Source organism: Delphinus delphis, chromosome 8, assembly GCF_949987515.2.
Source record: "Delphinus delphis chromosome 8, mDelDel1.2, whole genome shotgun sequence".
Lineage (NCBI taxonomy): Eukaryota > Metazoa > Chordata > Mammalia > Artiodactyla > Delphinidae > Delphinus > Delphinus delphis.
This window is the reverse complement of record NC_082690.1, coordinates 98,990,071-99,062,159: the sequence shown is the minus strand read 5'-3', so window position 1 is coordinate 99,062,159 and position 72,089 is coordinate 98,990,071. Positions and strand designations below refer to the sequence as shown.

General features: G+C 41.6%; 2 protein-coding genes and 1 pseudogene across 2 annotated transcripts; 2 read left to right on the top strand and 1 right to left on the bottom strand.

Moving 5' to 3' along the window:
• Positions 1–9,514: 9,514 nt before the first annotated feature.
• LOC132430311 (olfactory receptor 9I1-like) lies at positions 9,515–10,456 on the bottom strand (annotated as a pseudogene).
• Positions 10,457–30,457: 20,001 nt separating this feature from the next.
• On the top strand, positions 30,458–31,523 carry LOC132429214 (olfactory receptor 9I1-like). Its single transcript, XM_060017429.1, is given in 3 exon segments — positions 30,458–30,764; positions 30,767–31,129; positions 31,132–31,523. Coding segments are annotated over 3 exon segments (915 nt in total). The 5' UTR covers positions 30,458–30,604.
• A 4,959-nt stretch (positions 31,524–36,482) lies between these two features.
• On the top strand, positions 36,483–67,603 carry LOC132430310 (olfactory receptor 9I1-like). Its single transcript, XM_060019702.1, is given in 9 exon segments — positions 36,483–36,517; positions 42,864–43,172; positions 43,174–43,316; positions 43,319–43,800; positions 60,140–60,358; positions 62,602–62,664; positions 62,789–62,949; positions 65,598–65,721; positions 67,442–67,603. Coding segments are annotated over 9 exon segments (1,698 nt in total).
• Positions 67,604–72,089: the final 4,486 nt, after the last annotated feature.

Below are 72,089 nucleotides of genomic sequence, written 5' to 3'. Positions count from 1 at the left end.
CAAGTTATATAGAGCAACAGAGCTACAAGGAGAAAATAGACAAATTCACTATCATAATAGGAGATTTAACATACTGATGTCATTCACTGATAGAGGATACCTCTTTCAGAATCAGTAGATTCCCCCCAAAAATATTAGTAAGAATATAAAAAACTTAAATAATGTGAGCAGCAAATTTGATTCAACAAGCAGATATATAGTCACTATACTCCAAAACTTTAAATTACAAATTATTTTCAAGCACACTTGGAACAGTTTTAAAACTGACCATATTGTGCTATAAGGCAAATTTAAACAAATTTCAAAGTATTAAAATTATACAAAGTGTGTTTCTTGACTTGTAGTTAAGCTACAAATCAGTAACAAAAAAGTAACTAGAAGTTATGAAATACACTACTTCTAAGTAACTCCCCAAAAAACAAATGACAATTGGAGTTAGAAAATAATTTGAACTGAATGACAGTAAAAATATTACATACCAAAATGTGGATATGACTAAAGCTGTGCTTACAGGAAAAAGTATAGTCTATTTTTTTCAAGGTAAAAGTAGTGTTTTTTTTAATTGCACACGTCTATAAACCTAATAAATAGGTTTTCTCTCCTTTTTTTTATACAGCAGGTTCTTATTAGTCATCCATTTTATACACATAAGTGTATACATGTCAATCCCAATCGCCCAGTTCATCACACCACCACCACCACCACCCTGCCGCTTTCCCCCCTTGGTGTCCATATGTTTGTTCTCTACACCTGTGTCTCAATTTCTGCCCTGCAAACCGGTTCATCTGTACCATTTTTCTAGGTTCCACATATATGCATTAATATACGATATTTGTTTTTCTCTTTCTGACTTACTTCACTCTGTATGACAGTCTCTAGATCCATCCACGTCTCAACAAATGACCCAATTTCATTCCTTTTTATGGCTGAGTAATATTCCATTGTATATATGTACCACACCTTCTTTATCCATTTGTCTGTCGATGGGCATTTAGGTTGCTTCCATGACCTGGCTATTGTAAATAGTGCTGCAATAAACACTGGGGTGCATGTGTCTTTTTGAATTGTGGTTTTCTCTGGGTATATGCCCAGTAGTGGGATTGCTGGATCATATGGTAATTCTATTTTTAGTTTTTTAAGGAACCTCCATACTGTTCTCCATAGTGGCTGTATCAGCTTACATTCCCACCAACAGTGCAAGACGGTTCCATTTTCTCCACACCCTCTCCAGCATTTGTTGTTTGTAGATGTTCTGATGAAGCCCATTCTAACTGGTGTGTAGAACAATGCAAATCATTGTAGTTTTGATTTGCATTTCTCTAATAATTAGTGATGTTGAGCAGCTTTTCATGTGCTTCTTGGCCATCTGTATGCCTTCTTTGGAGAAATGTCTATTTAGGTCTTCTGCCCATTTTTGGATTGGGTTGCTTGTTTCTTAAATATTGAGCTCCATGGGCTGTTTATATATTTTAGAGATTAATCCTTTGTCCATTGATTCATTTGCAAATATTTTCTCCCATTCTGAGGGTTGTCTTTTCATCTTGTTTATGGTTTCCTTTGCTGTGCAAAAGCTTTGAAGTTTCATTAGGTCCCATTTGTTTATTTTTGTTTTTATTTCCATTACTCTAGGAGGTGGATCAAAAAAGATCTTGCTGTGATTTATGTCAAAGAGTGTTCTTCCTATGTTTTCCTCTAAGAGTTTTATAGTGTCCAATCTTACATTTAGGTCTCGAATCCATTTTGAGTTTATTTTTGTGTATGGTGTTAGGGAGTGTTCTAATTTCATTCTTTTACATGTAGCTGTCCAGTTTTCCCAGCACCACTTATTGAAGAGCCTGTCTTTTCTCCACTGTATATCCTTGCCTCCTTTGTCATAGATTAGTTGACCATAGGTGTGTGGGTTTATCTCTGGGCTTTCTATCTTGTTCCATTGATCTATGTTTCTGTTTTTATGCCAGTACCATATTGTCTTGATTACTGCAGCTTTGTAGTATAGTCTGAAGTCAGGGAGTCTGATTCCTCCAGTTCCGTTTTTTTCCCTCAACACTGCTTTGGCTATTTGGGGTCTTTTGTGTCTCCATACAAATTTTAAGATTTTTTGTTCTAGTTCCGTAAAAAATGCCTTTGGTAATTTGATAGGGATTGCATTGAATCTGTAGATTGCTTTGGGTAGTATAGTCATTTTCACAATATTGATTCTTCCAATCCAAGAACATGGTATATCTCTCCATCTGTTGGTATCATCTTTAATTTCTTTCATCAGTGTCTTATAATTTTCTTCATATAGTCCTTTTGCCTCCTTAGGTAGGTTTATTCCTAGGTATTTTATTCTTTTTGTTGCAATGGTAAATGGGAGTGTTTCCTTAATTTCTCTTTCAGATGCTTCATCATTAGTGTATAGGAGTGTAGGAGATTTCTGTGCATTAATTTTTTTATCCTACAACTTTACCAAATTCATTGATTAGCTCTAGAAGTTTTCTGGTGGCATCTTTATGATTCTCTATGTATAGTATCATGTCATCTGCAAACAGTGACAGTTTTACTTCTTCTTTTCCAGTTTGTATTCCTTTGATTTCTTTTTCTTCTCTGATTGCCGAGGCTAGGACTTCCAAAACTATGCTGAATAATGGTGGTGAGAGTGGACATCTTTGTCTTGTTCCTGATCTTAGGGGAAATGCTTTCAGTTTCTCACCATTGAGAATGATGTCTGCTGTGGGTTTCTCATATATGGCCTTTATTATGTTGAGGTAGGTTCCCTCTATGTCCACTTTCTGGAGAGTTTTCATCACAAATGGGTGTTGAATTTTGTCAAAAACTTTTTCTGCATGTACTGAAAGGATCATATGGTTTTTATTCTTCAATTTGTTAATATGGTGGATCACATTGATTGATTTGTATACTGAAGAATCCTTGCATCCCTGGGATAAATCCCACTTGATCATGGTATATAATCCTTTTAATGTGTTGTTGGATTCTGTTTGCTAGTATTTTGTTGAGGATTTTTGCAACTTTATTCATCAGTGATAGTGGTCTGTAATTTTCTTTTTTTTGTAGTATCTTTGTCAGGTTTTGGTATCAGGGTGATGGTGGCCTCACAGAATGAGTGTGGGAGTGTTCCTTCCTCCACAATTTTTTGGAAGAGTTTGAGAAGGATGGGTGTTAGCGCTTCTCTAAATGTTTGATAGAATTCACCTGTGAAGCCATCTGGTCCTGGACTTTTGTTCGTTGGAAGATTTTTAATCACAGTTTCAATTTCACTGCTTGTGATTGGTCTGTTTATATTTTCTATTTCTTCCTGGTTCAGCCTCAGAAGGTTATGCTTTTCTAAGAATTTTTCCATTTCTTCCAGGTTTTCCATTTTATTGGCATATATTTGCTTGTAGTAACCTCTCATAATCCTTTGCATTCCTGCAGTGTCAGTTTTTACTTCTCCTTTTTCACTTCTAATTCTATTGATTTGAGTCTTCTCCCTTTTTTTCTTGATAACTCTGGCTAATTGTTTATCAAATTTATTTATCTTCTCCAAGAACCATCTTTTAGTTTTATTGATCTTTGCTGTTGTTTCCTTCATTTCTTTTTCATTTATTTCTGATCTGATCTTTATGATTTCTTTCCTCCTGCTAACTTTGGGGGTTTTTTTTGTTGTTCTTCTTCTTCCTCTAGTTGCTTTAGGTGTAAGGTTAGGTTGTTTATTTGAGATTTTTCTTGTTTCTTGAGGTAGGATTGTATTGCTATAAACTTCCCTCTTAGAACTGCTTTTGCTGCATCCCATAGGTTTGGTTTGTCGTGTTTTCATTGTCATTTGTTTCTAGGTATTTTTTGATTTTCTCTTTGATTTCTTCAGTGATTTCTTGGTTATTAAGTAGTGTATTGTTTACCCTCCATGTGTTTGGTTTTTTTACAGATTTTTTCCTGTAATTGATATCTAGTCTCATAGCATTGTGGTCGGAAATGATACTTGATACAGTTTCAATTTTCTTAAATTTACCAAGGCTTGGTTTGTGACCCAAGATATGATCTATCCTGGAAAATGTTCCATGAGCACTTTAGAAGAAAGTGTATTTTGTGGTTTTGGATGGAATATCCTATAAATATCAATTAAGTAATCTTGTCTAATGTGTCATTTAAAGCTTGTGTTTCCTTATTTATTTTCATTTTGGATGATCTGTCCATTGGTGAAAGTGGGGTGTTAAAGTTCCCTACTATTTTTGTGTTACTGTCAATTTCCCCTTTTATGGCTGTTAGTATTTGCCTTATGTATTGAGGTGCTCCTATGTTGGGTGCATAAATATTTGCAATTGTTATATCTTCTTCTCGGATCGATCCCTTGATCATTATGTAGTGTCCTTCTTTGTCTCTTCTAATAGTCTTTATGTTAAAGTCTATTTTGTCTGATATGAGAATTGCTACTGCAGCTTTCTTTTGATTTTCATTTGCATGGAATATATTTTTCCATCCCCTCACTTTCAGTCAGTTTGTGTCCCTAGGTGTGAAGTGAGTCTCTTGTAGGCAGCATATATACAGGTCTTGTTTTTGTATCCTTTCAGCCAGTCTATGTCTTTTGGTTGGAGCAATTAATCCATTTACATTTAAGGTAATTATCTATATGTATGTATCTATTACCATTTTCTTAATTGTTTTGGATTTGTTATGGTAGGTTTTTTCCTTCTCTTGTGTTTCATGCCTAGAGAAGCTCCTTTAGCATTTGTTGTAAAGCTGGTTTGGTGGTTCTGAATTCTCTTAATTTTTGCTTGTCTGTAAAGGTTTTATTTTCTCCATCAAATCTGAATGAGATCCTTGCTAGGTAGAGTAATCTTGGTTGTAGGTTTTTCCCTTTCATCACTTTAAATATGTCTTGCCACTCCCTTCCGGCTTGCAGCATTTCTGCTGAAAGATCAGCTATTAACCTTATGGGGATTTCCTTGTTGTTATTTGTTGTTTTTCCCTTACTGCTTTTAATATTTTTTCTTTGTAGTTAATTTCTGATAGTTTGATTAATATGTGTCTTGGCACCTTTCTCCTTGGACTTATCCTGTATGGGACTCTCTGTGATTCCTGGACTTGATTGACTCTTTCCTTTCCCATATTAGGGAAGTTCTCAACTATAATCTCTTCAAATATTTTCTCAGTCCCTTTCTTTTTCTCTTCTGCTGGGACCCCTATAATTTGAATGTTGGTGCATTTAATGTTGTCCCAGAGGTCTCTAATCCTGTTCTCAATTCTTTTCATTCTTTTTTCTTTATTCTGCTTTGCAGTGGTTATTTCCACTATTTTATCTTCCAGGTCACTTATCCGTTCTTTTGCCTCAGTTATTCTGCTATTGATCCTTTCTAGAGAATTTTTTATTTCATTTATTGTGTTGTTCATCATTTTTTGTTTGCTCTTTAGTTCTTCTAGGTCCTTGTTAAACGTTTTTTATATTTTCTTTGTTCTATTTCCAAGATTTTGGATCATCTTTACTATCATTACTCTGAATTCTTTTTCAGGTAGACTGCCTATTTCCTCTTCATTTGTTTGGTCTGGTGGGTTTTTACCTTGCTCCTTCATCTGCTGTGTGTTTCTCTGTCTTCTCATTTTGCTTACCTTACTGTGTTTGGGGTCTCCTTTTCACAGGCTGCAGGTTTGTAGTTCCCGTTGTTTGTGGTGTCTGTCCCCAGTGGCTAAGGTTGATTCAGGGGATTGTGTAGGCTTCCTGATGAGGGGTCTAGTTCCTGTTTTCTGATGGATGAGGCTGGATTTTTCTTTCGGGGGGCAGGACCACTTCTGGTGGTGTTTTTTGGGGTGTCTGTGACCTTATGATTTTAGGCAGCCTCTCTGCTAACGTGCGTGATCGTGTTCCTATCTTGCTAGCTGTTTGGCATGGTGTCCAGCACTGTGGCTTGCTGGTTGTTGAGTGGAGCTGGGTCTTGGCGTTGAGATGGAGATCTCTGGGAGAGCTTTCACCTTTTGATATTACGTGAAGCTGGGAGGTCTCTGGTGGACCAATGTCCTGAACTCAGTTCTCCCACCTCAGAGGCTCAGGCGTGACACCCAGCCTGAGCACCAAGACCCTATCAGCCACACAGTCAAATTTGCCTCTCTAGGTGAACTTCAGCAATTCACTTAAGCTCTCTGGGACTCCATTTCCTCACCTGTAAATATCTGAGTTACAGAAACACAACTGGAGAGTCATGGTTTACTCCCATTCCACAGTCTTTCCCATGGTTAAAATCAGCAAGGGTCTAATGAGGTCTTAGGGAAGCCTTCAGCCAAACAGAAAACCTGCTACTGTTGGAGGGTCTCCTGCAGAGGCAGGGCATGGCTGTGGCTGACCACGGAGACAATGACACAGGCAGCAGAAATTCTGGGAAGTACTCCTTGTCGTGAGCCTTCACGGAGTTCCTCTAGTGTATACTTTAAAATTTGCTAAGACAGTAGATCTTATCTTAAGTGTTCTTATCACAAAATAATAATCATCATAATAATAATAAATAAAGAGGGTGGTAGGAAACTTCTGAAGGTAATGGATCTGTTTATAGCATAGCAAGAGATTTATGATGAGGTATTGACCCACATGATTTCTTTTATGGAGGCCAAGAATTCCCACAATCAGGAAACCTAGGAAAGAGCGGTGTAGTCCAGGGCTCAAGAACCAGGGCACTTGACGGTGTAAATCCCAGTCCAAGTTCAGAAGAAAACTGCTGTTCCAGTTCAAGCAGTCAGGCAGAGGAGAAAGAATGAATTCCCCTTTCCTCTGCCTTTTGTTCTATTCAAGCCCTCAAGCTTGGATGGTGCCCACGCACACTGGGGAGGGCAACCTGCTTTACTGAACAGATGCTTATCAGATGCTTATCTCATCTGGAAGCATCCTCACACCCAGAAATAATGTTTAGCCAAATATCTGGCTCCCCATGACCCAATCAGATTAGCACATAAAATCAACCCTCCTAGGATCCCATTTTCTAAAAGATTATGTATAGAATGAGGCCTGTCACTGAGATAAGTGAAAATTCCTGGCACAGAGCCTGCCACACATTAGGTAATTAATGAATGTTTTCATTCATTTATTAATATATGTAAGCGGAAATTCAACATAAATGCCATTTCCTCTGCTGCCTTCTCTCATCACCAGAAGATGGTCCCCTAAAACACACTAAAACTTCATTTTATTTTTATTCACTTGGTGCATCCCTTAAGCAATTGTTTATACATCAAATACTGTATCAAAGGGCATTCATTTATAGGCAAAGTTTGTTGCCACTCACCAAGTAGAAGGGTTGAGAAGTGTGAGGCAGTTCCCACCACAAATAAAATAGCACACTCACTGTCTAGTGTTTTCCCCATTTATTTATTTTTTAAGTAGAAGGTTTTTCCTGACTTAAAAGAATTCCTCCAAGGGATGCAAGAACTCCTCTAAGGGAGGATTTCTTCAGCCCATTAACACAGCCTGGCATATAGTAGGAGTCACTGAAAATGTGTTGCCCTCTTAAGAAGAAGTAGTTGTTGGCTATTTTGATGAACAGACACAGGGTGAATACCTGAATGTATCTTAGTTAAGTGCTCAATTCAGGGAATTAAAGGTATACCAATGAAAAAGTATACCAAAATGGATGTCTCCAAAAGTATATTTCCCCAATTTCACCGTTTTTCCAAGAATCAGTCCTCTACCAATAGCATGGTCATACACCTACCTGTTAGCTTTCTCTCGCCTAATATTTGTTCTACAATGAAGCATACAGTATTGTGTGGCACTCAAACACCTTGCCTTGGGATACACCATTTGTTGTTTCTTAGGTGAAGTGGGCCTCTTTCCCTCCATCTCCACCACCAAGAATCCCCGTTCCGCCATCACACTGCAGTCAAAGTGATCTTCTTAAAATTCAGATACAATCATTTCATCCCTTGCTCTTGGAGTGAAGCCCACAAGTCCCTAAATGAGCCTGCAAGGTTCTCTGTGACCTGGTTTCTCTTGAATTCACCAGCTGCCTTTCACACTAATCCTCTCACTCCTTATGCTGCAGCCACTCTGGCTTCTCAGTTCCTCAAGGCATCCTGTTTCCCAGACCCTTTCATTTGCACCTCTTTCTATCTGGAATGGTGTCCCCATCCCATGATTATGACATATTTACTCTTTAAGCCTCAGTTTAAATGTTAGTTCCTTAAGGAAGGCTTTCCTGACCACACCAAACTAGGTCAGAACCCTACCATACAGGATAACAATACCCTGTGTGGTTCTTTTTTCCACTTACCAAAATCATACAAAGAAATCAATTAGCTATGTAATGGTTCAATATTTGTCTATGCCCCAGGTTCTAATCTCCATAAAGGAGGAACCGTGTCTATCTTACTTATTGCTATATTCCTGAGCCTAGTGTTATTTCTGATACATAGTTGATCATCAGTAAATATTTGCTGAATTGATGAATAAGATTGTGGAATCTCCATGGAGTTTTTTCCCAAGTATTATTTCTAGCAGATGTGAAGGTCAGTAAAAGGTGGAGGTCAGATTCATAGCCATCTGTCTTCGGGTAAAGTAAATGTCCTACAGGAGATGGAAGTAGATAGTGGTTTTCATTACTGAAGAATAGAAAGTAACTTGAGTTAACTGAGGCAGGTGGTCCATGAACAATGCTTCAGAAATAAAACAGAGATTCTGACCTTTGGTGATCAAGATATATTTCAAAAGTTATATATCGGGCTCACTTCAGCCCTACGTCAAGATCAAACTGTTTTCAATAATTAATGCAAATCATTATACCTTTCTTTCATTCTACAGTGTCTTGTCCTCTACATTATCTTGGGAAATAAACTAACTTTTTCTACTTGAACATTTCCTAGTTCATATCTCCTTTTCCTCTATTTTTTCTTCCTCTCTTTAGCTACTTGTATTTTCTTTCATTCTACAGTGTCTTGTCCTCTACATTATCTTGGGAAATAAACTAACTTTTTCTACTTGAACATTTCCTAGTTCATATCTCCTTTTCCTCTATTTTTTCTTCCTCTCTTTAGCTACTTGTATTTTCCATGACAAATACTTAAATTGTATACAATTGAATGTTGAGGAAAGTTTTCTTTGGTCAAGGCTGATTTCTACCCCACTACCCACAACCAAAGAAGGTGACTGTCCTTACTATGTAAGCAATAAGCTATTGTTTTGTAATTATTCAAGATACAAATATTAGCTTAGTGGGAAAAAATATGTAGCTGAGAAAACACTAAACAATATCCAGGACAGGTCAGAAAAATGAATGTTACATTTTATAGCATGTTATTATTTATAAAACCCTTTGCCATTCCATCTCTCTTGATCCTGGCTTTAATCATAGCAAGGCAATTTTTCCTGATGTGATAACTGAGGAAGAGAATATCTGGCTCAAAGTCATAGAGCTAATAAAGAAATCCCTGGAAACTAAATCTACATTTTTTTGCCTCAGTATGTTTTTGTAATTATGAGATCTGGTTCCTGGGTTAAGAGGACAAGCCAAAAGCCCGAAGGATGATTTGCAGGAACTTCTGAATTGATGGAGCTCAAGTCTTACTCTACTTGGGAAACCCTCATCCTGTTGAGAAGTCTCTTCAGAGCCTCCTTCACTTCCTTGTTCCTCAGGCTGTAAATCATTGGGTTCAGCATAGGGATGACCACAGTGTAAAATACTGATGCAATCTTGTCTTCCCCAAGGGATTTTCCCATGTTACCTTTCACGTATATGAATATCAGTGTCCCAAAGAAAAGAGCCACTGCAGTTATGTGAGAAGCACAGGTAGAGAAAGGCTTGGCTTTGCCACCAGCTGAACAAATCTTCAGAACAGCCCGAATGATGAACAGGTAGGATATAAAAATCACTGAAACGCTGGTTGTAATGACCAAGAAAGCTAAGAGGTAGATCACCCGTTCTCGTGGTCTGGTCTCACTACAGGCAAGCTTCAGCAGAGGTGGGAGGTCACAAAAGAAGAAATCCATATGGTTGGACTTACAGAAGGAGATGGAGAAGGTACACCCAGTGGGGATCACAGAATTGACCCATGGCACCATCATATGCCCTAGCCACCAGCCGCAGGCGGGTCTGAGGTGGCATGGCAGTGGCATAGAGGAGAGGGTTACACACGGCCACACAGAGGTCATAGGTCATCACGGCCGAAAGGAAACATTCAGTACTAGCACAGAGTGTGAAAAAGAAGAACTGGGTGGTACAGTGCTCAAAGGTGATGACCATCTTATCAGTACCCAAGGTCTCCAGCAACTGAGGGACAATAACAGAAGAGTAGCAAATGTCCAGGAAGGAAAGATGGCTGAGGAAGAAGTACATGGAGGTCTGGAGGCGACGGTCACTCTGAATCAGCACTATCATCCCCAGGTTACCTCCTATGGTGATGAGATAAAGGACCAGAAACACAAAGAAGAGACCCGTCTGCAGCTCTGCCCACAGCTGGAGCCCCATCAAATGAATTCTGTCACCACAGTGCCATTTTCTGCCATGAATCCTAAATTGCCCACTGAAATAAAAAAATTAAATCCCATTGAAGATAAAATAAGGTGAGCATGGCTTGATTTGATCATTTTCAGTAATGATAATAATCTTTGAGATTTGTAACTCATTTTACATTTTTTACAAACTTTATTGCATTTGATCTTTCAGAGATCCTTGGAAGCACATATTGTTAATCCCACTTTTGAGAGAAGAATATGAGGGTCAAAGAGGTAAAGTGACTCGTGCATGATTTCATAGTAAAGAGGCAAAGCCAGAGCTAGAACTCAGATCCTTAGACATTTTCTAGCTTCTTACAGGTGGCAAATTGGAAACCTTCATCAGTCTCCCTGAAAAGCCAGAAAATACCACTTTGTTGGAGAAAACCTAATGGTATAGAACTAAGGACATGGGCTTTGATATCAGACCAAGGTTCCCATCCCTTGAGACCTTGGGCAAGTTGATTCAACTTTCTGAACCTCAGTCTCCTTGTTGGCTTAATGAGAATGTCAATGCCAATGTCACAATATTACTGTGAAGGACATCACTTATATACTGTACCTAACACTTGGTCCAATTCACACACTTAGAATTATTTTTTTCTAAATTCTGCAATAATGTAACATGCTTCTAGGTTCATGCATACTCTGGAATCTTCTTATCTCCAAGTCCACAGCCCCCTGGAGTCCCAATATCAACTCTTTCTTTGTGGTTGTTTTGATGTGCACGTGAACCCAATGGGCTTGGATACAAGACAGAGCTGTGAAGAGCAAGCACTGTTGGAACTTCTACAGCCTGTTGCCTGCCAAGTGTCTTCTTCCTCTCTCTTTCTGCCAAGCAACATGGCCTGGTTTCCAGGTTCACTTATTCCAAAGGAACAGTCCCATTATTTTAAAATGCCAGATCATTATCAGTCAGTAAGAGTCATGAATCAAGCCATTCCAGAATTAGCCGACAAAGCTCCTTAAGAGACAAAGCCATCACATCGAGCTTAGAATTCTAATAGAGATGAAGCTCTTGCCAGACATTTAGACAATCTTGTCTCAGTACCTTTGGATGTTGATCAGTTGGGGTAATGGAAATACTGAATGTGGACTTCAAAGGTGATTCTTTTTGTCCTCCTTCCATCCTTGAAACAAACACTGAATTTGAGAAAGATTTCATAGGATTTTAGGTAAATAAGAAAATGAAATTTTCACCAATGTTTGGCAAAACCTGATCTAATGATGAAATAAATGTCAACATCTGGTGTTTACCCCTCCCCCACTGAGTTCCTGATAATGTAAATATTTAGGAGTTTTTTTTTTTTACCTTAGGACTCGGTATAATACTGACTTTCAACCAAAACAATAACTCACGGTGTTCTTGGAATTCACACAAATCATCTTGACCAAAGGGGGAGAAAAAGAGACAGAGTATGTTCATTTAATTATTCAATAAGAATCTGCTGAGAACTTACAATGCATTAGGCACTCTTCTGGTTGCTTGGAACAAAACACAAACAATGATCTTTCCCTTATGGTGTGGTCATTCTAGCAGAAGAGCAAGGCATATACAAAATATGTGTTTTTTAAAAAAAATAGAAGTATATTTTTTACCATGATAGAAGATAAGTGCTATGAAACACACACACACACACACACACACACACACACACACACACACACACAGAGCTTTGGGAGATCCAAAGTATGGAGAGGGGTATTAAATAGGATCATCAGGGAAGGTTCATTGAAAAGGTGATATTTCATCAGACATGATAGGGATCGGGTAACTATTCATGCTTATTTGCACACATCATTCATCCACAAACAATAGAAAATGAAGACACCAGCAATGGATCACTCCACTTCCATTACACAACCTACAGAGTTCTTCCGGTCCTTGTGAAACACTCTCAAGGCAACTTTGTTCAGAAGTGTCAACCTCCTAATACAGAGAGAAGTCCCTAAGGCATTAGAGGCTCAGTAATCAGCCTACCATCACTCAATGTAAAGGGAAGACTGGAATCCCACACACAGCGGCTAAGAAAATGGGCCCTGAAGACAGACAGAGCTTGTTCCAAACTCAGTCATTTCTGTTTGTATGACCTTGGGCAAGGTACTTGACCTCTAGCATCTTAGACTAAATACCCATGCAACAGCAATAACAGTACTGCTGTGCTATGGGAGGTAAAGAGATAACTCATGGAAATACAAGCTGTTCTTAGTACAGGGTAAATACTCAATACACGTAACTGTTACAAAAAGGAGTTTTCAGCCACTAGTTTGTTCTGACATTCAGAAATTTCATTGATGCTCCTTTTGCTACCGAGTTCAATGAGGCTCAAATGGTTAAACCAACTGTCCCAAGACCACACCAGGACTTCGGCTCTAAATGCATTGTGCTTCCATGAACCGACATATGGCTCATGACTCTGACCCAGGAAGTGAGACACTAGCCGAGTTCCAGGCAACCCCAGCTAGAGATGCACAAGTCGGGAGACCCACCTCAACCTACCACTCCCCTAAGAGACACTTTTAGATCTCCTCTGAGAGAGCGGGACTAGTCTCCTTCGGAGCGGAGTGTCATGGTGGGGGAGGGGCCGCTGATTATGATGAGCCAGGGAGAGTATATGGTAGGAAGGCTGGAAGCAGCACCTGGAGGCCTGAAGTTACATCTGCTGTCTGCCACTGATGTACTATGTAAACTCAAGCAACTATCTTCCCATCTCCGGGTCCGTGTCCTCACGTGAGAAGGCTGCACTCGCTAACCTCAAACACTGCATCTTGCTCTACAACTTGGTGGTTCTCTTCTCTTCTTAAAAGTCCCGTGAGAGAGGGAAAGGGCATGTATTAATAACAATAATGAAGAATGGCACTAAAACAGCACTCCCTTTGGGTGAGATACCGTTCTAGGCGTTTTACATAAACGGCCTCATTGACTTTTCACAATCCCCCAATGCCAGATATTGTTATTATCCTTATTTATAGACTGGAAAATAGAGGCTTGCAGAGGTTAAGTAATTTGATTAATCAAATTACTTAATTTGTAATTTGGTGCTAGGTAAACCATCAGGCTGGGATTTGAACCAAGGTCTGTTGGACTCCAAGGCCATGCTCCCAACAGCTATCGCACTGCTCACGAGTCTGGTAATAATGAGTTAACTTCTAGTGAGTACCAGAAATTTTTCAAGGCTTTAGATACATTACTGTCTGTGTTTTGGCAAAGAGGAGAGTAAACATAAGTTAAATATAGATTTTGGAAAATGACCCCAGTTCTGAAAACACTGCACACGTTCTCCTTTTTGCAGCGTCATCTTTATTGGTCTTGTCTCACCTGCAGGGATGGGAGGGTAGAAGAGGTGCACAGGGCTACCATCAGAATCAAACTCTGATCAAGAGTGTACATGAGGTGGATAGACCTAGAGTCTGTCATACAGAGTGAAGTAAGTCAGAAAGAGAAAGACAAATACCGTATGCTAACACATATATATGGAATTTGAGGGAGAAAAAATGTCATGAAGAACCTAGGGCTAAGACAGGAATAAAGACACAGACTCACTAGAGAATGGACTTGAGGATATGGGGAGGGGGAAAGGTAAGCTGGGACAAAGTGAGAGAGAGGCAAGGACATATATACACTACCAAACGTAAGGTAGATAGCTAGTGGGAAGCAGCCGCATAGCACAGGGAGATCAGCTCCGTGCTTTGTGACCGCCTGGACGGGTGGGATAGGGAGGGTGGGAGGGAGGGAGATGCAAGAGGGAAGAGATATGGGAACATGTGTATATGTATAACTGATTCACTTTGTTATAAAGCAGAAACTAACACACCATTGTAAAGCAATTATACTCCAATAAAGATGTAAAAAAAAAAAAAGAGTGTGCAGTCACGAAGGAACCATCACCTCCAGCACAGGTTTGAGTGTCAAGACAAAAATCACGTGAAACAACCTTGTTCCTGGTTCCTCATCATTTCCCACCTGTACTTTCCCTTTGTCCATGTCTCACTCCTCAGTTTTTATTTATTTTATCTTGCTGCATGTCATGCATTTTTATAAGCCACTTTAAGTCTCTTTTGGAAAGAGATATCAATGAATAAATCAGGACAAAATAAAATCACCTGTTTGCCCAAAGCCAGGCTCATCTGAATGATCGGCCGTATCCGCGTCAGACCAATCATGGTGCTGCCAGAGGACTTTGCCAAACGGGTTCAGGAAAGACAGTGCACGAATAGTGGGTCAGCCTAAATCAGACCCATCTGGGGATGGTGAAGGAAGGCAGATGCTCAAGGGAGAAAGTGGAAAGCTCGGGGCGGTCTCAAGGTCTTTGCTACCGTAGCCAGTTCCTGAAATCTTCATAAACCCAAATTCTAAGTTAGTGACGTGGGACTGCATTTTGAGGCACAGTGAGAAGCGTGCAGGGTCTCCTAACCCATAACGCACATTAATGTGATCCTTTTTAGCAGGAGGTACATCCATTTTTCAATAGGCAAAGGAAAATGTTAAAGAAAATCAAGGTTGCCAAGTGTTTCCTGATCTTCAGAGGAGCTGGAAAATTCGTTCTCTCCAAGAAGAGTTCCAACTTGCCTGTGATACCTTGTCTTAACTCCTGAACTGGTCCAAAAGAATTGATAATTCTAGATAGAGCAGCCAATCAGCTTCCTAATAATTATGATTAAAGAAAACCAACAGTGGCTGCACAAAATCTCTAGGCAGGGAGAAGAACCATGGATCAGTGTGGCCTCGGAGGAAAATATTTAGTCCCAGGCAATTTAGATAAGCTAAGTTGCTGGGGAAATAGGAATGGAACACTGAAGCAGCAGTTGCCTGTTTTTGAAGCCCACAAAATAGTTCAAATTCCTGGGTTTTAAGGATGCACAGGAAGAAAGGGAATCCTTAATGGCATCATTAATGCCACAGTACTGATCAATGTCAGCATTTCGCATTCTCAGTGTTCTGTTATCCAATTGTTATGTTTTTTAAAATAAATTTATTTATTTTTATTTTTGGCTGCATTGGGTCTTTGTTGCTGCGCGTGGGCTTTCTCTAGTTGCGGCGAGCGGGGGCTCCTCTTTGTTGCGGTGCGCGGGCTTCTCACTGCGGTGGCTTCTCTTGTTGTGGAGCACGGGCTCTAGGGCATGCGGGCTTCAGTAGTTGTGGTACGCGGGCTCAGTAGTTGTGGTGCATGGGCTTAGTTGCTCCATGGCATGTGGGATCTTCCAGGACCAGGGATGGAGCCCATGTCCCCTGCATTGGCAGGCGGATTCTTAACCACTGTGCCACCAGGGAAGACCTGTTATCTAATTGTTGATTGGGCACAGAAATATTTCACTTCCAGACACTTCCTGGTGAACCACTAACTCTAGGTTATCTTTCCCTCACATGAGTCATGTCTGCTTAAGACCCACAGCTTCATTTTTATATCAGTCAATAGTAAACACACCTAGACATCTAATTCACACATTCCAAAGCTGAAGGAGAAAGACCATGAGACTGTTTGCTCTTTGGGATTTTATTAACCTCCCCAAAACCACCACTAAATTTCAGAAAACTAAGGAGGGTTTCAGAAGAGAAGAAGTCCAGCAGATGCCCCACCTGTATCTCAGAGCAGAGAAAACACTGGACTAGGGGCCAAGAGGCTAAGTATGGATTAATCGAGAAAATCTATGGGAAGATGATTCTCAAAGTAATAAGTTTGCACTTGGAAGGGATGGTTATAAGGGCCCAGACACCAGCTTTATAATAGCACGTACTGTGGAAAATACAGAGCCATGGATCTGAAAAGTATTTATATAGCTCAGCAAAACTAACCCACTTAGATCCTCCCAGTCAGGGTTAAAGATATTTTAAAATGGTAAGATATAAAAGTTTGTATGATGTGCCTGAAATTGTGTAGCCTTTGTTCTCAGCTGGAAATATGCAACAAAGATTTCTAAAGGATCTGCCTTTATATTCTGTGCCCAGCAGTACAGTGTCCACCGGGGATGCAGTGATGTATGCATAGAGCTAAACAGACATTAGATGACAATGATCCTCCCTGTGCCACTAGAACAGAGCTGGCATCATCTGCTTGTGGTAACTTGAAGAGGTAAAAGGAATAAAGGAACAGGTACGAGACGCTTTGCCACTCCAAGTGTCAGGGTGGACTTGGGTCCTAAAGATGCTTAAGTGGTGAAAAAAAAAAAAAGCAGTTTCTTCCACCAACACTCCGTGTTCAGGTAAAAAGTAGCTCAATCTAGAGATAAAAATAGACTATTCAAGAGCTCCCCTTTTTCCCAGAAACTTGTTTGGCGGAAAACTTTAATAGGTCATTTACTAGTTGAATTTAAACTTAGAAATACATAGGAAAGTATTCTCCCGCAAGCCCCACTGAAAATAGCAGAAAGGCAGAACCAGCGTGGTGTCATGGAACCAGAATATTTTGAAGTTCTATCACAGTGAGGTCAAGTTCCAGCCAGCCATGTAAATTATCTGGACTTCAGCTGTTTCGCCTCTAAGATGGACATGAATACTACCCAAGTCACAGGAGCGCTGCGAGGACGAAATGAGAAGGCCTGTGTTCTCAACAAACATTGGTTCTGTTGCATACAATGGAAGGTGTGAACTCCCCTCCCCCGAATTACACAGGACTTTCATGATCCCTCACTTTAAAACATTGTACTCCTATTATCCCATCTGACTCTCACATAACCCATTTTGAGGTGAGGAAAGTGGGGACTCAGGGAGGTCAACAGATTTGTCCGAAGGTCACATAGCTAGGAAGAAAAGCAGCCACAACTGAGATCCGGAGCCCTTTCCACCGCACCGCCCAATCCCTCAGCTTGGGGGTTATAGTGATACAGATGCCCCGCCTGAAGACGGGAGGTGGAGGCGTGGGGAGATCTGAAAAGTCGAAATCTCGAGATCATCCTCACTTTGTGATCCTACAAGAAACTTCCAGAATGGCATATAAATTCTGTCCAAACACTGACCTCAAATCTCTTACCCTTCTCCTTCACCAATGCCTGCTCACTCTGCCTCATCTGCTCACTGGACAGAGTGTGCGGTAGAATCCTGCAACTTAAAGGTGTTTCTAAAGGTCACGGTTCTGCCCTTTTGCCTTCGGGCAGATGAAGTAGAGACGAGGAGAAGAGGCCCCAAGATGAGGAGGGTCTTGGCCAGAAGCAAACAGCAATGCAAAATGTTGGGAGTGACAGATCTCCTGCAGCCTGACAAGACACTCTTTCTACTGCTTAAGCTGCTTCACCTTTTCGGAGTCTTAGCACAGCTTTTCTGTTGCCCAGAAGTACTCAAGCCCTCTGCCTCTCAGAGAGTGGTGACAACAGGTGAACTGTGCCCGCCCCCTTAAAGGGATTGGGAGGGGAGAGGAGTTCTGGTGATGGGGATACCTGGACAGAACCAGCCTTACAAAGAGTGAGCAGCAGCGTGAGGTCTCTTTAGCTCTGGATGGGGTTTTTGTTTTGTTTTTTTGTTTTTTTCTTGCGGTACGCGGGCCTCTCACTGTCGCGGCCTCCCGTTGCGGAGCACAGGCTCCAGACGCGCAGGCTCAGCGGCCATGGCTCACGGGCCCAGCCTCTCCGCAGCATGTGGGACCTTCCCGGACCGGGGCACGAACCCGTGTCCCCTGCATCGGCAGGCGGACTCTCAACCACTGCGCCACCAGGGAAGCCCTGGATGGTGTTTTTACACCTCCTAACATCCTTAGAGCTTCTCCCAAAGTCAGTGCCCAGCTGACCAGTCCTAAAAGAAAGACCTCAGTTCTCTATGCTTTCGTGGGGCTTAGTGAGCACTCATAGAAAGTAGTTTCACGATCTCTCAACTGCAGGAATCTGAGATTTACCTCCCACCCACAGCAGAAATCCTGTCTGGGGCATCTCTGATGGCTGGCCTTTGAGCTAATGGTGACCCTTTCTGACCAATCTTTATGGAGCTGGAACAATTCCAATGATGGGGAAATTATTCTCCCACAAAGGAGCTCATTCTGTTTTAGAGCCTACCTGTAGTTTCCAGCTCTCTCTGTCATGTCAATACCACATTCCAAATATCTGCCAGAATTTTACAGATTTCTTAGAGATTCAACAAGAGTTGCTTCTTGCTCTTTCCCTTTTCTCAGTGTAAGCCCTTACTTGAAATAGCCCCCATCGTGTTCCATATAGTCTCACCTACCTTGTCTCTTCTGATCCTAAAAACAATCACCTGAAGCAGATATGAGATGCATTATCAGTCCCATGGTATAAATGAGGAAACTGAGACCCAAAGATGCTAAGTGTCTTGCATCACTGCAAGAGGAAGCAAAACTAATAACTCCCAGTACATTGCGCTCCCTCACAAACCACACTAGCTTTGACCCTACTCTCTAAAGAAAAAGAAGAGATAAACCCTTTTTAGATGAGAGGAAACCAACATTCAGCTTGTCAAGTACTTTTTGAATCTGGACTGTGGTTCATTTTCTGTCTGATCTAACTTGGCCACACTTACCTTCAGCAGAGCCAAGAGGTCCCTCCCTGGATGACTAGGCTGGATGGGAGTACATGTGATGTCCAAATGGTGCTTTGGGGCATAAGAGGAATAAACATCTTCAGCACCTGCAGCTCATAAGCTCCAACCTCCACAGAAGCACCCATTCATAGGTGCCTGGGTCTCTGTCCTATTCTGGGTGCTCCGTGAAGGCAATTAGAAAACCGGGGCAGGGGGATTAGCCACTGATTGGGGTGCTCTAATCAGGCCCTAAGCTTCTAATTAGTCTTCTCTGAGTCCCAGAAGAGAGAAACCTTCAGAAAAGGGCCCCTGCAAAGTTAGCTTTCTCAGTTTCTTCCCACTCAAACTTTGTCCTGTCTGGCAGCTCCAACCATAAAGTAATCTCATTTGGGGGATGGGAGTAGATATTTCTATGTTCTTCTCTCTGAAAAGTTGTCAACCACCCAAGGAGATCCCTCCTGAACAATAGCATTTATGGGGCACAAGTGAAATTAGTGATTATGTGAAGTCTCAGCAGCCTGCTTACTCATTTACTCAACTAATATTAATAATCTGCATATAAAGTACTTAGGGAGTACCTAGCATACCATATTACTTTTATCCAAGTTTAACCCATTGACCCCTCACAACAATCCTATGAGGTAGATACTATTATTATTCTATTCTACCAGTGAGGAAACTGAGGCTCAGAGAGGTGAAATAACCACCCATGGTCACACAGGTAGTAAGGGGAAAAGCTGAGTTTGGAACCAGGGAAGGCTGGCATGACATCTCCAGACACCTTGCTCTTAACCACTATCCTGTACTTCTTGATGTCAGTTAGCTGGTTATAAATACCGCTATTTAGGGTAGAAAATTTGGACAGTGTCCAAAAACCATAAATGAAGACATTTAAACCACTATAATCACACCACTCCAATAAGTGCTGTTAACAGCTGGAGGGAAACGCACTAGACCGTGGTTATCTGGCACATAGACTCTGGCAGTAGACTGTGTGGGTTCGAACCTCCTTCTCCACCTTCGGAATTTAAGTAAGTTACATCACTTCTCTAAACCCACCTCCTGAGATGGACATGGAGGTTAAAGAAGATACGTATGAAACACACAGAACAGGGTCTGGTACTATTAATATCCTTCCTATAGACATTTATATACATTTTTTAAAAATCAGAATTGAAGTTCATACACTATTTTTATACTGTTCCACTGGGGTGAGTTAACAAGAGAAATGTAGCTATTGTAAGTTACTCAAGTGGGAGGAAACTATAGTCCACTGGAAAGCCCTGGAAAATGGTGAGACCTCTTGCGGGACAGCTCGTGGTGTTGGGGCCATCAAACACTATACACCCTAAAAGTCTAGGTGACCACAAGAAAAGAAAAACTAACTCCCAAACTCGTCACAAAGTTGGTGAGATTGCCCTCATCTGTTATACCACCTGCACTTGAACAATCACAAGGGTAGTCATGATAACCCGAATGCAAAAGCCATCCCCCAGTTTTCTGGAATATAAGAATCCTCAAAACTCTTTGGTAAAGGAAAGACCCTATAGGGAAAATATATATTTTTTTAATTTTATATATATATATATATATATATATATATATTTCTGAGATTTAATATCCTTCTAATCTTGATAGAAAGGTAATTGAAACAGATTTACATAATTTTGAAAACATTAACAAGGATTTGTGGTATTTCTCATTGTTACACACAGGACACACCCTTATAACTCTAAGCCTATACCAATCTATGAGATATGAGACCTCCCTTCCATTCATTCAGTCCCTTCATTAGACCTTTAGTTTTCCCTTTCATTGTTTTATTGATCACTGCTCATGTAGAGAAAGGCTATCTGTTTTTTTAACTTTTTAAATTATTTTTTATTGAAGTATAGTTGATTTACAATGATTCAGGTATACAACAAAATAATGTAGTTATACATATATGTACCTTTTTTTTCAGATTCTTCTTCATTATAGGTTTTTACAAGATATTGTATATAGTTCCCTGTGCTATACAGTAGGTCCTTGTTGTTTATCTATTTTCTACATAGTAGTGTGTATCTGTTAATCCCAAACTCGTAATTTATCCCTCCCTCCTCCTTTCCCCTTTGGTAACCATAAGCTTGTTTTCTATGTCTGTGAGTCCATTTCTGTTTTGTAAATAAATTCATTTGTGTCACTTTTTTAGATTCCATGTATAAGTGATATCATATGATATTTGTCGAGATAGTTATTTATGTAGGTCCTTTTACCTTGAACACTTGCTGAACTCTAATAATTGTGAATTCATTAGTCTGGACTTTCAATATAAATAAAATTTTCTGTGCATACTTTTAAAAAAAGATGTATGGGATTCCTTATCCTCACATGTGATGGAGAAAATGCATATTGCAAACACTGTTGTCCACTTAGCATTTTATCCTGAGCATTCTCCACCTCGGTGGTCACATGAGGTCACATTTACATTCGTACTCCACCTCATCTCAATGTTTCCTAGAACCCCTGCCCATTCCACAGAGTTGCCCTAGTGTTGCGTCCCCATTTTGCCCTTCTAGCCTGCTCCAGGGTTAATGAGGCAGCCCCACAGTACATGGGCTTCTGCCCCAACGTGCTAAGCTCTCAGATCACTCCCCGCCTCTGCCACCATCCACCAGCACAGTGGATGGAAACGAGCTCTTCATCTGCTACTTTGTCCATCTGACAGTAACACCCACCACAAATGATGTGGCCCTGCCTGCCGGGAAGACGTGGCCTTCACTCCCTTACGGTGGGTTCCTCATAGGTTCACCCCAACCCAGGCCAACCGAGATATTTTATATCCCTGAGCCTCTGTGGAGATCTAAGTTTGAATGCCTTATCTCAGGGGAAATTCCTCAGCATCCTGTGTAGATCAGTGGTCCTTGTCAACTCCACCCACGCAACATCCAAGAACGAAGAGCAAGTGTGTACACTGGGAGATGCTTACATTTGAACCCCAGCTCCTCACATCCAAAATACCCTATTACACCTAAATAATTTGGTCCATTTGATATTTTCCATTTTTTATTATGAAATAATAGTAGCATGATCATACATTTCTATAGATAGTAACGATTATTTCCTTGGAATAAATTTTTAGAAGCAGAACTGTGGGGGGAAGGGCATTCTCATTTTTAAGGGTCTTCGTACATGCTTCTGATGTTAAACATTTTTCCTGTGTTATTTAGCCACTTTATTTCTTTTTTGTAAATTTAGAATTCATATTCTTTGCCTTGTTTTTCTAATGAGGTGTTTGACTTTTCTGAGTGAACTATAGAAACATGAAGGATATCTCCTTTCATTTCTTTGAGAAATATTTATTGTGCTCCTATTATATGCCGGGAACTGGGCACTAAAAATATGATAATGAACCAAACAGATGAAATATCTGCCCTCATGGAGTTTACATTCTAATAGGTAGAGACAGAGAAGATAGTGTTCTAAAGAAATAGAGTAGGGTGATGTGATAGTAAATGTCTGGTGTGGTGACAGAGAAAGGGGACTCCTGGAAGTCAGAAAAGGCCTCTCTGATGTGGTGTTTACACGGAGGTCTGCATGAAAAAAAGACACAAGAGCATCTTCTTATGTGAAAAACATTCCAGACAGCAGGAACCACAAGTGCAAAGGCCCTGAGGCAGGAATAAGCTGGGCTCTCAAGGAACAGTTAGAAAGGCAGCAGAAGGGCTCCTATTGTCAGCTAAGGCTGGGGGAGGCTGGAGGTGTCCTGGCTGCCAAGCGGCAGACCCTCTGGCCTTGCAAGATGATACCATGCAAGTGGTGGCCATTAAACTTTGACCCCTGCCAAAGCCCACCTCTCCCATCAAGTGCAATTTGGGTAAGCCCTCCAGGCGGGAAGTGAGCTGGAAGAAAATCCCTGGGCACCCAGGGTCATCCCCTGTGGGGGTTTTTTCCAAGACTTCCATTTCTGGAGCAGCTAGATCCCACATGCTCCTTCTTGTACATGGCACTCACACCACTGGACATCAAAAATGAAAAGCTTTGTGGGCTGCTCAGAAACCAAAGAATATCCTTGGATAACTTTTATAATTTTATTTAAGGTTAATTCAAGTGTGCAGAAAACACCCACCCATCCCACTCCTATGCTCTTTGGACATGTCAGGAAAAAGAATAAAAGGTCTGAAGACAGACTAATCCCAGACAATTCTGATCCCTGTGCTGTTACTATCTTTTTGCCCCTCCAGGTCCATCCATCCTCAGCATTCTCTATCTTTCCTTATCCTGATCTGTCCAGGCAAGGCTGACTTTTCCCCACTAAAAAAAAAAAGAAAAAAGCAAGGCAATAGGAGATGAAGAATGGACGTATGTATGGGGCAGATCACACACGGTCTCATAAGCTAGAATAAGAAAGAAAACTTTTTTCCTAAGTGCAATGGGAAGCCAATGAAGGGTTTTTAAAAGGGAAGTTATAGAATCTGATGTCATGTTTAAACAATTTCTCCAGATTCTGTGAAGAATATGGATTATAAGGAGGCAAGAACATGTGATATGTATATAATGGAATATCATTCAGCCGTGAGAAGGAAGGAAGAAAATTCTGCCATTTGCAACAACATGGATGGACCTTAAGGGCATTATGCTAAGTTAAATAAGTCAGAGAAAGACACATACTGTATGATATCACTTATATGTGGGATCTACAAAATCCTTATCCTCTATTCTCTTCCACTGGCCTCTGTGACTATTTTTATGCCGGTACCATACTGTTTTGCTATGAGTGTTGGCTGCTAATGACTGATAACTACTGCCTTCTATGGGGTATTGCCCTCAGCCAGGAGAGCCACTTGTCCCAGAAATGCCTAGGGGGTCCCATCGCCACCTCTTGGGAGAAGGCCTCAGTCAGTAGATAATTGATATGGCCTGCAAAAGGCCAAATCCCTTGCCTAGAGGCAGAACTGAGCCCACAGTATAATTCATTCTCCAGAGGTCCCCTAAGGACCAGGCCAAAGCTACACTCCAACCGAAACTACCTCTTTGCTCAGCTATTTTCTGTTTCTTTCACTCCCTTACAGGTTTCTTCTATAATCACTCCCTCAGTGAAACACTGGCCCCAAAATCCTTGTCTCAGGTCTTTAAGGAACCCAACTTAAGACATATCTCTTCCCCAAATTCCAAACAAAAGTTCTAGGCTTAATATTAATAACAACAACAATAACAATTGTGTAATACATCAAAGCTCTCCAGATCCTCCCAATATGTCACAAAGGGAAAAGAGTAATAATTACTCTACAATCACTCATTTCACAAGTTCCCCAGGGGATGTTTAATGGAATATTATCATGACTGGTTTATTTCCCTCTTCTTTCTCTACTTTGTCCCAACTGTCACTCTACCCTCTATACCACTCCAGAAAACATTCCCAATACAGTGCACATACTCTTACTGCACAGTTATTTCAATAAGTATTTAATTACAGGAAAAGATCATAAATATTATCTGAAGTGCACTGGAAGATAGAATTCACTGTGCTGCCAGAGGTCCTGATCTGTGGCTGCTTTCCTTCTTCGTGATATTTTCTTGCATCATCTGGCATCTGCAATTGCAAAAGTCACCCTGGCTGGGCTGAATGCTTGCTAATTATCAAAGGATTTTATTCCAGCCATGTTACTCTGGAGTGATGGGGCACATGGAGTCTCCAAAACTCTCCCGCTGGAAGAGCTCTGATCCCACATTAATGAGTGGATGAAAGCCTACAGGGCAGAGGAGTGATTCTACTGAGGCAGGACACAAGTTATTAGAAAGAAGTAAGATGGGGTCTCCAGAGACCTGTCATCTAGCTGGAGAGATGAGACTAACCACCAAGGAACAGTCATAAACAATGTAAGACAAGCAGAATTAAGTGCCCAATTGTGTGGGTCTAACAAAGGGAGTGTGGGTTTCAGAGAACCAGGGAAGAGATGAGAGCTGGAATAACCAGAGAAGGCTGCCCATAGAAACTCTGGAAATGCATCTTTAAGGAAAGTGGTAGACTCATGATAGAGATTCAAATGAAGCATGTTTAGACCGCCCTAGCCTCATTCCCTCCTGAATCAGTAAACAGCCCTCCTAATGAAATTCTGAGCAGACAATGCAGCTAGGTTTCAGCCCCTGAGCTGAGAGTTGACCTCAGGTTTAAGGATGGACGCAGTGTAGAAAAGTTCGCCAGGAATCCTCAGAGCTGAGTTCCAGTCCTGACACCACCGCTAACTGGGACAGCAGGACATTGAGGGCCAGTGGCAAAGAGGAACCAAATTCATTCCTTATAGAAACTGCAAATGAGCTTTGGAGCTAACAAGACTCAGGAGTTGCCGTGAAATCCCACAAGATTTGTTTTTATCCTCTCTGATGCGCGGAGACAGATAATGAGCCCCTTCCGTAGTCTGTTCTCGCTGACAAGGCTGCCTTTTCCAGGGAGCCCTGGGGGCTGTCCCAGGTTGCTGATTCGTGATTCAGGGACAACCTTTGTGCTTACTGTGTCCCTCCCACAAAACCATCCCCAGAAGTATTTTTAAAACCCCACTGGTTTGCTTAACAAGAAGAAACCTAAAATCTGTCAGCTACATACATCTACTTGAGTAATCTGAGCTGCTTTCTACAAAATGCTTAAATGACCTTCAATTAGTTTGATTCCAAACCTAAGATGAACCCAATTAGATTATTCCACCAGGTAAGTAGGATGTAATTGTTACCTTGACAACATTGATAGGGTACCAGCTCTGAAGTAAGGTCCACACAAACTGGGGAAGATGCAACTGGACAGAGTTTCTGACCATTGTCATCAAAACTTCTCCCCTGTTGGGACCATGTCCAGTCTGAGATTTCAGCTCGTATATGAAATACACAAGTCAGTCTGGGTCTTTTTTTTTTTTTTTTTTTTTTTGGAAAACTACAGCTGCAGTCTATTCAGGCTTATGTGTGTGTCACTAGGTAAATTTTAGAAAATATGAATAGTTTTATGAGGCAGGGGTGGGGTACTGTACTGCATAGCTTAGACCAGAGAATTCACTGTAAATTACTCTACTTCCTATAATTATGCTGTAGGTGGGATTAATCATACGTACTGGAGCTTTGGCTCTGCGACCTCAGTTAGAATCTGGGCTTTTCATTGACTAGTCATGTGACCTTGAACAAGTTACTGGACTATTCAGAGTCTTAGTGCCTTCCAGGACAAAATAATACCTCTATCACAGGGTCACTGTGAGGATTATACGAGATAATGTGTGTAGGATATTTAACATCCTGGCTGACGCATAGTAGATGCTCAATGAATGGCTACCAGTATTAGGAAGGACACACAGCACAGTGGTTCAGCACCCCAACACTGGGATCAGGGAGGCCAGGGTTGACATCTAAACATCTTTTCTTTCTAGCCTGAAACCTCAAGCAAAATACTTAATATTTCTAAGCTTCAGTTTCCTCAACCAAAAAATAAAGAAAAATATTCCTCTCTCATAATGTTATTGTCAGCTTTAAATGAAAGAAAGCCTTTACAGCGCTTAGCACACTACCCCACTCAGGGCAAGAGCTCGCTAAATGTTGACAACAAATGTTTTGAGATACCAATCCCGTAAGGTGAGGAGGGTTAACTTTGTTAATCTCCTTCATTGTCCCCAAGGGACTCAACCCTTGGAAGAAAGAGAAGGAAGAGTTTGGGAGAAGATTCCAAGTTAAAGTAAGCACATCTCTTCTCTGAAGTGTTGCTCCAGGCTAAGACTGTCTCTCTTTCCCTATCCCCTCCAGAGACTGCATATTCTTCTACATTACATATTATAATCAAAGCATATTACAAGTAATAAGGTCAACTCATAAGTGTCCCTAAGACTTTTTAAAATGTCAACTGGCCACAAACCTTTGTTTTCCCACTTATGAGCTGTTGGGTTCAGGGAATCTATAGCTGTCCTCTACTCTGGACCCAATCTAAGCTGCTGGTACCCCCAAGCCCCTTAAATAACATCTTCAAAACTGGGTGTCAACAGCCTGGTCTTGAAAAGTTTCCTTCTGGGAAATATTCTGGAAATTGCTTTTCTGGAAAATAAGCAAACTCTATCACATTAGGTAAAAACCCATTCTAAGTTTTCAAAAATTATTATTATGTTCCTTTTTTTTTTTTTTTTGCGGTACGCGGGCCTCTCACCATTGTGGCCTCTCCCGTTGCGGAACACAGGCTCCGGACGCGCAGGCCCAGTGGCCATGGCTCACGGCCCCAGCCGCTCCGCAGCATGTGGGATCTTCCCTGACCGGGACACGAACCCGCGTCCCCTGCATCAGCAGGTGGACTCTCAACCACTGCGCCACCAGGGAAGCCCCAATTATGTTCCCATTTTATTATTGAGAAAGTTGAGATTCTAATTGGGTAAGCAATTTTCCCAAGAACGTACCAAAGGAGGGATATGGGCCAACTAAGTCTGTCTTAACCCAAAAACAAGGAAAGAGAAGAAAAGACGTGGACCACCAAGAAACTCCAAAACCGAACTTAACCCTTTTCTCCCCTAGAAGTTGAGTATTTGCCTAATACTCTTAGAGGTGCTACCATTTAAAAGTTGAGACTTGGGTCTGAAGAAAAGGTAATTCTGCTCCCCTATGAAGAGAGCACAATGGGGCAGAAAGAGCACCACAGTTGGAGTTAGAAAGTCCCAGACTGGGGCTTCCCTGGTGGCGCAGTGGTTGAGAGTCTGCCTGCCGATGCAGGGGACACAGGTTCGTGCCCTGGTCCGGGAAGATCCCACATGCCGCGGAGCGGCTGGGCCCGTGAGCCATGGCCGCTGAGCCTGCGTGTCCGGAGCCTGTGCTCCGCAACGGGAGAGGCCCCAACAGTGAGAGGCCCGCGTACCGCAGGAGGAAAAAAAAAAAAAAGAAAGAAAGAAAGTCCCAGATTGAAATGTTGATTTTCTTTCTTCCTAGGTGTGTGGCAAGTTAGGCAACCTCCTTAACATCTCTGAGCCTCCTTTTACCCTTCCATCAAACAGTCATGGCTATACCCAACTTAAAGGGCTGCGGGAAGGATCAGGGCTAATGTATGAGTTGGGTATTGCCTGTGGCACAAGCCCTGTGTGACTGCATTTGTACCCAGATGATCTGCCACCTAATCTCTGGTCATGTGCATCGAACAATCTTGTCCCTAAATCAGAGGGAACCCTGGGATGTCACCATGAGATGGATCGAAAATGGACTATGACAATTTCAGAATTAGAGGTTGAGAAAGATATTGAAATTAACCAAGTTTACTCATGACTTGAAAGTAGGAAGGATCTGATTATCTAAAGAACTGCAGGTAGATTTCTTTGATTCCATAAATCATAAATATGTAGTTAAATGTAGGAAGGCAGCAAAACAAATTCATAGCAAAAGAGCAGAGAATTTGCCATCAGACCAATATCGTTCAGAACACACATCTTCCACTTATTAAACTGGGTGACCTTTGACAAATTAATCTCCCAGAAGTTCAAATTCCTCATTAGTGAAAAATAAGATAACAGCTCTTGAAGGACTATTTCCAGGATTAAACAAGATAATATACGCAAAGCTCCAAGGTTTTTAGTGGAAAGGGTAAGTAAGTGGGCTGTAAGCACACAAGAAAACCATAATAAAATCAGAAATAACAAACTAGATTTACCTACATAACATGGATAAATCACAAAGATGTGCTACATGTGGGAAAAGACACAAAAAAGATCATGCATGTAAAATTTAAAACACACTAAAATCACTACATTTTTTTAAAGATACACATATTTCTGGGACTTCCCTGATGGAGCAGTGGTGAAGACTCTGAGCTCCCAATGCAGGGGGCCCAGGTTCAATCCCTGCTCAGGGAACTAGATCTCACATGCATGCCACAACTAAAGAGTTCACATGCCACAACTAAAGAGTTCACATGCCACAATTAAGGAGCCAGCGAGCCGCAACCAAGGAACCCACCTGCCACAACTAAGACCTGGCACAACCAAATAACTAAATAAAATAAATATTAAAAAAATAAAGATACACATATTTCTAAATAAATATAAAAGGAATAAACATGGGATGATATATATTTCACATATACTAAAGTAGATCGCTATGAGGGGTTGGGGAAGGATTGAGGATGGAGGGATAGGAGGGAAAATAATATGAAGAAAGACCTTGCCCTGTTCAATAATGATGGTTTATCAGGAACTGGGGAATATGGTTAATATGCCCCAGTTCCTGATTCAAGGAACTGGGAAATAGTCAAGATTTCCTTGAATCTTTGGATTCAAGATTCCATGATATGTTTAAGTATCTATCAACCACTTGAAATAGTGCCTGCATATTTAATATACTCAGTAATTAGTAGCTAGAGTATACACATTACATAGTACAGATGTTAGGAAAATTCTTTCAAGAGCCTCATTTAGCCCATACACCTAGACATACAAATCATGGACTGCGAGAGCAAAAGAACTTTAATGATCATATAATCTAGCCCTACCATTTTTCAGGACAGAAAGTAAAGCCCAAGGAGGGAAAGTGAACTTCTGAAGGTTATTCAGCTAGTTAGTGTTTGTCCTAGAGATGGTAGCCATGGATCTTGACCATACCAAAAGGACCTTCCAAAGAACGTAACTCATCCCCAGGCCAGGCTGCTGGAGTGGGGTGGAGGGAACAGCTCAAGGAGGCTGTGTTTTACATGATATGTCAGTGTCTCCCTCCCACTAGTGACCACTGATGAGAGCTAGAGGAAAGATTAAAGTAGTAAAGATTAAAATGGAGAAAAAGACTTTCAGTTTTTTATTGATGCTGAGATGTAATTGACATATAACAGTGTGTAAGTTTAAGTTGTACAGTGTGTTGGTTTGATACACATATATTGCAATATGATTGCCACCATAGCATAAGCTAACACCTCTATCATGTCCCATAACTATCATGTCTTCTCTGTGGTGAGAACAATCAAGGCTCTTAGCAACTTTGACGTTTACAGCACAGTATTTCAACTATAATCACTGTGCTGTGCCCTAGGTCTCCAGAACTTATTTATCTACTAGTTGCTAGTTTGTACCCTTAAACATCTTTTAATACCAACTGACTAAGCAATTTTTGACCACACGCTGAATTAGATAATAAGAAAAATATGTATCAATGGTTAATATGAGGGAATAGTTCACATAAAGAGCAGATTTGTCATCTTCCAACTTCTGAAATGCTTTCCTGAGAAAAAGGAATTAGAACAGCTGTGTCTGGAAGAGGCCAAACTAAAGTCAATGCATAGAATATAAAGAGAAAGAATCCAGATACAAAAAGAGAATTAACAGGTAGAACTGTCCACAGATAGAAGCTCACAAGGCAACCGTACAAACACGTGGAGGGTGTGCAGCAGAGGAGACTCCAAGATCCAGTGGGGATTAGAGCAGATGCTGCCTAGATTATTTCCAAATCTCGGAGTCTATGTGTTTCTTATCTTCACAGGAATTTCCAAATATAAACCAGAGTTAATTTGAATTAGAAACACCAGCTCATGGCTCAGCTTCCAAAACATGCAGGATGCCGGAGAAGAATCAGCCAGGTGTAAGATTTCTCAAAAACAATCTCTGTACATTTGCCCAGAAATATAAACCTAACTTCTACCAGAGAGAAAACATCAGTCTTTCAATTCTGGGATTTTTTTTTTTTTTCATTTCATTCTCAGCCTCAGATCAACAGTCTATGTGGAATCCGTGGCCATGAATAATTTCACCATAGTAACTGAGTTCATCCTTATGGGCTTCACTGGCTCCCTTAAGCTGGAGATTCCCCTCTGCCTGGTGTTTCTGAGTCTCTATCTAGTCACCCTTCTGGGGAATATAGGGATGATGATTCTGATCCAAGAGGATGTCCAACTCCACACCCAACGTACTTCCTTCTGAGTCACCTCTCCCTGCTAGACATCTGCTACACCTCGGCCATCACCCCTCAGATCCTGGCCACACTCGCCACAGGCAAGACAGTCATCTCCTATGGCCAGTGTGCTTCCCAGTTCTTTTTCTTCACCATTTGTGCAGGCACAGAGTGTTTCCTGCTGGTTGTGATGGCCTATGATCGCTATGTGGCTATTGGCAACCCACTGCTCTACACTGTGGTCATGCATCCCAGGATCTGCCGGAGTCTAGTGCTGGGAGCCTATGTCTATGGGGTAGCAAGGTCCATCCTGCGTACCATGTGTGCTTTCACCCTCTCCTTCTGTGATAACAATCAGATCAACTTCTTCTTCTGAAGCTTGCCTGCAGTGACACAACAAACACTGAGACTGTCGTTGTCTTCTTTGGCAACTTTGTGATTTTGGCCAATGCCTTGGTCATCCTGATTTCCTATCTGCTTAGCATCAAGACCGTTTTGAGGGTGAACTCTTCAGGTGGCAGGGTTAAGGCTTTCTCCACATGCTCCTCCCACCTCACTGCTGTGGCCGTTTTCTTTGGGACCCTCATCTTCATGTATCTGCAGAGCGGTTCAGGCAAATCCCTCGAGGAAGACAAGGTAGTGTCTGTCTTCTACCGTGTGGTCATCCCCATGCTGAGCCCTGTGATATACAGCCTGAGAAATAAGAATGTGAAAGCGGCCTTCAGAAAGGTCACTGGTAGATTCCAAGTGTCACAGAGTGTGTAGATCTGGGTGTAAGGACCTCTCATCTTGGTCCATTTTTTTCCCATATTAATATATCCTAATAGGCACCAGCAGTATATGCAACCAGTACCCACAAACAAAAAGAAGGTAGAGAGGTACCACAGGCACACAAGAAAAACTGCAAATCTACAGCAACATGGTTGGAACTAGAGATTATCATACAAAGTGAGGTAAGTCAGAAAGAGAAAGACAAATACCATATGATATCACTTATATGTGGAATGTAAAATATGACACACAGAACTTATCTATGAAACAGAAACAGACTCACAGACATAGAGAGCAGACTTGTGGTGGCCAAGGGTGAGGAAGCGTGGGGGAAGGATGGAGTGGGTGTTTGGGGTTGGTAGATGCAAACTATTATATATAGGATGGATAAACAACAAGGTCCTACTGTGTAGCACAGGGAACTATATTTAATATCCTGTGATAAACCATAATGGAAAAGAACACGAAAAAAGAATGTATATTGATGTATAAGTGAATCACTTTGCTGTACAGCAGAAATTAACACTACTTTGTAAATCAACTATACTTCAATAAAAGATTTTTTAAAAAATTTTTAACTGCAAATGTGATAACATTTATTTCCAGCAATTCAAATGTACTTTCTTCTCCCTCTCCCACCTCCAGTCCATTCCTAAGAACCCAGAAGTCTCATACTGCTCACTGACATCATAATTTACAGAATCTCAGAGTCCCCAGAGGTCTTCAGTTAATCTCAATCCAGCCCGATACTCTTTGCATGCTTGGGTTTCCCATCCTTTCTCTCTCAGTTTTGCTCCCATCAGTACTGCCTTTTTTTCTGGGACAAGGATTATATCAGGAGATCCCTGTGGATAAAACTAAATAGTCTTTTTTTTTTTTCTTTTAAGTGCGTGAGTGACTGATCACCTCAGTAAGGGAGGAGTGTTGTAAGACAAAACTGAGTCTCTAAATGGCCAAGGGAAGGGAGTGTTTAAGAAATGAGCCTTCGGGCTTCCCTGGAGGCTCAGTGGTTGAGAGTCCGCCTGCCTATGCAGGGGACACGGGTTCGAGCCCTGGTCCAGGAAGATCCCACATGCCACAGAGCAACTAAGCCCCTGCACCACAACTACTGAGCCTGTGCTCTACAGCCCGCAAGCCACAACTACTGAGCCCACGTGCCACAACTACTGAGGCCCGCGCACCTAGAACCCGTGTTCTGCAACAAGAGAAGTCACCACAATAAGTCCGCACTCCACAATGAAGAGTAGCCCCTACTCGCCACAACTAAAAAGAAAGTCCGTGCGCAGCCATGAGGACCCAACGCAGCCAAAAATTAATTAATTATTTATTTTTTTTAAAAAAAGTATCTCCCCCTTGGGGATTTAAACTGAAAAACATGGGAAAAGACTAAGTTAGCTGAGAAATGAGACTCACAAATGATGATAAGCTATGGAGAGAATGGCTGAGTCATGTTTACGGACAGACCAGAGAGGAAATGAGCAAATGTCAGACGCTGAGGAGGCAGCCATATAAACCAGTCCCTGGTGCTACACTAGATCTTTCCAAATCTTGAGTTATGTTCCAGACTGAGTTTCAGCACTCCCAATAGGTCCCCCCAAGCAATCCCTGTCTCCTTTTTGGAGCATAAAAGTCTTAACCATAGACCCATATTCTACTAGATAATCTGAATGGTCTCTTTTACAACCTAAAGAACCTAATAACTCATTGTCCTAGCTCCTAATAAAATATTATTATTATTATTATTAATACAGCTAAGAGTAACAGAGCACCTATTATATGTCAGACACTATTCTAAAACCTTTCAGATGTATTTAACAACTCTATGATGCCTTAGAAACCCTATGGTGCAGGTACAATTATTATCCCCTCGTAGGGATGGGGAAAATAAGACATAGAGAAGTTAAGTTGTCCAGGGTCACGGAAGCAAGCCTCTTGATTTGAGCTCAGGGACTCAGGTTCCAGAAACTCTAGTCTTATCTACTCTCTTATATCACCTTTGAACACCATTTTATAAACAATTGTCCCTTCTCTGGTACAGAGTGACTTAAGGCAAAATGGCCCCTGAATCATTTTGCGGTACACCTGAAACTAAAACAACATTGTGAATCAACTATACTTCAATATAAAATAAAAATTAAATTATAAATAAATAAATAAATTTCTCCCAACAACAACAAAAAAATAGCCTTATTCATTAGGCTCTTTCTCCAGGAATCATAAAAGATGGTTTTCCTGCTTAGGAACTTGGGAGTCATGTGAAGGGACATTCAAAGGTCATAGGTAAGAGAAGACAAAATAAATAAAATAAAAGACCTATTAACCTCTTTTAACAAGGAGAGAACTTTACTCAGCCTAAATCCCTATACACTTGCCAGTTCTGGGCTAAGCAGCTGGATGAATAGAAGCTGGAAGAGATTGCATGTAATGGTTATTCAATAAAAATTTATTCAGAACCTACACGGACCCTATTCTCTGTGATGGCTAAGATAGGACCTGGGCATTTAAGTCAGCATCAGCCATGGGGCTTGTCCCAGATAAGACAGCTCTATTGATGTCTGAGAGACTGAGAGCAACAATGATTCTCAGACCCACAATCCACCAAGCAGTGTCCGAGTCCCCTACATTCAACTCCTCTGATCTAAAAGGAATGAGAGATCCATGCCTGCTTCCCAGCATCCTCTGCAGACCTACAAAGGAGAAACTGTCTACACAAGCATTCTCCTCGCCCCCCCCCACCACCCATTATCAACCTACAAGACCCATTCATTTACTTTATCCAGGTCTCTGCAGAAATGTTGCCTCATTTGGGAGAAACCTTTCTTGACCACCATATCTAGAACAACTGCTCCCCTACTGCATGTCACTGTCTATCCCCCTACCCTGCTATTTTATTCTTCAAGACACAACAATGCCTGATATCTAACTGCATGTTTGTTTTTTATCCCCACCCCCAGTAAAATGTAAGTTCCATGGAGGCAAGAACTGCTGTTTTTAGTGCACCTCCTGAATCACAGTAGGTGCTCAAGAAAGATCTATTGGAAAGCAGAAAGATTTAAATGAACAGGACTTCTATTTCTGGCAATACGGTGGACTAGGATTTTCTGACCAAGCTGGCTCCTTAAAAACATGTAAAAAGATAAAATAAAAAGGTGAAAAGATACTAAGAAATCAAACGCTAAACATCCAAGGGAAAAAAAGAACCCCAAGACGTAAGCAGAGTATTGAAGCTCTGTTTGCCATCGATAGCATCTCCCCGTGAGGCTATAGAACAACAGTTCCCCTACTGCATGTCACTGTCTATTGTTGTCTATTGTTGTCCACTTTGCAGCTTAAAGCAGCAAACCTTTCCTATTGCAGCTTCTGTAGGGGCAGGAATCCAGGCACAGGCTAGTTGGATGTCTTTGGCTCAGGGTCTCTCACAAAGCTGTAATTAACATGTTGGCAAGGGCTGAAAGTTAATTAAGGCATGGATTTGGGAAGACTTGGATCCTTCCCCACTGGTAGCCAAATATGTCGGTTCCTTGCTACGTGGACCTCCCCGTGAGGCAGCTCACAACATGACAGATGACTTTCCTCAGAAATAATTGCCCACCACAGTCTTCTTGAAACTTAATCTCAAAAGTAACATCCCACCACATCTTATCTACTAAAGGTGAGTCACCAAATCCAGGCCATTCCCAAGAGAGGGAAATTACGTAAAGACGTGAATACCAGAGGGCAGGAATCATCAGGGGCCATCTAAGGGGCTGCCTACCACAGTTTGCCCTCTGACCCCAAATGATTCATGTTATTCAGCTAGGACTGGTTAAAAAAACTAGACTTTTAACCAGCCTCCTTTGCAGCTAAGTATAGACATGTAGCTGAGAGTTTAGCCAATAGAATGTTTGAATAAATGGTGTAGACCATTTCCAACAAGCCATGCTCCTTCCCATTCTGCTGGCTTGAGGCAATTGAACACAGTGATGTTGGAAGTCCCCGGTTGAAGGTCAAAAAGCCACAATATGAATGACGACTTGTAAGACTGGTAATGGTTTCCCTCTGTTACTAGCTGTGAGGTACCGCATCATCCCATCTTGGTTTTCTTAAATCTTGTCCACACCTTTTTTAAATAGTGACTTTACTAGACATTACCCAAGCTGAATGTGTCATCTGTTACTTGTAAGTACCCTAACTGATACAGACCTCTACCTCTCACCACACACAAAAATGAATTCACAGTGGACTAAAGAACTAAATATGAAAGGGAAGTTAATAAAAGTTTTATAAAATAATAGACGAGAATGTTCTCATAACCTCATTATGTGGAAGAATTTCATATATGTAAAAAGAAAGCATTAATCATAAATTTATCCCTAAATGTGTCAGTATCCATTAAAGAGGTTCTGTTCATTAAAACACGTGATTAAGAAGATGAAAGGTCAAAACACAGAATAGGAAAAAATATTTTTAAGACACACAATCAACAAGGACTATTATATTGTGTGAGTGTGTGCGCGCGCACGTGCCCGTGCGTGTACTTAAAAAATCACTAAGAAAAGATGGCTCAAACAGGTAATTCACAAAAGAGACTATCCAAATAGCCAATAAACCTATGAAGAGATGCTTCTTCTCGTTAGTAATCAGGAAAATGCCAATTGAAACCACAGTATGCTCGTTAGATTAGCAAAAATTAAAGAGTATGACACCACTATATTGACAAGGATATGGAAAATGGGTAGTATAAATTAGTCTAACAATTTTGTTAAACAGTTTGGAATTATCCTTTAAAATCAAAGATACACATAACCAGTGACTCAGCTATTTCAGTGACCTAAGTATGCATGATGGTGAAACTCTTGCCCGTGCCTACCAGGGTGCAGGGGCAAGAATGATCATGAAGCATTGTTATAATAGCACAAAACTCGAAACACTTGCCTCTAGGTTTTTATTCTTCTGATCTGGAGTGTGGATGTGATGGCTGGGGCCCTGGCTGCCATTCAGCTACCAAGGTGACCTTGAAGCTACAAGCCACGCATAGAAAACAGCAGAGCAGAAAGGGCCTAAGCCCCTGATGACATTTTTAATCCACCATACCAGCCATGGGCTGCCTATCTCCAGCCTTCTTTTATGTGGAAAAAGAATTAATGTTTATCTTATTCAAGAAAACAACCAATTAGAAACAACTAGAAAACAAATATATATACAAAGAGAGAGAGATCAAAAATAAGCCAAACTAAGACATATGATTCAGTGATACACAGAGAGATGATGTGCCGCCCCACGTTCCTTGGCAACAACAGAATGGGAATCAAGGGGCCCTAGGAGGCCCCTTCTCAGTTATGACTTTTCCCAGCTCTGTTGCTGTTACTGATTTAACACCATTAAAGTGATCTTCCTTTATTTCAAAATTAAATAGGCTGATAAAAAGGAATGAAATAACGCCATCTGCAGCAACATGGATGGACCTAGAGATCATCATACTAAGTGAAGTAAGTCAGACAAAGAAAGAAAAATACCATATGATATCACTTATATCTGGAATCTTAAAAAATGGTACAAATGAACTTATTTACAAAACAGAAAGAGACTCACAGACGTAGAAAACAAACTTATGGTTAGCACAGGGGAAAGGTGGGGGGATGGATAAATTAGGAGTTTGGGATTAACATAGACACACTACTATATATAAAATAAATAATTAATAAGGACTTACTGTATAGCACATGGAACTCTACTCAATATTTTATAACAACCTATATGGGAAAAGAATCTGAAAAAGAGTGGATATATGTATAACTGAATCACTTTGCTGTATATCAGAAATTAACACAACATTGTAAATTAACTATACTCCAATATAAAATAAAATTTAAAAATAAATAAATAAATAGGGGCTTCCCTGGTGGCACAGTGGTTGAGAGTCCGCCTGCCGGTGCAGGGTACACGGGTTTGTGTCCCGGTCCGGGGGGATCCCACATGCCGCGGAGCAGCTGGGCCCGTGAGCCATGGCCGCTGAGTCTGCGCGTCCGGAGCCTGTGCTCTGCAACGGGAGAGGCCACAGCAGTGAGAGGCCTACGTACCGCCAAAATAAATAAATAAATAGGCTAAAGGACTGAATCCTTCTCCCACAGAATATTTTGTGAGGCAGATGTTTAAACTAAAGAAGACCTGATGCCCCAGACTCTGCCACAATATAGAATGGAAAGCAAGTCCAGGTACAGTTCACTGAGGGCTGGGAACATCTGTATTGGGTTTAGTCAGCTTTCCCAGAAGTGGTAAGACTTGAACCGGGTCCAGAAGGAAGCAGAATCCTTGAGCAGACCAGACTAATGGGTGAGACTGTGGTCTCACGGTCCTAGTCTCCTCGCCCTGACCATAGCCATCCTCCACCATCATTTCTGATTAGCCCTCCAGCTGGCAGCTGAGAAGCTATGTGACCTCGGATAAGATGTGCACCACCACCCCCGGGTCTGTACCTTCATCTGTAATGTATCAAAGTAGGTCTGGATTGTCTCTTCGTTTGTTTCCAGCCCTGGAGGAAGTGGCATGGAAGTGAGAATGTTCAGTCCCTGACGAGCACAGAGAGGAACATGGGAAATTATGTCATTTAGGATCTACCACTTACCCTCCTGAGCTTTTTAATCCCCAGACCCATTGTTTTCTTACCTACTGAGAGCCCTGAGTCAGCTCTAATTGAAGGCAGAAGACTTCTCCCAGAAACATAAAGCCCTGTCCCACTCATTTTGTGATTTGCAGGCAAGTCTGGACTCACGTAACCCCCACTGCAGGCAGGTGAATTATCACAGTGAATCATAGAGAAAAACGAGTCCCTTTTTCATTTAGCATTACCACCTTCATACCAGAAGCATCATCTTAGGTGACACCTGTAAGATGTTAAAAACACCAAAGGATTCAATTGGATCAGAAAACTCAACGATTCAGAAACAAGGCAATCTGAATTGGGCAGGAAGGCGAAACAGTTAGACACCTGGAGAACCTGGAGGTTGCAAGCTTTGAATGTTGCCCAGGAGCTCTGGATAAAACTGAGTGCACAGCCTGGTCTTGCTACCTGCTGCGAGTTTATTCAAAAGTGGGTTTCCGCATATCCGCAAAATCAGCCCAAGGAAGATTCGGTAATTGCATTTACTATGGCTTCCAGAGCACCACAGCAGCAATCTCCTTGGATCTGCTCAGAAAACAAAAATATCATCAGTGCTTCATAGAAGTCCCTCGCGGGAACAAAAGGACCAGTTCTTTCCCTATGAGGTAATGTAAATCTTGTAACTATGTTGGGAGATCATATATTTTCCAGAGACTATTAAGTGTGCTTTCCGAAAGTTTGAAAAAATTTAAATTTTATTTTTGTGACCTTTTGCACAGGTTATTTTCCCAAGGCTTTAATTCTGTCTTCCGTGAAACAAGCATAGACCTACGTACTTACTGATGGTTGCAGCAGTTCGTAACAAATGATGTCAAGTGCAGGGAACAGTAATTGGCATCGAGATATTATTACTCCCCTGTCACCCACATGGTTGAATAACCAGGTATTCAGAGCATGTACCAAGGATGAGTCCCACCCCTCTGAGGAGGTTGTCTCAGCTGGTGAGGTCAGAGAGAAAGACCCTTGAAAGAAGCTTTTGAAGATAATGTAGAAATGGATGTTACAGGAGGGGATGTGCAGTGAGGAAGGTGACGAGATGGAAACCTCGGTGACCTGGCCTCTGAGTGTCCTGACTGTGTCGTAGCAATCCTCCCATCCCTGTGGCTCCATCCTGGACTGCTTTGTTCTTTCCCAACTCCATGGCCTCTCCCGAGGCACCAGATAAGATGCTCGTATTGAGGACCCATCAAGATAAATTTGGGAGGGAATGTTTTCTGACACATCAGGTAAAAGTTAACTTCTTCTCCGAGGTTCAATATTCTCTTCTGCTAAATGAAAAGAACATGTTGGACCAGATGTTAATCTTTTTTTAACACTGGAACGCCCTTTTCAAACAAAATGAAGTGAAGCACCTGTTTGTTTACCAGCGTTAAAAGAAGCTCTGCTTTGTTTGAAGCTGGGGCTGAGTTGGCAGCTCCCCACCTGGTCAGCCTCCCGTTTACTTCCCACTGCTGTGTCCCTTTGTGTCCCACAAAGGCTGAGTCCTCTGACAAGCACAGCAGGAAAATCACAGAACTGCCTCATAGGGTCCTTTCCGACTCCAGGGTTCTGTGTGAGGGTCATAGGTATTTCCAACCAGTGTGGAGAAGAGCATATGAGCCCATCCTGAGGGTCATGGGCACAGTGACCCCCAAATCCTGGAGAGAAAGAGAAACCAGTCACCCAGATGCTCTTCTAACATAATGTCAGACATTGGACAGACATGGACACAGAAACTACCAGACAACAGCTAATGACTCACAGTTCCAAGGAATGTTCTCATTGTGAGGTTTACCCACTGAGACAATGTTTTGAATAGGTACACGTGTTAGCTACCACCATCCAGAAGAAAGCTGCCAGATGAATATTTCTTTTTAGGTCAATGAGGGCATGATGGTGTCTATTCTCAGGCCGTGTGAACTAAGTTATGCAAATGTTGTGGAACATGTCCAAGGGCTGGACTGAAAGGTCATGACTGTTCTGAAAAAAGATGGTGGGATTGGCCAGTCCAAATCCTACTAAGCAGTGGGATGTTGCTATAAGTCTCTAGAGCATATGATTGTTTAGCAATCTGAATGTGCTGGCTATCTAGTCCAAATATTGAAATATTCAGAGTAATCTTTTAAAAGCTTCAAAGAAACTTATATTTATAATCTTGAGCTTCAGATATAAGATAGCAAAAATATTGCTGGAGGACATCTAGTTAAGTGTGTCCTAAAGCATGGGTTCCATGTCTCTAAATTTCCATCTCTGTGGAAAGAAGGAAGAGAAGATTCTGTGGCTAAATAAGGATAAAGAATTCTGCTTTGAAAGAAGGATGTATTGAGCCATGGAACAGAATAATAGATGTGAGTGCAAATTCAGGATGCCTATACCAGTAGGTTCCAAACTGAGTTTTCGAGACTCGGGTCTCAAAGAGATGTCACAATGCCGGTGCTTTCCACAACCCACCTGAAAGCTTGAAGCTATGTTTTGTATCACATAACTGACCCTTTGGACACAGCAGACAGTTAATATGTAGGCTGGCTATATAATTTCAACTTTCTAACTTTTGGACTGGCTCTCAAAAAAGCAGCTGGATAAATCAAATTCCCTTTTTAAAGTATTTGAGCTAAAAAAAAACTGAAATAATTTTTCAGTTTTTCAATAGAGGTAAAGATGATGAACTTCCATGGGGTGAATAGCCACAACTATGTATAAGTCAAAGTTATGAGGAAGCAGAGAAGAGAAAAATGATGGGAAACATTTAACAGAGGGACAGAAAGAAGCAGGTGGTTGGAGCACAGAAATATCACAGCAACAGCAGTTCTGGAAGAAAGATGTTTAAGATCAAAGAAGATGGGAGCAATGGAATAAACCAGGGTGGTCCATACTCAAGCTACCGCTAATCAGTACGTTTGATAGGCATCCGTTTCCATACCTTACTTTGATAAGTTAATTGTTAGAAACTTGGTGGACCTGGTATTCTGTGTCTGAAACACCAGGACTTTGATTTTGCCTATGAGCCATGGAATTCTCAGGATCAAAACTGAAATGTTCTGTGGAAGTTCTATGGCTAGTGAGAACCCCATAGTTCACAAACAAGTCTTTAACCCTGACTCCAACCAGCCTCCCCATGAATCTCAGAATCCCTGACGGAGCAGCCTCCACCCTCAACCCCTAGAGGCATCGTCCTGGAGAACAGAGCCCAGAGCCATCAACAGCTACAAAAGAACTCATTCCACCACCAGAAAGTGAAGAATCAACCTGATTTCTACAGGAAACTGGTTCTACCAAATTCTATGAACCCCCTCTCTGTGAGCTACTTCTAGACTACAAAGGCTAAAAATTAATGAAACAAGCAGTGCCCTAGGGTTGTGACACCATAGCTTAAATCCTGGCTTCTGCACTTGCAATTTATTCTTTGACAAAAGCCACTTTAAGTTCCTGACCCTCAGCTTACACATTTCAAGCATGACATTCATAACGGCTATTTCAGGATTATTGACAGAAATCAGCCAATTAATGTGGAAATGTCCAACACAGAATAAGGGCTCCATAAATCTAATGGTTTCACTTTCTCTCAAGGACCCTCAAGAAAGAGATCCAAGGCAGACGATAACCTTGTTCACAGGAGAGCAGAAATGGATTGTGAAAGGGCTCACCAGGAGTCGCTGACATGACTGGAAATGTTTGACTTGCAGAATAGGAGACTAGATACGAGTAGGTATAATAACTGTCTTGGGAGAGAGGGATTTTACTCAACGTGCAGAATCGAGCATAATACTAATGTGTAGAAGATACAGAAAGAAAAAAAATGTCATGAAGAACCTAGGGGTAAGACAGGAATAAAGACACAGACCTACTAGAGAATGGACTTGAGGATACGGGGAGGGGGAGGGGTAAGCCGTGACAAAGCGAGAGGGTGGCATGGACATATATACACTACCAAACATAAGGTAGATAGCTAGTGGGAAGCAACCGCACAGCACAGGGAGATCAGCTCGGTGCTTTGTGACCACCTAGAGGGGTGGGATAGGGAGGGTGGGGGGGAGGGAGACGCAAGAGGGAAGAGATATGGGAACATATGTATATGTGTAACTGATTCACTTTGCTATAAAGCAGAAACTAACACACCATTGTAAAGCAATTATACTCCAAAAAAGATGTAAAAAAAATAAAAATAAAAATAAAAAAGAAGATGGAGAAAGAGCACTGTGGCTTTCCCAACAGGGAGAATGTTCCAAAGGCAGAGTGCCCAGAAAGACCCCATCACGTAACACAGGATTCTGCATCTGACCACTCTGGAGGCATCATTCACATCACAGTCTATGCAAATGGCCCTGCCGGGAGTTAACAGGGCACAGCCTTAGAATCCATGTGTGTCAGCCCTGGTGTACACCTGGGCTACATGACAATTTGTTGGGAATATTCTAGAAGAGAGAGACTCCAGATTGGTCCCTTCCAGTCTTGATAGTCTACAGTTCTCTGTTCTGAAAGAAAGTCACAGACAATAAGCAAGTGAACCTGAGGAAATACCTACCCAAGGTCCATTTTCAGGAGGGATGCAGAGATAGGCAAACTCTCTCCATAGTCACTGCCAGTTGTAGATTCTTAAAATGATAACATTCTCTTCTCTCTCTGAGCAGAAAAATATCTGAGGTTTTCACCTAAGGTCTGACACTGAAGAAGACAAAGGCCTTCAGCTCTGGAATCTCCACTTCCATTCTCCTCAGGCCAGCCAGCCATGTGGAGCCTACGGCCAAAAGAAATCTCACCACTGTGACAGAGTTCATTCTTGTGGGTTTCCCATATCACCCTGAACCGGCCGTTCCACTCTTCCTGATGTTTCTCGTCTTCTATCTAGTCACCCATCTGGGAAATGTGGGAATGTTTATTCTAATCCAAATGGACACTCAACTCCACACCCCAGTGTACTTCTGCCCGAGCCATCTTGCCCTGCCAGATGCCTGCTCTACCTCGGTCATCACCCTTCAGGTCCCAGCCACACTGACCACGAGCAAAACGGTCATCTCCTGTGGCTCCGTTCTTTTTCTTCACCATCTGTGCAGGCACAGAGTGTTACCTGCTGGCAGTAATGGCCTATGACCGCTTTGTTGCCATTAGCAACCCATTGCTCTATAACGTAGCAATTACTCGGGGCATCTGTAGGGGCTTTTTGGCCGGGCCTCTGTCTGTGGGGTCTCGGGGGCCATCCTGCATACCATGCGCATCTTTACCCTCTCCTCCTGTGATGACAGTCAGATCAACTTCTTCTTCTGCAATCTCCCACCACTGCTGAAGCTTGCCTGCAGCAACATGACACAAAGTGAGATTGTCATCCTCTTTTTTGCCAAACTCATGTTCCTGGCCAATGTCGTGATCACTCTGGTCTCCTACATGCTCATCATCAGAACAATCCTGAGAGTGAAGTCTGCTGGTGGGAGAGCCAAGACCTTCTCCACCTGCACCTCTGTTGCTCTCTTCTTCGGGACACTTGCCTTCATGTACCAGAGAAGTAACTCAGACAAATCCCCAGAGAAGGACAAGACTGTGTCTGTCTTTTACACTGTGGTCATCCCCATGCTGAACCTTTTGATCTACAGTTTGAGGAACAAAGACGTAAAAGCTTCAATCAGAAAAGTCATCTGTAAAATCCAGTTCCTGAGGGAGGTAGTTTAGATGAGCGTCCTTCATCCTGACCCATATTCTCCCCAGATCGTCAGGCTCTGATAAGCATCAATACCATATGGTGCTTGCCCTCAAGAATGAACGGTAGGTGCCTTTCACTGGCACCTGAGAAGTGAGCAAGAGCTACCAGCTCTGCAAGGAAAACTGTAAGTTTGGTGACATTTTTTGGATGGCTCCCTCGGCCTCTCTTTTCTTCCCCTCCTCCTCTTGAGTCCATCCGCCAAACCCTCGGGGCCAGAGTGCTACTCTCTGATATCACAGAGCCAAAAGATAGCATAGTCACAGTAAACCAGCCACCATATCCAACCTCCCATTCCCCAACTCAACCATGCTTGAGTTTTCCAGTTTCTCCTTTTTTATCCTTTTTGTCTCTGTGCTCATTAATATTGACTTTTACTCTTTGTGGAAGATCATAGCTGGGAATCATACTAATGAAAGAATAAGGGGTTTTCTTATGGTATGGATAACCTGCCAACTCATTATGAGGAAGGTAATGAAAAGAACTGTGAACCCAGTGGAATTTCCAATTGGTACAGATTAGAGTTGTAGAGGGAGAGGTGCTTCCTTTTAGCTACTCTTCCACTTACATCTTCCCAAGTGGTTCCTAATATCTCCGGGATGCTAATATCTACCTTTCAAGTGGCAATTCTCTACATCCTGGATCTCCGATTCCTTGGTTTCTCCTCCTAAAATCAGCGGCTGACTCACAACAATTACTGCTCTCAATAAACTCATTCCTGGGGTCTGCAAAGTCAGCAATGAGAGATCTATAGCAAACATTCATAAATGGTATTACCTTCTAAGGTAAAACCTTATCCTCTTAGAGTATGTTTCCTCAAATCAAAAAGAAAATACGATTTCCTATTTGAAAGAATTGTTGTAAGGATTAAAGAAGATGATGAAAATCAATTTGGTGGTTTGGATTATAGTCAGAATAGGCTGGGTTTGCTGTGGCAATCGTCAGCTCCAATGAGAAGGTTTTATTCTAGTTAACAATTCTTTTCTTGTGCAAATTGGCAGGGGGCTCCATGCAGTCATTCAGAGACCCAGGCTTAAAGTGGCTCCACCGTTTTGTAGTTGCACCATCTAGAACATGAAAACTCCTAGTCACAAGAGCAGGGGATAAAAGACTACAGAATTGTACATGGACAGTATGCTTCAGCCCACTGGTTAAAACTAGTCACACAGTCCTGCCTCACTAGATGGGGACCATTAAAGGTGAAAGAGCAAATGGAATATTTGCTAAGCAATATTGACTCTGCAACAGGGATTATCTGTGGCTGTGATCTCAGGTGATCTTGGCCCGCAGCGGCTTGGAACAGGGTTTTGGTTCCCAGCCAGTGATTGAGGTCAGGTCACGGCAGTGAGGGCACCAAATCCTAGCCACTAGACCAGTGGTCGGTGACAAGGCCCTGGCCCTACAGCTTTGCAGAAAAAGAATTCCCACTAAGACGGAAAGTAGTGAAACAAGTAACGTATTTAAGTACAGTACGTGTGGATAGATAACACAGGCAGGCTCAGAAATAGAGTTGCACCTCGTGGGCAGTTTGAGTCACTTTTATGGGGCATTACTTCCGTGTTTCCTTGGACCAATCATTTTGATTTGCCTGGTTCAGAGTCCATATTTGGTGTAGCTCAGGATTTTCCCATGTGGGCACATGCATCTCTTAGCCAAGATGGATTCTACCAAAGAGGCCTATGGGTAGCTGGCATCACTCCCCTTTTGACCTCCAAGGAACCTTTCTGCGCTTGTGTGGTCAGGAAGTTCTCCTGACTTCAAGAATAAGGAATATGTGGTCTCTTATCTTCTATCTGGGCGGGGACCAGCCTCCTCTCTCAATTGTCCTGTTATTCCTGTCTCGGAGTAGGAGTATCGGTCCACAGGGAATGAACTCAAACTGTTTGCCCTGAAGGCTTATCTATCTCCTGCCTCCGTTGCAACTACCAGCATCCTACAAAATCCTGACTAATTAGATTACTTTTTCATTGTTCAAATTATTTTCTACAAATCACCCCTCTCATACTTGGAAAAATGGTCCCCTCCTTCATATGGTTACTGCAAGAGTAGTTGTTTTGTACAAAATAGCACATTCTACCTGGTCCAATTTCGTTGGAACGCACATGGGCTTCTCAACAAAACTCAATTAATCAGAGTCCTCTGGGAACTATACTCATAAAATGAGAAGTACCCTAAAATAACTGAAGCCAAAAATATTTTGTAGGAAGCCATAACTCCAGCCATATTAACAGGAGGAGTAGGAGAGAGGGAAGAAAGAAGCCCATGTGTAAAGAGGAGGAAGGATGAGAGAGGAAGAGAAAGGTCTAATCCCAGTTGGCTAATAGACTTTTCAAACATATCATACCCAAAAGAGGAGCCTTGATTCCCCACCCCTAAGATTGTTGCAGGCAATAAACTATCAGAGAAATTGAAGAAATCAAGGTATATTAGATATAGATATATTAACTATAGATAGTGTATGTATATATAAATATATATCTATCGAGAGAGACAGACAGAGACAGAGAGATGGAGAGAAAGAGATTTATTATAAAAAATTGGCTCATATAATTATGGGGGCTGAGAAGTCTCATGATCTGCAGGCAGCATGCTGGAGACCCCGAGGGCCAATGGTGTACATTCCAGTTTGAATCCAAATCTGAAGACAGGAGAAAACCTCGAAAACAGGCAGAGAGAGCAAATTCTCCCTCACTGAGACTTTTGTTTTATTTAGGCCTTCAACAGATTGGATGAGGCCCACCCACACTGAGGAGGGCAATCTGTTTCACTCATCTACCAATTCAAATGTTATCTTATCCAGAAACACTCTCACCCAGACACACCTGGAATAATATTTAACAAGTATCTGAATATCCCATGGCCCAGTCAAATTGAAAAATAAAATTAGTCATCACAGGATTGGCTATCTTGCCTGAATGAGACTGAAACAGTGAGAATATATCTAGTGTTATGAGATAGGATGCAGACTGGTACTCTTGCATCCCATAGCTCACAATAGTGAAACAACCAATAGAGTATGAACAGTGGTCTCCTGAAATGTGATCTCTGGTAAAGGCAAAGCTGTGGGAACTATAATCTCTCTCTAACATGGTGAGTGATACGTAAGTCATGAGTAATTCAAGACTGTGTTGTGGGTGGTTGCTCCTATAGCCACTGGATAGTTTAAAGAAATTCAGTGGCATGAGATTTCCTAAAGTATTGGTCAAAACACAGAATAAAAACCAGGGACTAGGGCTTCCCCGGTGGTGCAGTGGTGAGAGTCCGCCTGCCAATGCAGGGTACACGGGTTCGTGCCCCGGTCCGGGAAGATCCCACATGCCGCGGAGCGGCTGGGCCCGTGAGCCATGGCCGCTGAGCCTGCGCGTCCAGAGCCTGTGCTCCACAACGGGAGAGGCCACAGCAGTGAGAGGCCTGCGTACCGCCAAAAAAAAACAGGAACTATAAATTATTATGCTTTAAAAAATATCTTTTGACACATACACACTACTATGTATAAAATAGATAACTAATAAGGACCTACTATATAGCACAGGGAACTCTACTCAATACTCTGTAATGGCCTATATGGGAAAGACTCTAAAAAAGAGTGGATATATGTATATGTATAACTGATTCACTTTGCTGTACACCTGAAACTAATAAAAAATTGTAAATCAACTATATCCCAATATTTTAAAAAATACAAAATAAAAATAAATTAAAAATGTCTTAACTTTTTCATGATTAGTGCTGAGATAATGAAAAAAGGAAGTCCAACTTTTGAACTGTGGTATGCCAACTTATAATGCCAGTTGGATTACTGCCCCTTGCCCAGAACTGAGACGGTTTTTTTTTTTCTTTTTCTTTTCTTAAACATTTTATTCATATTATAGAGGGATTTCTTTTTTGTTTGCTTTTTTTCAATCACTAGGAGAGTGGTTGAGGAACACTGAATCCATCACTACTTTGATGACACAGTTAGGCTTCCAGATTCACATTTTCAGGTACCAAGAATTCCCTCTAAATACCACAAACAAGTCAGCTTTCATATACATTTCTTTCTACTGAACACACAATGCCCATTGGCGTCTTTGAAGTATAATTGCACCTTAGGTCTGTATTTCTCCAGGTAAAGCAGTTTTTTGGAATTGAATGTTCCCCTTCTTTTTTGTCTTATAAACTGAACTGCATCTTTGTACTTCATTCCACATTCAATCAAAGCAAGTGCTACCAGCACAGATGCCTTACTCAATCCTGCAACACAATGCACTGCAATACAGTGTAGAGAAATACCGGAAAAAGCCTAGCAGCCCACTGGCATCACAACCACACCTGATATGACTCAAAAATTAGTATAAGTAAATAAATGCATGTTGTTTTAAGTCACTAAGTGTTGAGGTAGTTGATTACTCACCAAAATGATGCTTATTGTAACTTTAGGGCAACTGCTTTAAAAAATTATACCAACAGGTATGGCAAAAGCCAAAAACAGAAATAAAATAGAATACTAAAAAAAAAAATTAGTGCAAAACAAGTCAGGAAAAGAAAAACAGGAAACAAAAAGCAGACGTGAGAAATAGAAAAGTTATAAAATAAAAAACTTAAACCAAAACGTATCAGTGATTGTCTTAGATGTAAATGGGCAAAGCACTCTCATCAAAAGACAGAGATTGCCACACTATTAAAATTCAAATAGTAATAAAATACACCCATATGCCATTTACAGAGGACACTCTTTAAAGATAAGGGCATAGATAGGTTGAAAGTAAAAGAATGAAAAATGATATGCCATAGAAACACTAAGCATAATAAAGCTAGGATGTCTATGTTATTATTGAACAAGAGATTTCAAGACAAGGAATACAACCAGAGATAAAGAAAAACATGAATTTATCAGGAGGACATAGCAATCTTACATCACTATGCACCCAATAACATAGCTTCAAAATACGTGAAGAAAATACATAGTTGGATATGTTAACACTTCTCTTCAGTAATATGAAGAAAAAATAGGCAAAAATATCAGTAAGAATAGATATTTGAATGCCACTAACCAGCTTGATCTAATTGATATATGTGGAATGCTACACACCCAAAGCCCGCAGAATCCAAATTCCATTCAAGTTTACGTGGAACATTCACCAAAATGGACCTTATGTTAGTCAGGTCTCAGTAAATCACAAAGGATTGAAATGAAACCAAACAAGTTCTCTTACCACAATGGATTTAAACTAGTAATACTAGTAATTAATAACTAGAAGAAATGAAAGAATACATTCCTAAATAACATGTGCAGGAAACATAAATTAAAATGGGGGTAAGAAAATATCTTCAACTGAACACTAATGAAATAAACATGTAAAAACTTGGGGATGATGTTAAAACAGTGCATAGAGTTCTAAATGACTATACTAGGGGGCAAAGGTCTAGAATCAATGACCTAAGCTTCCACCTCAAGAACCTAGAAAAAGAAGATTGAATCAAACAACCCCCCCAAAAAAGGGTAGTAAAAAGAAGGGTAGTAAAAAGAAGTAGTAAAGATGAGGGAAAAAAATCAATGAAATAGAAATAGATGAATGTCAATTATACCTCAACAAAGCTGTTAATAAAAATAGATTTTTAAAAATTCAACAGAGTCAAATTTTGCTTCCTTGAAAAGATTAACAGAAGTCATAAATAACAATAAAATAAATTAAAAAGAGCATTACTACAGATTCTATGGCTATCATAAAATAGAATAAGGAGATATTATAACCAGCATTATGCCAATAAATGTTATAACTTAGAGAAAATAGACAAATTCCTTAATAAACATAAGTTCACAAACTAAAATAATAATAAATAAAATTTGAATCATCCTATATTTGTTGGAGGAATTGAATGTGTAATTAAGAACCATCCTCCCCCCCAAAAAAGGGAAAAATTAAAAACAACCTCCAGATGCTAATGATTTCTCTCAAACATTTAAGGAAAGAATACCATTTCTACACATACTTCTCCAGGAAATGTAAGAGAAATGAACAATTTCCAACTTTTTAAAGTTAGCTTTATTGAGGTTTAAGTGATGTAAAATAAACTGTACATATTTAACGTGTACGATGTGATGAGTTTTGCCATATGTATAAACTATTACCACAATCAATACAAAGAACACATCCATTACCACAAAAAGTTTCTTCGTGTATATTTGTAATCCATGTCTCCAAACCTCCATTCCCACACAAACATTTATTTGCTTTGTGTTATTATAGATTGGCTTGCATTTGCTAGAACTTTCCATAAATTGGATCAAAAGCATGTACTCTTTTTTGTCTGGCTTTAGTCACCATAATTATTTTGAGATTCATCCATGTTGTTGCATTTACTATTAGTTCCTTTTTATTGCTGAGCAGCATTCTATTAAATGGATACACCAGAATTTTGTATCCATTCACCTGTTGCTAAACATTAACTTGTTTCCAGTTTTGCCTGATACAAATAAAGCTGCTATGAACATTTGTGCACAAGTCTTTGTGTGAAAGTATTCATTTCATTTCTCTTGAGCAAATACCTGGGAGTAGATTGGCTGGGGTTTATGGTAGGTATGTTTAAAGTTTTAAACAACTTCCAAGACATTTCCACCTGCAGGGTATGAGAACTCCAGTTTCTCCATATGCTTTCTGACACTTGGCATGGTCAGTATAAAATTATATGACTTTGGAAAATCATTTTCCAGTTTCTTATAAAGTTAAAGGTACACCTACCCCATGTCCCAGTAATAGCTTCTCCTAGTAGGTACTCATGAGAATGAATGCCTGTGTTCACCCAAAACAACTTTTACAACAATGTCCACTGCAGCTTTATTCACAGCAACTCAACACTGAAAACAACCCAAAATGTGTAAAGACAGAAGAATGGATAAATAAATTGTAGTATATTCATACTCAGCAGTTTTTTAAAGAAATGAACTATTGATACATACAACAGCATGGACAAATCTCAAAAAAAAAAGATTATGATGAATGAAGGAAGCCAGACAGAATGATTTCATTTCTATGAAGTTCAAATAGACAGACTAACCCTGTGGTAATAGAAACTAGATAGTGGTTGCTTCTGAAGGATGGGGGAAGAACGATGGTCTGGAAAGGGACAGGAGGGATTTTCTGGGGTATGGAAATCTTCTATACCTTGATCTGTGTGATGGTTATATGTGTACTTGTATATTGTTAAAATTCATTAATCTGCACATGTAAGTTGCAAAGATTAGTGTATTTTACTGTATTTAAATTATACTTCAATAAAGTGTTGCTAGCATAAAACCAAAAACTATATTTAATAATCAGTTATCTTAAAGGAAAGAAAGGCTTCAATGCTTCAAAAAGAAAAAGAGAAAGAAAAAGGGAGGAAAGAAAAAAAGAGGGAAGGAAGGAAGGGAGGGTGGGAGGGAGGGAGGGAGGAAAAGAAAAGCACATTTACAACTTAAAGGTTTTCCCAGGACAGTCTCTATTTACACCTGTCGTCCTGGCATCCTAGTCAGTGTAGCATTTGTCCCAGATTTTTCACTTTTTTATTCGTTTGATAAACTTCCATTTTTGTACTTCCACCTTCTACCATGGTCAATCTAACAGTGTTTGGGACATGTATAGAGTGAGCAGGGCTGTCACTTTGACATGTATTTAAATCTGAAAGACTACTCAGCCACATCTTCTCTCTCTTTTCCTGATTTTTTCCAGAATGAAATCTCTTGTCCAAGGACAACAAACAAGGTGCCCCTGCTTTAAAAAAATAAAATAAAATAATCACCTAGGCACAAGAATCTGGAGACAGCTCATTTCTCAGGTCTAGGGTGGTGGAGAGAGAAATGTTCAACTCTGCTGCCCCTGGCAGCTACTGGTGTACTAGCCAGTTGTATTGTGGTCCATGCCACAGCACAAGAAGCCAACAGGTTGTGCATTGGGCAGGCTCCTAGGTATAAATGAAGCGCTGCTGTAGAGCGTACAGAGAGTAGTCTAAAAGCTTCTGCTGCAGTAATTTGGTCCATTTTTGTACAGTACGAAGCCAGACCAATGTATTTTATTCTTTGGTATCATTTTCATATTTTGCAACAAGCCCTTTTGGTAGCAAAAAATCTCAAAAAACAGAAGTGCATGTTACTCAAGACAGTTGATGATGAACATATATTTTGTACAAAATGTTTGTCATCATTTATCGTCCACGTGGGAGTCTTAGTAGTGTCCATGAGGATTTGAAAAGTAGAAGATACAAATCAGCTGAAAATGCATTAACCCTTGCTTTCAAAGACTGTGCCTGATGAGAACAATTTAAAACAGCAGGTGTGTTTACATTTCATTCTGCAAAGCGTGACTTTTCATTCTCATCAAAGGTAATTTAGCTCATTTCTTTAATTCCAATTTTTTGTACACAAAGAAAAAGTAAAGCAGTACTTGGTAATGTATTGTCTCCAACAGAAAAGAAGCATTTTACACAGAGTGAAATGATGACAGTTTTATGTCAGTGTCATTAAATGTTTCAAACAGAAAATCTACTCCAATAATTTGATTTTTTCATCCAATTCTTCATAGTAAAGCTGTTGAAAGTTCATTCTGTCAAATATGAAATATCCAACATTATTATGAATGCTGTTATAAATTCCACATAAAACATCAATCTTGAAGACAACACCCCTTGTTTGTGTGGTGATAAAACAAATACAAATTTTACCGAAGCACAAAATCATGAAAAAAAGAATGTTCGTATTGAATTACAAAAACTAGGGCACAGACATATATTTTGAGTCAGTTGTGGTACAAATAATTTAGAATCACATCCAAACAAGTTACGATGGTTTTTCCATCAAAATAGAAGCTACAGTTGTTAACATTTACAAGCATTTTCATAGAGACGCAATTAGAGAAATGGAGTACAAAATGTTTTGATCAAGATGGGATTGAACAGTAAAAAACAAAACAAACAAAAACTCTCCTGCATGGCACCAACATTTCTTTCCTGCTTCTTATCCACAGCATCGTAGAAGTAGGTAAGCCTTTGAAATGCTTATTTTTTAAAATAAATTTATTTATTTATTTTTGGCTGCATTCGGTCTTCATTGCTGCCCACGGGCTTTCTTTAGCTGCGGCGAGCGGGGGCTACTCTTCATTGTGGTGAGTGGGCCTCTCATTGTGGTGGCTTCTCTTGTTGCAGAGCACAGGCTCTAGGCGTGCAGGTTTCAGGAGTTGTGGCACACGGGCTCAGGAGTTGTGGCACACGAGCTTAGTTGCTCCACGGCACGTGGAATCTTCCCAGACCAGGGCTCGAACCCATGTCTCCTGCATTGGCAGGCAGATTCTTAACCTCTGTGCCACCAGGAAAGTCCTGAAATGTTCCTTTTTAATCAACCTGATCTACAATAATATTGAGCTCATTTGTTTAATGTTCCCAAAATTTATATTGTATTTATTTAAAATCAGAAGTCTTGTGTCTTCAATCAAAGCATGTAATGAATGGAGCACAAGAAACTTCAACTTTTGAAGGTGTTAGCAAGTTCCAAGAACTGAAAACAAATCTTGCAAACTGGAAGGCATTGAAATTTATCCATTCCATTGGAAAGGAAAAACTAAACAAAATAAAAAAGCAAATCTGTGTACAAGATGTAATTCTGAAATTACATAATTGTGGCTTGGAGTATATTGACTTGTGACAAGACTCTTTTTGGTGGAGTCCCTGATTTCAATTGGATAAATTTCTATTCTGAACTGGAGTGAAATAATAAAGTCAATCATTTTTCATTCAGCATTTAAATTTGATGAAACATTCAAGGTATCATAATTTTATGACTTTTGACATAAAAATGGTCAAAGAAAGATATTCTAACTGGAGGCAAAAATGCACAAGTGGAAATACTTATTTTCATTGAAATGTTCAGTTCAAAGTGAAAAAATATAATTAAGAACATCCTTCATTTAGCAAAATTCTCTTGAAGTGTATTAGATACCTCTATGAAGAAAAGGCAGTGATTCCATCAAAAATATTATAGTTTACTGCAACAGTCTGGATGAATCTCACTAACATAATGTTGAATAGAAAGAATGAGACACAAATGACAATATGCTGTGTGATTCCAGATATATGATTTGTTATAGCAGACATTGGTTAAGGCTGCTTCCAATATGCTAGGCCTTCTTCCTTTAGCCCACTCTACCATTTTCACAGAAATGTTTCTCTTTTTTCCTTAATCACATTTTGAAAATGATTACTTTCTAATCAGAGCTGTACCATGCACCTGGTGTTTGCTTCTCTGAGGAAGCACTCCCTAATATTCCCTTTGTGAGCCTTCTTTATTCCAGAAAGAAAGTCACAGTGTGATAACCTCAAGGACCACCGGAACCCTCCCAACACTGCCTGACATCAACTTTGACCATGTAGAAGTTTTCCAAGAGGAAAGAAGAATGCAAGCTTGCATCTGCCCTGCTCCTTATCTGCAGTACTCCCTTCCCCTCCTGAGCTATAAGACCCCTTCCTACTTTCTCCCAAGGGAGGGCACAGTCTTGAGGGTGCTAGCCTACTGTGGCCTCCTTTGCCTGGCAAAGCAATGAAAGCTACTCTTTGCTACTTCACCCCAAACTCTGTCTCTGCATTTCTATTTGGCACCAGAGGACAGAGGCTGGGATTTCATCAACAAAAGAACAAAGACAAGCACACTAATCAATGCTATTAGAGGGGGAGGGGGGGTGATCGGAATGGTACACAGAAGGGTTTCAGGGATTGGTGATGTATTGATCTGGTGCTAATAATTCAGGTCTTCTAAGACTGAAAATTCATGGACGATATTAATTTTTCTGAATGTGTGTTATACTTCAATGACCTTTAAAAATATTATGACTATTAAGGATATCTTCTACATGACTATAATATTATAATGCCACTACCAGACGTAAGAAAGTGGACAGTTACCCCATCACATAACTTAATATTTAATCCTCATTCATATTTTCCCAAGAATGGTTTTTTAAATTTTTATTCGTTTTAATCCAGATCCGATCTACACTGAAGCACTGCATTTGACTGTTACATTTTTTACATTCTTTTAATCTCATACAGTCCTCCTTCCTCTTCATTGATTTCAAGACACATAGCTGTGCTCTAAATATTCTGCATTCTAGATCTGTCTGATTGGCTGGGATAGGCAGAATTCGGAGACGGCTTCCATTGACACACGCTTTGTATAATCCCCTCCCCTAGGATGAATATGATGAGGATAGCGCTTCCATTATTAGGGTACCAGATTTTTGAGACTATAAGTAGGGTCTCTAATTAGTTGGCTCTGAGTTCATTAAAAGGGAAGTTATCCTGGGTGGGTCTGACCTTATGGAATAAGCCGAAAAGAGAAATTCAAAACAGCAGAGACATCCTCTTACATACCGTGAAGAAGTAAGTTACCATGTGGTGAGAGGAGAGGCCAAGTGGCAAGGACCTGAGGGTGGGCTCAAGACCAGCCCCTGGCCTGCAGCTACTAAGGAAATGGACACCTACAATCACAAAGCAATGAATTCTACCAACAACCTGATGGGACTTGTAAGAGAACTTTGAGGGGCTTCCCTGGTGGCGCAGTGGTTGAGAGTCCGCCTGCCGATGCAGGGGACACGGGTTCGTGCCCCGGTCCGGGAAGATCCCACATGCCGCAGAGCGGCTGGGCCCGTAAGCCATGGCTGCTGAGCCTGCGCATCCAGAACCTGTGCTCCGCAACGGGAGAGGCCACAACAGGGAGAGGCCCGCGTACCACAAAAAAAAAAAATTATCTAATTAGATGCAAATATTTAATTCTCAATAGCTATTCTTGAGTAACGTACAGCTATTGTCAGTTATTCACATCCTAATATAAATTCACATCCTATCTTATCATATGCTTTCTTCTACAATATTGGCTGACAGTGACTTAATAATGACTATATCTATCATTTATTGGATAGTAACCATTAGTGGAAACTGCTTTTTAGATACTTTGCGTGTATCAAAATTCTTATGAAGATTAAATGAGTTAATACATGTAAAGCACTTAGAAAAATGCCTGAGTTACGGTGTTATGTCCATATTTCCTATTATTATAATATTCATTTTATCATCTCATTTAATTCTCACAACTCATGAGGTAGATATTATCATTATTCCCATTTTACAGAGGATGAAATTGAGGCTCAAAGAGGAAATGTCACTTGCCCAAAATCACACAGCTAGTAAGTAGTAATTTGGGATTCAAAATCAGGCAATTCAACTCCAGGGTAGAAGAAGCAAGGAGGAGGGAACCTCAGCTAAATAAAAATGCTGCCTATTGTGGAGCTGGTTATTCTTTCCAAATTTTTATTGTGCACACTACTCAGCATGTAGAGCACTGTGCTATAACCACATGTACCGAGGCACATGTGAGGCCATGGCCTTATCCTCAGAAGCACTCACCCTCTGGGCAAGAAGGCAAGCATGACCCCAGACAGCGATAACACCATGGTACCCACGTGGCTTTCGAAGGGTCAACCATGGGAGAACAGCCTCAAGGTTCCAAGCTGGAATGTTGGGTTAGAGTGACCTTAGCTTCTGAGTCAGACATCAGGACACTTGGCTGACAGAGACTTGCTTTTCCTAGTTTTTTATTTATGAGAAAAGTCTTAAAAAGTAGTTCAAAAATTACTTTACTAGGCCTTCATTGCTTTAACTGAAAAAAGTTAAAGTGCACGGTATCAGTCCAGTCATCATGGTTACAGGCTGCTTTGAGGTCCCACTCCAGCACGGTGGGTGCTATTAGGACCATCCTCCCCACAGTGCCACCCCCCTCCCCACCTGGGCCTCTATCTCCAGCCCCATGGTCCACACGAGACTGGGATAGCAACCATGACTCTTGGGTCAGGTGTCCCAGTGACAGGGAAAAAATAGCTTCCTGATACATTCAGCATTGAGGTGCTGATTACTACCTTCTCAGCTTTGGAGCTCTAAAACTAGCACGGTTCACACCCATTCAATAGATGTTTTCTGAACAACAGCTACAGGCCAGACCATAATCCCCCCAGACACTAGTGAGTAAGCTCCAGCTGCCAGCCTCAAAGAGCTCATAGGTGCATGGAGCACAGACAATGGGATGATATCATAGTTCCAGGAAAGAAGGACTCACCCAGAAATGCCTGGTATTGGTGGGGCCGGCTCAAGCTGCCCAAAATCATTGTCAAAGTCAGACACCACTTATTAACTTAGGGTGAGAAATGTGATTTCCAACAGCCTCGAACTGTCTGCTCAGCGTACTCTCTCCCTGCAGAAAAGCCTCTATCTGAAGCCAACTTCTTCTCGGAAGGATAATCCATGAGCCAAGAATTGGAGCGTAAGGAAGAAACCAGACTATTGTCTCTATGAAATCAGAGCTGCCCCGGCAACCAGAATGCTCAGCTTGGCTGGGACATCCTCTTCCTGTGTTTCACTCAGGCAGGTTGAGTCTCTCCTCAGTTGATTGTACTGTCACCTGTCTGGTTAGTTACATTCCAGCCCTGAGGATACACGTGGCCCACCGCCTAGGTCTCCCCAGCATCACAGCCCAGTGGGTCACTTGTGATGAGGTTAACCTCTGTCGATTTAAGTTAGTTTTCATCAGGATCAGCCTTGGAGGCCACATACTCCCAGGTCCACTGAACTCGGAGTGTCTGCATAGCCTCTGTAACACTAGGAACCCCACTCCTGTCGGGTGGTATCTTTATTTTGCTAAAATTCAAGGAGCTCCAAATTGACTACACCTTCCTTGCTTGTGCCGACTCTGGTTTTGCAAAACCCCATAGTTCATAAAATCAAAGGACCCAGTAGAAACTCTCCTTGTTTCACATAAATCCCAGAATGCACCATCAGCAGAGGGAACCGGACAGAGATGGGCTGGGAAGCAGAAGCAGTAGGAATGATGAAGGACACCGGCTGGAAAGTGAAACCTGGATTCGACTCTTAACACTTCTCATTAATTACGTGATCCCGACAAATTAAGGCATCCCTTGTGAGCTTCACATTCCTCACCTACAAAACGAAGGTCACAAAGATGAACGGCGATGCATCTACTTCTTAGAGTCATTGTGGGTGTTAACAATGGAATAATCGGTTCCTGGTATATAACAAATGCTCATAACGGTTAGCTGTTATGGCTGTTGACAATAAGGATAACAATGTAAACCTGGAAGGAGCAGTTATCTTTTGAGAAAGAGATACCCAAGTCCTCAGTATCATTTTGCCCAGTCTAGGATGAGAGAGTCACCAAGAACTTTGAAGTAAAGGAACTTGTCTGCATATCCCTGGTGGTACAGCTTCCCGCACAGGCTGGAGAAAGTCTGGGACAGCAAACCCCTGCACTGAGTAACTTGGGGAACCTGCAGGAGGAGGGGAGAGGGCGGAAGATGAGAAGGAAGAGAGAGAAGAGCATGCATTCATTCATGCGTTCAACAGCTAAGACCCACTAAATGCTGAAAATCTAATTGGAGGGGAAAAGACACGAGCTCAAACAATCTGCAGTAGAAAGAACTCAGTGATGATGCGATGATGGGGAGGGTCCTAGGACTGGCAGGGACAGAGAAGCAAGAACTGGAGCCCGGCCTTAGGAGCAAGACTCTTGTCAGGGAAGGCTTTATAGGGTGGAACTCAATAGACAAGCCATATTTTGTTTAGTCTTTATGGTTCTCTATGAAAAAAAGAAAGTCTTTTAATTCTATGACCATTTCTTAGCTTTAATATTCACTTAACCAGAGAGCTATCCTGTCATCGTCCTGAGAAGTTTTTGCTAATCATCGGGTTGAAGAAAGCTTAGCAGGACTTATGGACACTCACATGGTCTGTCTGCCCACCAGAAATCACACTCTGCACTGACTTAACCCCTCACCCCTTTGTTCCAAAAGCCTCTCATTCTTCCCTAGGTCCCGAGGACTGGAGAACCTCCAGGGCAAGTGGACTCATTTAAGGCTTTAATGTTACCCATTCCTATTATTGCTTTAGATGCATCTCTTCTAAATAGCAAATAGATGACTTCGGCTTTTCATGCAATTTGGAAGTGTCTATACTAGTCAAAATGTTTACTCCAGCTACCTGTGTCAGAACTGCTCAATCCTCCCCGCTTTGACCTTGGAAAGGCAAAACACAGACGGCACACTCCCATGGGAATGTGATGAAGGAGTTCTTTCCAAAGGAGTAGGCAGGGTTAAGGGTGAAGCATCCAGGGCACAGCCACAGTGAGAAGCCCCTCCTCCCCATGCACGGAGGGGAGGAAGTAGTAGGAGGGGTCCTCCCCACTAGAGGCGTGGCCTTCCTCAGATGAAGGCAGCCACTGACAGCCCACGGTTGAGCAGAGCGGCATCTGGGGGCATGAATACTCGAACCTCACTCTCCTCCCACCCCTAGTCTCACGTCAAGCCTCCGACCAGAAGAGAGAGGGCAGGGCAGCCCCTAGACAAGGTCCACAGACATCAGAATACTGGCACCCAAAGGATATAGATGGCTGGAGAGTTCATCCAGACAGGAAGTAGCGAACCCAGCACACTCTCCTTTCTTTTTCTTTTAATTTTTATTGGAGTATAGTTGATTTACAATGTTGTGTTAGTTTCAGGCATACAGCAAAGTGAATCAGTTATACATATACATATATCCACTCTGTTTTAGATTTTTTTTCCATTACAGAGTATTGAATAGAGTTGCCTGTGCTATACAGTAGGTCCTTATTAGTTATCTATCCTATATATAGTAGTGTGACACACCACTCTTCTTAACTAGAGTAATTTAACCCTTCACATTTACTCTAACGTGTTTGATGTTATTCCACCGTCTTATAAAATTTTCCCTTTCATATGCTTCGTCATAACTTTTTATTAATAACTAATAAACCATAATGATAGAAATAATAAGTAGAAGGCACTTTCATTTGTTATTTAGTTAGAAGGGATGTCTATGCTTTCATTTACGATTGCTATTATTATAGTTTTCTATTTATTATACTTTTTTCTTGTTTTCTCCTTTCTTGAAATTTCCTGATTTTTGAGATCTATTTTCCTTACAGCACTTTGGAAGTTCTATATCCTGTTTCAACTCTTCTAATGATAACTCAAGTTTTTAATTCACTTGAACCTTCATTTCTCAAACAGTGTAAAGAAATATACAATATAGAATGACAAAACACTTAGCATATCTTTCTTTCACCAGCACCCTAAGATATGTTCTTTAGTCTATTGCAGTGAGGTGAATTGGCTTCTCGGGCCTGAGCCTATAGGCTTTGGAACGACCTGGACATAATGTATAACATATATCAAAGGCCAGAGCAGCTGCCACGTTGTCGTCTGTGACTGTTAGCACTTCCACCTCAGGCTCCTGGCCGAGGCCGTTTGGAAGAATGTGACCGGGAGGACGTGGCTCTTCACCTCCTTCTCCCACAGTCCCTCGGTGCCAGGCCCCACGGCTCTGGGCTTGCTGAACGGCAGCTTGAGCGTGATCGTACACTCAGCAGTGATGCCCGGCTTTGAGGATTTACTGTTGGCGCTGCGCCCAGCCGCCTACGCAAGCAACAGTCTGGTGAGGAAGCTGTGGGAGCAGCTGCAGGGATGCAGGTGGCCTGGATGAGGGGCTTCCACCCCAAGTGCCAGAGAAGGGGCTCAGAACTGCACGGGGCTTGAGAACGTGACAACTGTCCATCTGTTTGCCTTCAAACTTCCTGATCTGACGGCCACTTACCAAGCCTGCCTGGCCGCCAAAGCCCTGCTGGCTGCCTATCAGAAACTGATGGACTGCTCCCCAAGAGATAAGGACCCTTCCTGGGAGGTACTTGTGCTAATTCACAGAACGCCAGGCCTTGATAGGTGGGCAGCCAAGACCCTCGCCCAGTCCCTGTTCATCCCAGAGACTAGCAGACGGGTGGTGTGGTCTAATGAAAGGTGAACTGAATTTAGGGCCAAAGTGACTATGGCTCAGATCCCTTATTATTAAAGACATCAGGGGTTTAGATGAAGAAGAGAGAGCTGGCTCCTACTGGCAATGAGAGTCTTTGTAAAATATTCAGGAATTATGCAAATTGTTTGTTAAACCATGGAAATCAGCAAACACTAAAATCCTGGCTTTTCTCCCCAGAGAGCCAGTTGTTAAACATTTAACAACACACCACTGCAAATATCCAAGCAAAGTTATAGAAACAAATTCAGAATAGAAGAAAAATCCTCTTAATTTTAAAAGAATGTCTTCAAACCAGGCACAGCTTCTTTAAGATAGGTTTTAGGCAATTTTATCAGTATTTATATCATGTGAGTTCTTATAAGGCTATAAGAGTAATAATAGTTAATTAACACTTTCTGAGTGCTATTCTATCCAAGTAAAGTTCCAAGCACTTTATACGTATTAATACATTTCATGACCCTATGAGGTAGGTCCCCTTTTTACAGATGAGAATACTGAGAGGTAGAATAACATACCCAAAGTCCACACAGCTGGTTCAGGTAGAGTTGGAAATCACACCAGGCAACCTGGCTCCAGAGTCTGGGCACTGCCTCTCAAAGCTGAAGAACTCCAGGAATCTTTCACGATTCTAGACCCAACTCTGCCCCCAGCAAAGTGATTTGTTCAAACTCCCTCCTGTAGTCTTACAGGGCTTCCATAGCTTAATTCAACACATATGTGTTCAGGGGCTTCCCCGGTGGCGCAGTGGTTAAGAATCCACCTGCCAATGCAGGGGACACGGGTTCGGGCCCTGGTCCGGGAAGATCTCACATGCCGCGGAGCAACTAAGCCTGTGCGCCACAACTACTGAAGCCCGCGCGCCTAGAGCTCAGGCTGTCCAACAAGAGAAGTCACGACAATGAGAAGCCTGTGCACCGCAACGAAGAGTAGCCCCCGCTAGCTGCAAATAGAGAAAGCCCATGTGCAGCAACCGAGACCCAACACAGCCAAAAATAAGAACAAATAAATTAATTAATTAAAAAATATATATATGTGTGTTCATGCCACAAGCATTTACAAAGCAACCTTCATTCACCTTGGAGCAATGGGGGTACAGAAATGTGCAAAATGCGTGCTTGCCTTCAAAGTGTTTACACTCTAGTTGTAAAGAGTCATAAACAATCACAGATACCAGATATTGGAGGGTATGGCATGTGCAGGGGTGGGAAAGTGATCTAGCTGGTTCAAAGCATGGAACAGACTAAGGAAAAAGAAAAGAAACAGTGAAAAGAAAAGGTCGGAAAGGCAAGAGGGAGCTCTATTATAAAGAACCTCAAAGGTTTTCTTAAAGAGTTCCAGGTTTCTGGAAAAGATCACAACCTAATCACAGAATCAAAGTTAATTCCATCTTCTCCAGAGGTGTTAAAAGATCCCAAAGCACCCACTCTGAAGACCCTGGTGGGCTCCTAAAGGCACTTGGCCTGACCTGCCCTTTTTACTACTTAAGTTATTCCCAGAAGGGAATGACAATGGGGCTTTGATAGTCACAGAAGCTGAGATTCTCCCAGCTATGGAGTGTTTGGGATGCATTGAAACATTCACAATCCTTGGTCTATAACACCTTTTAATCAGAAGCATTCCCTAATTAGCCACACTGCAGAGATGAACGTGGTGACGCTTTGAAGGCAGGACTGAGCTTTTGTGTCCTAGCTACCAGTCATGTCTGGCACGAAGAAGGAAGCTTAGTAATTTGTATGGACAGATGGTGCAAAATTGGATGAATAGAGACCCATGTTCATAAGACCATCCTATGAGTGAATTTAGCTTAGGCAAGACCCAATACTGCCAGCTTTCCATTGACTCAACTTTGACTCCCCTGCTTATTGCAGGTTAGCACAAACTTGGGAGATGAGAAAGCAGAGTTCGTTTTTCATAAAATGTACAGAGATAAGGTGCCTTCCTCCAAGGGCTGACAAGCACAGATGTGGGAGGACAGTCCATGATGTGAAGGAAGCCCCCTGTGCCTCTTCTGCTCCTAACCAGCTTCCCTCCTTCTACCTTCTGTCTCTGTCTCAGATGCTCCATTACACCCAAAAGGTTTGCTTCACCACCAAAGCCCAGGAAGAGGTTTGCTTCACTAAAGAGGGGGAGATGCTGGCAACGTTTGACATTCAAAACATCTACATCCTCCCAGACCAGAGAGAACAGACCCTGACTGTTGGACATTCTGACTTGAGGTTACCTCCTGGAAAAGAGCTGCTGATAAATGACAGTGCTATTATCTGAAGGGCGCTTAAAGGTGAGAGCAGAGACCTCCCTAAGGACCAAGCCCACAAGCGCCTCTCACCCCCAAGCACCCAGCAGAGTTTGTTATGCTGAACTGACAGAGTACTTGGTAGGGTAGACCATTGACCTACACAACTCTGAGGCTGTTCAGCAAACAAAACCTTCCACAACCATTCTCTGGCTGCAAAAGCAAAGGAGTTTGCTAAAGGCAAAGGTGATTAATGAACAAATAGCAAAATAAATTTTATATATATCTATATAAAATCCCAATAAATGCCGCGTTGTATATCTTCAGAAGCATGATTGCATAATATTAAACAATACAGATTAAGAAGATATTTAAATATTTTTGTTATTAGACATTACAATGTTTTCTAATTTTTGCAATTTAAATACCTCTGTTGTGTTATAACTTCTGCATACATATTTAAGATTACCTCTGATTTCCTATAAGTATAATAAGTACTTAGAAGTAGAATTTGGGATCAAAGAATATGATATTTTTCAGAGTCTTATACGGTACTTATTGCTGAATTCCATGGCTCCTTATCAGAGGAAACATTAAAAGTTGGACTTAGAAAACACAGGCTGGAATCTCAAATTGCCACTTATTAGCTGTATGACGACAGGCAAATTCTTTTGTTTCTTGACTTAATGTGGAAAATAAAAACAATCACTACCTTATAAGAATGAAATAGAATTAATATTAAAATAACTTAGCAAAAAATTATATATAATTGCCAGTTCAAGTTTATCCTGAGATAGCTAGTGTGTCTACCTGGAGTTGCTCGGTTGTAGCCTTATGTCAGGAAATAGACAATTGATGTCAAGGTTTTTTACACAGTGGAAAACAGCCCATAGAGCCCCATTTGTCCTTTCCCAGACCCCTAAGTATCGAAGGTCTCCAGGTGGGGGACTTCTAATTTCAGTGCAGTTGCATCTCAAGTATCATGCCATGCTTCTTGCAGTTTCTTCCAACTCATCCAGGCAGGGTTTATCATTCCCTTCTCTAAACATCCATAGCATTTTCCACATGGTTGTGTAATCAGAAAGAGTAAGAAAATTACTGTAACAAGTATAGATGTTTTGTCCCCATCCTCAATGATTTCAACCTAGTTCCCTCTGGTCTCACCTTAGTCTTTTTCTGTTCCCATGACTGCCACACCTCAATGGCCAAATTCCCCCATCCTGGGAGAAAGAAACAAGGGAGCCAATGAGCAAGGGAGCAGAGTATTGGGGCTGGTAGATGCAAACTATTACATTTAGAATGGATAAACAACAAGGTCCTACTGTATAGCACAGGGAACTATATCCAGTCTCCTGGGATAAACCATAATGGAAAAGAATATTAAAAAAAAGAATGTCTATATGTGTATAACTGAGTCACTTGCTGTACAGCAGAGATTGGCACAGCACTGTAAATCAGCTATACTTCATAAAAATAAAACAAGGGAGCAGAGTAGAGCTCCAGGGGAGAAATGAGCATTGCTTCCCATTGCTTTGGGGTCATCATTGAGGACTATTTCAGGTATCTTCCCCTCACTTCTCCTTCCCCAGACTAAAGAATCCTTTTATCAGATCTTTCCAAGAAAATTCATTCTGCAAGCAGGATTTGCATCTCAGTTGTTCTTAATTCAGAGTGACTTTGCTTCCCAGGGGACATTAGCAATGTCTGGAGACATTTCTGGTTGTCACAGGTTGGGGGGAATGTTACTGGCATTCAGTGGATAGAGGCCAGGGATGCTGCTAAACTTCCTATGATGCACAGGGCAGCCCTTCACAACAAGTATCTAGCACCTAATGTCGGTAATGCTGAGGGTTGAGAAACTGTAAATTAGTTGCCTGGCTAGTGCTTGTAGCCTTTGTTTCTGATTCGCTATTGATTGGTCTCCCAATTCTGTTTGGGCTCAGGGGGAAAATTAGTCCCTTGAGATAAAAGCTAAGGGATTTGATGAGCCCAGAATGGAGGACAAACTTCCCAGAACATTCAGATTATCCTATTCACTAGCATTTGTTATACATTCACAGTGTTCTGGGCACTGTAGTAAGGGCTTCACTGCATCACCTCATTTAATCCTCACACAATCTTCAAAATAGATATAACTGCTACCCCCATTTTATCGAAGAGAAAACTAACGGTTAGAGAGGTTAAGCCCCAGGCCACCCTGCCTATAAATGGCAGAACCAGAATTCCAGCCCAACACCCAGGGGCCAGCCCTTTGTCTGTGGAGCAATGATGCGCATATCTTTCTTCCCCTTGAGATCTCTTGGTTCCCCCCAGACTGTGACATCTTAAGAACTCATCTTTATCTGTTGTTCTCTCCCTAATACCCTACACAGTACTTGATGCATGGAATACATCGATAACAATTTGAACAAGAAAGGGAGGGAAGGAAAGAGGAAAGGGGTAAAGAAAGGAAAAAGGAGATAAATAGGGTTTTTAATTTTTTAAGGTGGGAGACGAGAGGGAGAAAGAAAGAAGAGAGGGAGGGACCGGTAAGTGGGAATGAGGCTGCAAATTCTTCTAAGACCTGATGGCACGGGTGCTATTCAGTCTCCCCTGCAGTCTCCCCAGTGCTCTCTCTCCTCCCTTGTGCAGGTCCCTACCTCCATCTGCAATGAAAAACGTCCTGCAGGAGCTAGGAAGCCAACCCTATCTGAGACGTCAAACTGCTGCTACAGCTGCCTTCCCTGCCCTGGAAAAGAGATGTCCATGCCACCTGGTAAAGAGGGAAGCTGGCCCTTGGTCAGCAGGTGGCCAGTCAGCACCCAAGGAAGGTTTCAGACGAGAGCTGATATTTACATCAAGGGAAGATTCATTTAATGGGGAAAAAAATCCAGGGAAAAGGAGATCAAAAAGATGGTGTCAATACGCCCTTCCCACATCCTACCTTATAGCCATGTACGGCTCTATATTCATTCTTTCTCTCATCAACCATGAGTTTGCCCAAATTTTGTGCCTATTTTAATGTCTGGCACATGGTAGGCATTCCATAAATATTGGGGAAAAGCCTCCTAATGATTGAATCTATGTTTTACTAAGATGTCATTCATTCAACAGATAGCAACTGGCACCTACTGTATGCAGCTACTGTGATGGGTGCCAGGGTGGTAACAACAAATAAGGCACAGCCCCTGGCCCCACAGAGCTCATGATTTGCTAAAGGAGAATGGTCATTGTGTAATAGAGAAACTAGGCTTAAAGTCAGTTGCTTTACTAAAAGCTCAAGCATTGAGTATGAAAGCAGAGAGAAACGATTAATTCTAATGAAGGATATGTAGGCAGACTTTTCCCTGGAGTGGGTGGCATGTGATATGGGCCTTGAACAACAAGTAGGGTCTCAAAGGCAATGAAGCATGATAAGGACAGTCCAGGCCAAGGAGTAAGTTAATGAAGCCTCAAGGCATGAAAGCGACAAGGAGCCTAGTGTGACTTGAGTCTAGACTGGGATGGGAGATGTAGGAAGCAGGTGGTCACATCACAGAAGACCTTACTTGCCAGACTCAGGAACATGAACCGTATTCTGTAGGACATGGGGAACCACTGAATTACTCAAGTAGAGAAGCCGTATGTGTTTCAATATGCGTTTGGGGGAGAGTAATAGGTGGTAGATGTACTGAAAAAGAAAGAGATTGTTTCAGGAAGACCAGGTTCAGAATCCAAATCAAAGAAAGAGCTTAAATGAGAATATATTACTGCTCCAGAACTCTAGCCACAAAGCCTTTCCTTAAAATCACTACAGAAAGCAAGGCTCTGGGGCTTCCCTGGTGGCGCAGTGGTTGAGAGTCTGCCTGCCGATGCAGGGGACGCGGGTTCGTGTCCCGGTCCGGGAAGATCCCACATGCCGAGGAGCGGCTGGGCCCGTGAGCCATGGCCGCTGAGCCTGCGCGTCCGGAGCCTGTGCTCCGCAACGGGAGAGGCCACAACAGTGAGAGGCCCGCGTACCGCCAAAAAAAAGAAAAGAAAAGAAAGCAAGGCTCTGAAAAGTTCTATCAAAGGAGTGACTTAGAAAAGGGTGGCTCCATGAGAAAGGAGAGAGTCTGTGCACATATTAAGCAGCCCCGTAAACGTTCCTTATATAAAATAGGCTGATGGATGAATAAATTAGCTGTGACTATGAATTACAACATTGCCACAATGGTTGTGCAATTCAAAAGGCCAAGGCCTAACCAGGAGTTAGAGCTTCCGCAGGTTGCCATGTCAACGTTATTTCACTATAGTCTGTTGCATGATAAGGAGCGTCTATCAGGATTTCGGCCATGTGTGTTTTTGGCCCGAAGTCTGAGGACATCAGGCAATCTGGGAGGCCCATCGTAATGCGGCTGAAATACTCTGATTCTACTGCAAAAGCCATCAGAAGTCGTATAACCGCTTGACCATGGTAAAGTTTCCAGAAGCTTCCCCACTCTGTTCTCTGACCCAGTTTCTCTCTCTTCCTTTAGACAGTGCTACATGTGAGAAGTGCCCTGAGGACCAGTGGCCCAACAGGGAGTTGTCAGTGCATCCCCAAAACCCTCGACTACTTGCCCTACCACGAGCCCCTCATCGCAGTGTTGGCCGTCTGCACAGCCCTGCTCTTCCTCCTTGCTCTGGACACATCTTAGGCATCTTCGTCTGGCATCACCACACCCCCGTCGTCCAAGCCAATAATCACCAGCTCAGCTACCTTCTGCTGTGTCCTCCTTGGCCCCCTGTTTCCTCTGCCCCTTCATGTTCATTGGTCATCCAGAGCCCCTCACCTGTGCCATACACCAGGCAGCTTTGGGGGTCACCTTCACAATCTGCGTGTCCACTGTGCTGGCCAAGACCATTGTGGTGGTGGCAGCCTTCCATGCCACCTGGCCTCACACCCGGATTAGGAAGTGGGTAGGGCCAGTTCTCCCTAGAACCATCCCCATGGCCTGTTCCCTGGTCCAGGCAACCTTATGTACACTCTGGGTGACCAGATGGCCCCCACAACCTGTGAACTCTACAGAGCCTGGGTCCACAGTGGCTGTAAAGTGTGATGAGGGCTCCTTGGAACTGTTTTATGCCATGCTGGGTTACTTGGGTTTGCTAGGTCTGGTTAGCTTGCCGGTGGCCTTCCCAGCCCACCTAAGTGTCCTTCATCCCTGCGTGCATGAGTGCCTGAAGCAAAGACATAATAGCCATGCAGGTCTTTGCCATCTTGGCATCAGGAGCAAGGCTCATATGCTGCCTCTTCTTTCCCAAATGCTACATCATCCTTCTCCATCCTGAAAAAATCACAAAAGAACAAATGCTTGGCAGGCATCATCTCAAGTGAGAAAATCAGTAGTGAACAGTAAGGGGTTCCACCTTCTCAAGGATGCCTTCCCTAAGCTCATCAACAGGAAAATGCTCCTTCCTCTGAGCCCTGTCACACTCATCTGGACCCCTCCTCTTCACTTAGTTGCTTCTATTTTGTATTTCATTCCATGAGAGAGAGATGAGACATGTTTGCAACTAATACCGTCCTAGATGGAAACATCTGGTCTAATTCATCCTGTGACCCTTCAGCAGCCAGCCAGTGCCTGGTGCAAAGAGGAGACAGAGTAGTTGTTTGATGAATGAATAAATCAACTTCTGCAAAGTTAGCCTTGGAAGAGATCTTTGAGGGGAGGCAGCAGGGTAAGATGTTACAGAAAAACCCGAACGATCTTTTTGGCCAACCCAGTAGAATGGTCAAAAGAAGTCAAACAAACCTGGCTCAAATCCTCTGGGCTCCTCCATGTTGTACTTATAGGGACCTGAGCATGTTGCTTAAGTTCTCTAAGCTTCAGTTTCCTCCAGTGTAAGATGAGACTACGCCTTTCTCTCTAGGTTGTTGTGATAATGAAATGAAACCCAAAAAAAATGCTTGAAGGTTCTCAGCACTTATTAAACACTCAAAAAGTAAGTATATAAAGTCATCAAGTCCATCCTGTCCTTTTACAGATAAGGAACTGATGCCAAAAGTGGGGACCAGTTAATCCAAGGCATCATTGTGCAGATGTTAGGAGTCCGATGAGTAAGTTTCAAGCCGTAGCACTTCCATTTACTTAGCTATGTGACTTTGGGCAAGTTACTTAACTTCTCTGTACCGCAGTTCCCTCGTGTGTAAAGGAAGATAACCATAGCCCTTACTTTGTGGGGTTATCACTGAGGAGTAAATGAATTAATATTTATAAGGCGTGTAGAATATTACTCAGCAAATAGTAAGAGTATTTATTAAATAATTCAATTAAATTATACATAATGGCAAACCTGAATCTCTTGATGGATTGATGAATAGCTGAAATTTTATGAGACTGTTGCTAGAAGCTAGGTCATGGGGAGGGAACTTCAAAATGGCTAAAGTATGGTCTTTACACGCAAAGAGCTTATGAGATAACATTTCCAACCTAACCTGATCAGAGTGTACTAAATGTATCTATTGTGAAACTGTTTATAAGAAGTAAATAGAGAGTGGCCAGGGATGCAGGGTAGGAAGATCCTGAGCTCACCTCCTCCCGTGGGCACACCCAAATTACCACTATTTACAGAGCAACTATTGATGAGAAAGACATGAAGACTAGCAGAAAAGATCTTCTACAACTAAAGCTACAAGGAAGGAACCATGGCAACACAACTAGGAAGGGCAGAGACAACTAGGAAGGGAAGACCCATACTCCCACATAGCTGACCCACAAATGGGAGAATAATTACAACTGCAGAAATTCTCCCCAAGGAGTGAGGGGGGGTCCAAGCTCCACAGGGGTCCTGCACCAGGAAGATAAGCTCCCGGAACATTTAGCTTTGAAGGCCAACAGTACTTAACTTTCAGGAGAGCCAGAGGGCTGTAGGAAATAGAGACACCACTCTTAAAGGATGCACACAAAATCTCACATCCTCTGCAACCCAGGACAGAAGCAGTAATTTGAAAGGAGTCTGGTCAGACCCACCAGCTGCCTTGGAGAGTCTCTGAGACAGGCAGGAGGCAATTGGGTCTCACTCTGGGGACATAGACACTGGCAGCAGCCATTTTGGAAGCTCATCCAACCATGAAAACACTGGTGGTAGCAAGTGTGCCATTTTGGAATCCTTCCTCCAGCTTATTAGTGCCGGGATGCTGCCCCACCCACGAGCCAGGAAGCACCAGTCCTAGGACACCCCAGGCCAAGCAGATAGCTGGGCAGGGGCACAGCCCCCTGTACCGGCAAGTCAGATGCCATAGGACCCTCTAACACCCCAGCTGCACTGGGACCCAGCCCCACCCACCAGTGGGCCAGCACTAGCCCTGGGACCCCTGGGGACCCATAGGCAGCCTTTGGACCCAGTCCAAATAAACAACCTAACATTATACCTAAAAGAATCAGAAAAAGAACAAACAAAACCCAAGTCTGTAGAAGGAAAGAAATCATAAAGATCAGAGCAGAAATAAGTGAAATAGAGACTAAAACAAACAATAGAAATGATCAACGAAACTAAGAGTCAGTTCTTTGAAAAAATAAACAAAACTGACAAACCATTAGACAGACTCCCCAAGAAAAAAAAGAGAGAGGGTTCAAATAAATAAATCAGAAATGAAAAAGAAGTTACAACCGATGCCACAGAAATACAAAGGATCATAGGAGATTACTAAAAGCAATTATACACCAATAAAATGGACAATGTAGAAGACATGGAAAAATCCCTAGAAATGTACAATTTCCTAAGATAGAACCAGGAAGAAATAGAAAATATGAACAGACCAATTACCAGTAATGAAATTGAATCAATAATAAAACAACTCCCACAAATAAAAGTCCAGGACTAGATGGCTTCACAGATGAATTCTACCCAACATTTAAAGAAAAGTTAACACCTATCCTTCTCGAACTATTCCAAAAAATTGTAGAGGAAGGAATGCTTCCAAGTTCATTCTACAAGGCCAGTGTCACCCTCACACCAAAACAAGACAAAAGTATCACAAAAAAAGGAAGTTACAGGTCAATATCACTAATGAACATGGATGCAAAAATCCTCAATAAAATATTAGCAAACTGAATTCAACAATACATTAAAGGATCATACACCATGATCAAGTAAGATGTATCCCATGGATGAAAGGATGGTTCAATATCTACAAATCCATCACTGTGATCCACCACATTAATAAACTGAAGAATAAAAACATGATTGTCTCAATAGGTGTAGAAAAAACTTCTGACAAAATTCAACATCTATGTTGAATTTATGATAAAAAACTCTCAACAAATGGGTATAGCGGGAACATACCTCAGAGAACACTTTCCTAAAGAACACATACGGATGGCCTATAGGCACAGAAAAAGATGCTCAATGTCACTAATATCAGGGAAATGCAAATCAAAACCATGGTGAGAAATCATCTCACACCTGTCAGAGTGGCTATTATCAAAAAGACAACAAGTGTTGAGAAGATGTGGAGAAAAGGAAACCCTTGTGCACTGTCAGTGGGAATTTAAATTAGTGCAACCACTATGCAAAACAATATGGAGATTCCTCAAAAAATTAAAAATAGAACAGTCATATGATCCAGCAATTCCACTCCTGGGCATTTTTCTGAAGAAAATAAGAACACTAAGTTGCAAAGATATATCCACCCCTATGTTCATTGCAGCATTATCTACAATAGCCACAATATGGAAGCAGCCTAAGTGCCCATCAGTGGATGAATGGATAAAGAATAAAGACACACACACACAAGAATATTACTCAGCCATAAAAAAAGAATAAAATTTTGCCACTTGCAACAACATGGATGGACCTAGAGGGTATTGTGCTAAGTGAAATAAGTCAGACAGAGACAGACAAATACTGTATGATTTCACTTATATGTGAATCTAAAAAACAAAACCAATGAACAAACATAACAAAACAGAAACACAACCATAGATACAGAGAACAAACAGGTAGTTTCTGAAAGAAAGAGGGGTGGAAGGAGGAGAGCAATAGATGAGGGAGATTAAGAGGTACAAACTTTCAGGTACAAAATAAATGAGTCACATGTACGAAATGTACAGTGTGGGGAATAGAGTCAATAAGTATGTAATGTCTTTGTATGGTGAAAGATGGTAACTAGACTTGTCATGGCGATAATTTTGAAATGAA